General features: G+C 42.0%; 2 protein-coding genes across 3 annotated transcripts in view; one reads left to right on the forward strand and one right to left on the reverse strand.

The window, feature by feature from the left end:
* Positions 1-3,827, reverse strand: part of rraga (Ras-related GTP binding A) — a 15,886-nt gene extending 12,059 nt beyond the window's left edge. Inside the window, exons 1-3 of the mRNA XM_073058325.1 lie at positions 3,674-3,827; positions 1,935-2,034; positions 1,536-1,602 (exon numbers count right to left, since the gene is read on the reverse strand). Of these exons, the coding sequence (XP_072914426.1) occupies positions 1,536-1,602; positions 1,935-2,034; positions 3,674-3,700 (194 nt within the window). The 5' untranslated portion in view covers positions 3,701-3,827. The remainder of the gene's footprint in view (positions 1-1,535; positions 1,603-1,934; positions 2,035-3,673) is intronic.
* Positions 3,828-10,501: 6,674 nt separating this feature from the next.
* Positions 10,502-43,473, forward strand: tmlhe (trimethyllysine hydroxylase, epsilon). 2 transcript variants are annotated; one of them, XM_073058327.1, is made up of 8 exons: positions 10,502-10,727; positions 14,882-15,068; positions 17,642-17,818; positions 17,988-18,264; positions 27,720-27,839; positions 37,784-38,020; positions 40,210-40,348; positions 42,301-43,473. In XM_073058327.1, the coding sequence occupies exons 2-8, from the start codon at positions 14,885-14,887 to the stop codon at positions 42,430-42,432; spliced, it is 1,266 nt and encodes a 421-aa protein (XP_072914428.1). In that variant the 5' UTR covers positions 10,502-10,727; positions 14,882-14,884; the 3' UTR covers positions 42,433-43,473. The 2 variants fall into 2 exon arrangements, with proteins under 2 accessions (XP_072914428.1, XP_072914427.1); XM_073058326.1 differs by having other exon boundaries at positions 10,504-10,727; positions 14,879-15,068.
* Positions 43,474-72,089: the final 28,616 nt, after the last annotated feature.

Consider the following 72,089-nt stretch of genomic DNA (forward strand, 5'->3'; position numbering starts at 1 on the left):
AGGGAGCTGCAGAAATCAGTGTCTGCAACTGGAGATGAAGTTCATGGCTCCACAATCTCAAGGCCTTAGACGAAAAGGGTATTTATAGAAGAGTGGCAAGGAAGAAATCCCTAGCTTTAAAAATAAACATATCCTCACCTGTAAAGACTTCTCAAAATCTCTCTTAGAAGATACTGCAAAGATTTGGTAGAAGGTCTTGTGGTCAGGTGAGACTAAACTGGAACTTATTGACCTCAACACTAAGCAGTAGGTGTGACACCAATCTAATTCCGTTCATCAGCCAGGTAACACCATCCCTACTGTAAAGTATGGTTGAGGTAGTACCATGCTATGGTAGGGGTTCTCAACCATTTTTACTCCATGGACCCCTACCATTAACTGAGGAGTCTGTGGACCCTAGATTGGAAACCTTTGCTATGGAGATGCTTTTCAGCAGCAGGGACTGGAAATCGGGTCAGAATTGATGGGAAGATAAATGCTGCCACAGACTCTTCGGTTAACGGTAGGGGTCCGTGGCATAAAAAAGGTTGAGGACCCCTGCCATAGCATGATACAGAGTGATCCTAGATTAAAAACCTGCTAGCCTCTGCCAGAAAGCTTACACTGGGAAGGAAGTTTGTCTTTTAACACGACAACAACCCAATGCACACTGCTAGAGCAACCATGGAGTGCCTTCAAATGAAGAAAATTGATGTCCTTGAGTGCCCCAGGCAGAGTCCTTACCTTAACCCAACCGAACATCTTTGGCAAGACCCCAAGATTGCTGTCCATTGCCACTCCCCAACTAACCCGGCACAGCTTGAGCAATTTTGCAAGAATGGGCAAATCACTCCATCACATTGTGTAAAACTAAAAGAGACTTATCAAAAAAAGACTACTGGCTACAACGGCTGCGAGAGGCGGTTCAACCAAGCAGAGGGGGATGAATACTTCTGACATTTCAGTTTTTGAATATTTTGTTTTTCATGCTTTACAGATCCCTGGTTTTTTTTTGGTGCTCTACTGTGCCAAAGGGAGCATGCAATTCACAAAAAGAAATTCTCAATTAAACTGATCAGAATTCCTGGTTGGAACACTCATTTCTGTGATAAAGGGCTAAGGACTTAATACTTTGACAAGACACTGTACTTAACTGGATTGCCACAACAAAAAGAGGTTAAGAATTTCTTCAGGAAATCAGAAACATTATTTTCAGACTTCTTAATTCCTTAGAATAAATATTAGGCAAGTTGCATCCTTCTGAGACGTATCCACCACATTCATATATTGTAAAATTTGTACTTTCTTTGCTTAGATTGGTTATTTGCGAGAAGAAACTTAATTTGTCAGCAGGAAAGACTTTGCTAAATGAGTACTGCAGCAGATTCCTATTCCAGTAGGTACCTTTTTTTCATTATTTTAACCTAGGGTCTAAAGTAGTTCCACATATTTTCTATTAAAACTGCAGAAAAAAAATTTGTTCTAGAAGTGGGATAGCAGTTGTGAACAAAGAATAGTGGATTAAATTTTATCAGCAATTGCATAATGACACCTACCCACCACAGTCCCATAGATTCAGGACCAGGTTTCCCAGGAACCGGACATGTGAATGCTCCACATCAACTGTGGAGAGAATTAAAAAAAAATGTACTTTAGAATCTACAAAGGGGTACCAATGTTACATTACCCAAGAAACCGTTGATATAGTGCTTTACAGCTTAACGTTACACTGGAAAAGAGTATTCTGTATTTCCAATGTCATTGGCACAAGTTTTCACATTAACATTGTAATATACGTAGAAAACAAATTAAGGCAAATAACAATCTAAATATTATGGGGTATTAACTTCATTTTCTCTAGCAATTATTTTACATACTGAAATGCATTACAATAGCATTTGACCATGAAGGCTGATCATGATCAAATGTAGTTTGATCAAACTACATGTACTTACTTGTAGCGGCAAGGCGTCTTGTGTCCCTGGCAATGTAGTTTGCAAAAATAATGGATCTCATGCTGGTCTTACCAGACCCACTCTTTCCCATCAACAGCACCTAGTGAAAGAACAGTAGCGTTAAATAGGAGAACCAATGCTCAGAGTCCAATTTGTTTTTAGATGCCTATCACCTTTGAACAGGGTCAACAGCAGCACAACCCATCCTTGGTGTAAGGTCACCAAGACTGAGACAGTTGCAGTATCTACTGCCCAAAATATATCCATTAGTACAGTGTATTGCTGTGCAGAGAATGACATTTTTCTTCACAGCAAAAAGATTCATACATTTACTAACGATTCAACAAAAACTTGTGAATGAAATGATGGCAAATCAGGACAATCAGATAGAGGGCCCTGCCAGTGAGGTTGAGCAAACTAGTTTTTGAAGAGCTTTAATGTTATCAATGTTTGTACAGCCAAGTGTGACTTACCACATGATCCAAAGAGTCTGGCCTGGGATTTCTCAGGAGAGATTGAATACCACTGGTAGTCAGGCAGAATCAAATAATCTTCACTGAACAATGCATTTGCTGACCACGACTCTCAGATAGTAAGCAAGCAAATAAGGAGTTGGGTATTCCAGCTCATTATGTTGTGTGGTACAACCATTGTGTTGAATCCAACAATAGCTATCTGAATATTGGATACCCATGTGACATACATGATTCTTCAGCCACAAGAGAATGCTATAGCACACAGCCTGCTACTTTATGACTAGGCATAGCCCTCATCTTCCATTACCATCAAACCATAGATAAAATCTGGTTCGAGGAACAGAGGACTGCGGCAGGTGCAATCTTAGGCAGCTGTAAAAATGTTGCAGCAATGCAATAAAGTCACTCAAGCACAGATGTGACAGAATTGTGGAGCTTGAATCTACCCAATTCATTTTGGGAACATTTAATTTTGCCCATGCCATTCCGCTTTAATATTATGGGGATACATAACTGGACAATTAACTGAAGTGACATATCCACAATGCCACAGCCCAGTACTTAATCCAGAAGAGAAATCTCAAATACAAGCAAACAATTGCCAAGTGGAATCCATCTGCACTTGCTCCCAAAATTCTGTCACAAATAGAAATTACTGAGCAGATAAATTCATTCTGATATTAGAAAGTGTTGATTGAAATAGTTATCATTAAGAAAAAAATCCAAGTTTATAACTGAAGGTAGTTGCAGTGTCGTGCAGCAAATAGGAATCACTAAAAGAGCTAGAACAGCAAAGATAGAGTTTTCAGTTTGATTAAAGAACTCAACAGACTACCCTCTGAAACTCACAAAACTTAATATCGATGCAAACCTTGATACGATTAGAGTCATGGACTAAGATAGTCTGGGTGGTGTGTAGCTGGAGGCATAGGAAATGAGATGCAGGGAGGGCATTAAAGAAGTGCAACCATAATGTGGCAAAAACATGGATAGGGGTTTTAGAGAGGGGACAAGCTGTCTTGATGGTAAATCGCAAATGAGGAGGAAGATTCTGGAAGTGCCCTATTTGGGATAACCCTGCAAAGGGCATGTTGATTTCCAGAAAAGTGCCACAAGGAGTGGTTAACCTCCTCCCCCCCCCCCCCCCCCATAGGAAGGGAGAAGATGTAAAAGGGGTTTAGTTACCCATTACCGTCATTCCGTTGTCCGGCGTACCCCACTTTACCCTCCTTTCCCCTCCAAGTACCCTAGTGCCGCTATTACCTTTTTCTTCATGGCTGTACTTGGCATCCCCCGCCTACTGGAGTTGCAGATTTACCCCAAGCTTTGCCCGTATTGTGTCCACCTCTGGGTCACAGCCGTGGAGCTTCTGGAACACAACAGGCCACAGTCACGCGCTTCGCTTGCGTCATTTACATGGTGACCACTTTACGGCGTCACTGCTCCCTTCGCCCAAGGAGTTCTTTGCGATACTGTCGCAAACCGTTCGCGGCGCTCGAGTCTCCGCCCGAGTTCCGGAGACTCTGACAGAAGTTCAAATGTGTGAAAGGAATTGTTTTAACTAGACAAATCTCCAAACAGAGGTTAACAACAAAGAGTTAGCAAGCGCGTTATAGTTAGAAAATTAATCTCAGGGTTGTACATGTAAATGATAAGTTTGATAATAAATTTACTTGAACTTTAAAGAAGTTCAAATTATATTTTAAAATGTATACATACTTAAAATTAGACTGCTAATTAATATTGCGGTGCGCTATTTATCTTAGGGTAAGAGTAGGACGGATCCTTCAAAATCTCGGGGCCTATAGATTAGTAGAAGGTCACAGAAGTTTTTAGGGGTGGAGGAATCTAAAACAAAGCACAGGTTTAAGGTGAGGGGGGAACCTAAGGGCGAGATTTTCACCCACAGGGTGGATGGTATGCGGAACCGGTCGAGTTGTAATCGGCTTTGTGGAACCGGATGGGCCCCGACCTGCTGGAAGTGTACAACGCTATGCTCCTGCTCATGTCAGAATCCATGAGGAAGGGCATCATCACCCTCATCTACAAGCAGAAGGGGGAGAGGGAAGACATTAGAAATTGGAGGCCCATCTCACTCCTGAATGTGGACTACAAGATCCTGTCCGAGGCTATCGCCAACAGGGTCAAGTCTGCACTGGAGCAGGTGATCCACCCGGACCAAACCTGTGCTGTACCGGGCAGGAAGATCTCAGACAGCCTTGTGCTGCTGAGGGACACTATCGCCTACGTGCAGGACGGGGGGGGGGGGGGGGGGGAGGGGGGTGGACGCCTGCCTGGTCAGCTTGGACCAGGAGAAAGCCTTCGACAGGATATCGCACACGTACATGGCGGATGTACTCTCCAAAATGGGATTTGGGGAGGGAATCCGGAATTGGATCAAACTGCTCTACACGGACATCTGTAGCGCAGTCCAGGTCAACGGGTGGGAAACAGACAGCTTCCCCATCAGGTCTGGAGTCAGGCAGGGCTGCCCTCTCTCCCCTGTCTTGTTCGTGTGCTACATGGAACCCTTTGCCGAAGCCATCATCTTCAGTCCTTGATTAATTATAGTATCTGAAATACATTGGGACAGGTTCTTGGGTAGGAAAAGTTTAGAGGCATATGGTTCTCATGCAGGCTCATGGAAGCATCTTGATCAACATGGAGGTTGGGTTGAAGGGCAAGTTGCCCTGATGTGTAAATATGACTCTAAATGCCTGTCAATCTCCCCCTCCACAATTCTCTGTGCCAGAAAGTTACAAAAAGCCAAGATCTTCTGAACAAGGAAATTTCTTCCCATCTCATCTTAAAGATGGGTCACTAACTGCATAGGCTTTCTCCAGGGGCTCCAGTTTCCTCCCACATCCCAAACACCCATAGGTTAATTAATTATCTGTTGTAAATTGCCCCTTCTTTGTGGGGGGGGGTTGTAGAACCTGAGAATGTGAATTGATGAGAACTGAGAATTGATGAGAATGTGGGGAGGACAAAGATGGGATTAATGTAATTTTGCTAAAGTATATTAATATCCCCTTCACCCTGCACAAATGACCCTGATGAAGATAGACCATATTTACATTGTTAACGCATAGCTCTGTCATATTGATTCCAGGTTAGGATGTGTCATCTCAGACATGAGAAAGTCTGCAGATGCTGGAAATCCAAAGCAACACACATAAAATGCTGGAGGAACTCAACAGGTCAGGCGGCATCTATGGAAAAAAGTACAGTCGACATTTTGGGCTGAGGCCGTTCATCAGAATGTATTATATTGATAGCCCCCTTGCTTCTGGTTTATGTCCTGGATTGGGGGTGGGGAAGGGGAAGAGAGATCCTGAAGATTCTCCGTTTGGTCTCTCAAATGTAGAAACCACACCAACAGATGGAAATACAACATCCTCAGAAGTGAAAGTAAATTATAAACAGGAGAAATCTTGCAGACGCTGGAAAGCCAAAGCAACACACACACGCTAGAGGAACTCAGCAGGTCAGGTAGCATCTATGGAAATGAAGTCAACATTCTGGGCTGAGACCTTCTTCAGGACTGAAAAGAAAGTGGGAAGATGCCAGAGTTAAATGGTGGGGGAGGGGAGATGAAGGAGATAGCTAAGGTGATGAGCAAAGCCAGGTGAGTAGGGAAGAGGAGAGGAAGGAATCTGATAGGTGAGGAAATCCTCTTGCATTTGTACAGGGCCCTGGTGAGACCACACCTGGAGTATTGTGTACAGTTTTGGTCTCCAGGGTTAAGGAAGGACATCCTGGCTGTAGAGGAAGTGCAGCGTAGATTCACGAGGTTAATTCCTGGGATGTCCGGACTGTCTTACGCAGAGAGGTTAGAGAGACTGGGCTTGTACACGCTGGAATTAAGGAGATTGAGGGGGGATCTGATTGAAATATGTAAGATTATTAAGGGATTGGACAAGATAGAGGCAGGAAATATGTTCCAGATGCTGGGAGAGTCCAGTACCAGAGGGCATGGTTTGAGAATAAGGGGTAGGTCATTTAGGACAGAGTTAAGGAAAAACTTCTTCTCCCAGAGAGTTGTGGGGGTCTGGAATGCACTGCCTCGGAAGGTAGTGGAGGCCAATTCTCTGGATGCTTTCAAGAAGGAGCTAGATAGGTATCTTATGGATAGGGGAATCAAGGGATATGGGGACAAGGCAGGAACCGGGTATTGATAGTAATTGATCAGCCATGATCTCAAAATGGCGGTGCAGGCTCGAAGGGCCGAATGGTCTACTTCTGCACCTATTGTCTATTGTGAAAGTGGACCATAGGAGAAAGGGAAGGAGGAAGGGACCTGAGAGAAAGGGAAGGAGGAGGGGACCTGGGAGAATTGATAGGCAGGTGAGAAGAGGTAAGAGGCCAGAGTGGGGAAAAGAAAAAGAAGCATGGGGAGGGAATTTTTTACCAGAGGGAGAAATCTATCAGGTTGGAGGCTACCCAGTTGCAATATAAGGTGTTGCACCTCCACCCTGAGGTTGGCCTCATCTTGACACAAGAAGAGGGCATGGACTGACATGTCAGAACAGGAATAGGTATAAAATGTTTCACACCGGGAAGTTTGGGATGGAGCAGGGGTGCTCAATGAATTGATCCCCCAAATTACTACATGCTTCATCAATGTAGAGGAGGCTGCATGGGAGTGCCAGACACAACAGATGGCCCAGCAGATTCACAGATGAATTGTTGCCTCAACTGGAAGGGAATTATAGACCGGTTAGCCTGACGTCAGTAGTGGGAAAAATGCTGGAGTCAATTATAAAAGAGGAACTTACGACACATTTGGATAGCAGTAGAAGGATCAGTCCGAGTCAGCATGGCTTTATGAAGGGAAAATCATGCTTGACTAATCTTCTGGAGTTTTTTGAGGATGTAACTATGAAAATGGACAAGGGAGAACCAGTGGATGTAGTGTACCTGGACTTTCAGAAAGCTTTTGATAAAGTCCCACATAGGAGATTAGTGGGCAAAATTAGGGCACATGGTATTGGGGGCAGAGTACTGACATGGATTGAAAATTGGCTGGCTGATAGGAAACAAAGAGTAGTGATTAACAGGTCCCTTTTGGAATGACAGGTTGTGACCAGTGGGGTACCGTTAGTTTCGGTGCTGGGACCACAGCTGTTTACAATATACATTAATGATTTAGATGAAGGGATTAAAAGTAACATTAGCAAATTTGCCAATGACACAAAGCTGGGAGGCAGTGTGAAATGTCAGGAGGATGTTATGAGAATGCAGGGTGACTTGGACAGGCTAGGTGAGTGGGCAAATGTATGGCAGATGCAGTTTAATGTGGATAAATGTGAGGTTATCCACTTTGGTGGCAAGAACAGGAAGGCAGATTACTATCTAAATGGAGTCAAGTTAGGAAAAGGGGAAGTACAATGAGATCTAGGTGTTCTTGTACATCAGTCAATGAAAGCAAGCAGGCAGTGAAGAAAGCTAATGGCATGCTGGCTTTTATAACAAGAGGAATTGAGTAGAGGAGTAAAGAGGTCCTTCTGCAGCTGTACAGGGCCCTGGTGAGACCCCACCTGGAGTATTGTGTGCAGTTTTGGTCTCCAAATTTGAGGAAGGACATTCTTGCTATTGAGGGAGTGCAGCGTAGGTTCACAAGGTTAATTCCCGGAATGGCAGGACTGTCATATGTTGAAAGATTGGAGCAACTGGGCTTGTATACACTGGAATTTAGAAGGATGAGAGGGGATCTGATTGAAACATATAAGATTATTAAGGGTTTGGACACGCTGGAGGCAGGAAGCATGTTCCTGCTGATGGGTGAGTCCAGAACTAGAGGCCACAGTTTAAGAATAAGGGGTAGGCCATTTAGAACAGAGATGCGGAAAAACTTTTTCACCCAGAGATTGGTGGATATGTGGAATGTTCTGCTCCAGAAGGCAGTGGAGGCCAAGTCTCTGGATGTTTTCAAGAGAGAATTAGTTAGAGCTCTTATAGATAGCGGGGTCAAGAGATATGAGGAGAGGGCGTGAACAGGGTACTGATTGTGTATGATCAGCCATGATCTCAGTGAATGGCGGTTCTGGCTAGAAGGGCTGAATGGCCTACTCCTGCACCTACTGTCTATTGTCTATTGTTTGCTGTCCAGTCGCAAAGAAGAGAAAATCTGTGGAAGCTGGAAATCCAAGCAACACACACAACATGCTGGAGGAACTCAGCAGGCCAGGCAGCATCTATGGAAAAGAGTACACTTAATGTTTCGGGCTGTAACCCTTCACCAGGGCTGGGGGAAAAAAGACTTTTCAGTCCTAATGAAGGTGTTTGGCCAGAAACATTGACTGTACTCTTTTCCATAGGAATGTTTGGGGCCCTGGATGGAGGTGAGGGAGAAGGTGGGTGGGCTGGCAAAGCACTTTAGATGTTTGCAGGAAGAAATGCAGAGGGAGAATGGTGGAGAGGGTCGAGTGGACAAGGGAGCGATCCTTGCGGAAAGGGAAGGAGGTAAAGATGTGTTTGGTGGTAGGATCACTTTGGAGTTGGCAAAGTTGCGGAGGCTGATGTGTTAGATGCAGAGCCTCATAGGGGTGCTAGGTAAGGACAAGATGAACTGTGTTGAGGTGGTGGGACGGTGAGGTGAGTGTGGATATCCAGGAAATGGATGAGCACAGCAACAATGGTGGATAAAGGGAGCCCCCTTTCTTTGAAGAGGAGGACATCCCTGATATCCAGGTGTGGAAAGCTGCATCCTGGGAACAGATGCGGCAGAGACAAAGGAACGGAGAAAAGGGGAAAGTCCTGCTGAAGGGTCTCGACTGGAAATGGCAACTACACTTTTTCCCATAGATGCTGCCTGGCTTGCTGAGTTCCTCCAGCATTGTGTGTGTGTGTTGCTTGGGTTTCCAGCACCTGCAGATTTTCTCTTGTTTGTGAGAAAAAGGAATAGCATTTTTACAGGAGACAGGGTGTTATGCGGTATGGTAGAGATAACTGTGGTAGACTTATAAAGATGTTGATCGACAGTTTGTCTCCAGAAAGATCGACAAAGGGGAGAAAAGTATCAGAAATGGGTCAAGTGAATTAAAAACAAGAATTGCCATTGCCAAAACCAGCTTTCAAAAAATGAAACCCATCTTTACCAACAGACACATTTCTATGACAACAAGGCTGAGGCTACTAAAATGTTACATCTGGTCAATCTTGCTGTATGCTTCCGAAACAGGGACTATAACACCAACTCCAAAGAAACTTAGAAGCAACAGAAAAGTGGTTTCTTAGAAGAATGCTGAAAATATCATATAGAGATAGGTTAACTAATGAGACATAACTCCAACGTATCCATACAAAAAGATCTTTAATGAAAACATTAAATGAGAGGAAACTTAAATTCTTGGGCCATGTCATCAGAGGGGCCTGTATTGCGCTGTAGGTTTTCTATGAAAGGGAGAAATAGAATGCCTTACATTACAAGGCCGTATGCCTGGGAAACGCGGAAGAGGAAGGTAAAGAAGAAAATATATGGACACTGTGAAAGAACTAACAGATCTAAATGTGCGAGATGTCATTGACCGCCGGGAGGGACCGTTCAACGTGGAGAGCCACGATCGCCCAGTGTGTAACGCGAAGACACATGAAGAAGAAGAATTTAAGGGCAGAGTGGAAGTTAGAGGCAAAGTTAATGAAATTGACGAGCTCAGCATGGGTACATGAAACAGTTCCAATACAGTGGTCAATGTAGCGGAGGAAGAGTTGGGGAACATTACCGGGGAAGATTTGGAATGTGTAATTGTTCTACATAACCACCAAAAAGGCAGACATAGTCGGGGACCGTGCGGATCGCCACGGTAACTCTTCGAGTCTGGAGAAAGAAAGTGGGAGGAACCGTAAATTGCTGCTTTGCAGGAATTAGACTTTATGGAACATGACAGAAGGATTATTTTTAACAAAAACAGAAAATGCTGGAAACACTCAGCAGATCAGGTGGAAAAGTCAATCTTTTAGGTCGAAGACTATCGGAAAGATTTTGCCGTATTTCCAGCATCCACAGTCTTTGACTTTCATTTTCTAGAGGGATTGCTTTATTTGGTTCGCGAATTTTCCGATGTGCAAAATCGGGGAATATACATTTTAATTTAGGTGGTCTACTGGAATGTGAACTCCGCTCCGAAAAGAAAACGCCACATAGACGGGCTGGAAGAGATGGTGTTTGATTGACTGATTTTGTGATGAGTGGGCAGGGGCAAGCACGTTCTCTGACGGCGGCGATGGCTGTATATAATCGTGGGGGATGGTTGTTGTTCGTCGTCTTTATGTTAGTTGTTGCAGATAGTCTGGCGTTGGGGAGAAGTTACTGACGGTAAGAGAGTGCAATAAATATGATTATTTTGAGATATTTAAAAATTTTTAATGCAAAATGTCGGGCAGCTTAGTGAGTATGGCCCGGCTGCAGACCCCGTCCCCTGCTCCCAGTATACGTCGCCGCCGCATTGTGCTTGTATTTCTCTCCATTGAGGGAACAGTTGTTCTGGGCAAGACGCACATGAGCGACTTTGAGGAGTGGAGCTTGTATATTTTTCTGCAAGTATCGATCGATCGCAGCTCAGCTTTAAATGCTTTGTTTGAGAAGGCAACAAATATCACCGCGTCGGAGAGAAAATTTGGCACAGGGCAAAGTTGATCTGCGAGTGGACTTTGCAGTTGTCGTCGAACAGAAGGCCGCTATTAAAAATATAATTTTTCTCGTTTTAACACAGCTCCTTTTGTGGACATTTTAATGAACAGAACCCTACTTTAAAAAATCGAACATACTATGTACTTTAAACACCAGAGATATCTACTTGTTGCCATGCGTAATTTTGTTTGATTCTAATTAAATAAATGCAGGCAATCTCTTCCGTATAGAGAAACGTCCAATGAAATGTGCCAGTCAAAACAAAAATCAGATGTTACTGCATTGAAACAGCTTCAGTACACACTAGGTGGTTCGTGGCTAGGATGTGGGGAGTTTGTTTTTGTTTGATCTTATTGATTAACTAGTACAGTATTGGATATTTAGCAGCGAGTAATTCGTTATGTCAACACTTTTTTGTTATCTGTACTTTCAATGGACAGTTTTTACTGAATATGCTGCTGAGTCGAAGGAACTTGTTAAGTTTTTTTTGCATACCTGCCGTCTTGATTTTGTGTTAAATGCTGAGTAATATCTTCATCAATTAGCATTCTTCATGTGGGGAAATGTTGCAATTTAAAGTAACCTGAACAAGTCAGACATTTATTATAACCATTAAGGGCCTTGTGGGTGAGGATTTTGCAGTAGCGATGCCTAAGAATTCTAAAACTTCCTATTTTTAAAATAATTATCATCCAGGTTTGTTATTTTAGTCTGGTTGGATTTAAAGTTACGAGTAATTCAATTGCAAACGAGAAAATATGCAGATACTGGACATCGGAGCAACACACACAAAGTGCTGGAGGAACTCATAAAGCCAGGCAGCATCTAGGAAAAGAGTATACTGTAATCCACCTTTTGGCAGGACTGGAGGGGGGGAAAAGCTGAGGTGTAGATTTAAAAGGTGGGGGGGAGGGGAGTGAGAAACACAAGGTGATAGATGAAACCTGAAGGGGGAGGGATGAAGTGGAGAGCTGGGGTTGATTGGCGAAAGAGACAGAAGGCCATGGAAGGAGGGGGCAAGGAGATAAGGTGAGAGAGGGAAAGGGTATGGGAAATGGTCAGGGGGGTAGGGCGAATTTCTCCAGCATTTGCTTCTGATACAAGCTCAACTGGAAACAAATGTCTTGGTTAAACAAATGTGCAATACATTCTAATTACAATGAATTAGTTTAATAAGCAGATTTGTATTTCAGAATCAGAATCAGAATCAGACTTTAATCGCAAAGTACCTGTGCACATACAAGGAATTTACTTCCGGCAGATGTTGTCTCTCTGCTCATAACAAAAATAATGATAAATATAAATGAAAATATAGATTATACATACAGGTAGTGCAATCCAAGTAATAGTTAGCCAACAGTTAACCGGCAGTTAACTGTTCAGCAAAGTGACCGCAGTAGGGAAAAAACTTCTCCAGTGCCTATTAGTCTTAGTCTGGAGGGATCTGAAGCGCCTACCAGACGGAAGCAGATCAAACAGTCCGTGCGCAGGATGGGAGGAGTCCTTTATGATGTTCCCCGCCCTCTTCTTCAACCTGGAAGAGTACAGGTCCACAATAGAGGGCAGGGAGGCTCCAATGATGCGCTTGGCAGTCCTCACTGTGCGCTGTAGTCTGGTTCTATCCTTCTTGGTGGCGGCTCCAAACCACACAATGATGGAGGTGCACAGGACAGACTCAATGACTGCAGTGTAGAACTGCAGCACCACTTAATGACTGTGCCATAAACAGCATCATTAGGTGGTCCACCCAGTTCTCAGTCTCCTCAAGTAAGTACTAAGACCCAACAAATTCATTTTGATAAATGCTACCAAGAGTAGTAGCTGCTTGGTAGCTATGTACAAAAGTTTTTGTTTTGCCTTAGAATACAAGGTAATATAACAGTATATGACAATGCTGACAAGTTTAATGCTTTCGCCCATCCAAAGGTGACCAAAACTGAGGCTGAGGCTTGTATTAAACAGTTGCAGTCTGCATAGTGAATTTAGTTGCAAAATCCATAATTTTTAATGGTTTCATTGTAACAGAATGTTCAGGCATTTAAGAGGGTTGTGAAAAGTCAATTGCTAGGGCATGGAATGACAGTTTGCTAAAAAAGGCTAGCTTTTTTCTAAGCAGACTGGTTAAGATCATATGAAAGATACATTTTTCATTGAAGATGTATCGAAAAGTACAGCACTGGAACAGGCTCTTTGGCCCGTCACATCTCCCCCTGACCGATGCCAGATTGAATAAATCCCATTGGCCTACAAATAATTCTATTGCAGGGGTTCCCGACCTTTGTTATGCCATGGACAGAGGGGTCTGTGGACCCTAGGTTGTGAAGCCCTGCTCTGTTCACTGTCTCTTCATGCATCTTCATCGGCCAGTGGTGCAGTGGCATCAGCACTGGGCTTCAAGGCGAGTGGTCCCAGGTTCGAATCCCGCCAGCTTCTTTCCATCTGTGCTGGGTTCGGCGATGAGCTAGCAACTCAGCCTTGTGGAAAAACAGACAAACACTAAAGAAGCGGCAAGGTTGCTGCCTGATGTGGCACAGGGTGTGGAGAGGAACAACCACCACCATGCCTCAGATGTTATTATCGTACCTGCTTCTACCATTTCCCCTGGTGGTGTGTTCCAGGCATCTACCATGGTGTGTGACTACCCCATTTTATCAACATCGACTTTGCATTTCTCGTTTTAACAACACTTGGATTGTTAATCTCATGGGCCACTTGGGGAATTTAGTGCATATTTTCTGGGTTATTAGTCTGAAGTTCTGTATAATTGTGCTTTAGTTTTTTGAACATGTATTAAATACAGCTATGAATTGCAGCTTATCATCAACTGTTTGTTCCTCCACACTGATGTTTTTAAATGTAAGTAAAAGGTGATACTGCAGAGAACATAACCATTTCAGGGTAGTTAGATTTCACTGAGTGCTTTCCATTACAGCTCAGTTACATTGAACAAAGGCTTTGAAATCTGGTAATGTCATAAATTGTATTGCGATCACTTTGATTGCATTCTTGACAAGGCAAAGCATCACAAAATAATTCCCAATAAAGATCAGGAGATGGGGGAAGAGAAGGTGAAGAACACGATGGACTGAAGGAATAGGTGAACTGTTGTGTAGGGGCTTCTGAAAGTAATAAATGGAGCAAGGCAAAGATTTAGAAATAGATTCCTATGGTTAGTAACAATGGCTGAAGAGTTCGCTGCCAATGTGGAGCAAGGGAAAGGGGCAATACAAACAGGACAGAGATGAAAAATAGTTTTTTGATTTGGAAGGTAAGTATTGATCTTGGGCACATTGACTGATTTTGGGTTCAAGCAAGCATATTTCAATTAACATTTTCTTCACTTGAATATTATTTAAATGTTAAATTTTACATGTGATGTGTTTAGGTTCTGAATATTTGCACTTATTACTGCCCAACAATATTCCTTCAGTAAACCCTTAATTTAGACTAGGCCATTTATTTCTTATTGTAATAAGTTGAGGGGTACTCTAATATGATTTTACTTTTTTTCCTTTTGTTTTCATGTTGACTTAAAAATTACCAGATGATCCAAAAGCTGTGAAAGAGTTCCAGTTGCTTTGCAGAAATTCCCAAACATCATTCCCTAAAAGGCCCAGCATGAATTTTGGCCTGTCACGTAATCCTAAACACTCAAAGCAATAGGAAAACTTGCCTATATTCCTCTTGACATGTGAACAAATCGCCACTTAAAAGACTTGCATTCCATGGTCCAATCTCTGAATGTGCGTTTTGCTAACACTATGTACCTTTGGAGTAGAAAATTCTAATGTAAACTTCTTTTTCTTCTTCTTTCTGCTTCGAACCCATTCTCACAGCAGGAAATGTCTTTAAACCACTTACTGCGTCTGGGTGTCAGTGTACGGCATCTGAAAACTGATGTTCAAGGATGGAGACCATGGCAAAATTATATAAAGCAGCTTTTACCTTCAATAACTGTACGATGGTGTCATCATGGTGTTTCAGACTCTTTGAACTGTTCGTGGTTGATGCATGACAAACACTTGGGTAAGATACTAAAAGTCATTTTACTTAAGATTGGATGAAAGAATTAATACAGGTGGTTCTTGATCAGATTTTCTAAAATACCTTTTTTTTGGAATTGTAGTTCCCTCTGATCTGTAACAATTCCACTTTTCCTTTTGTACTTTTCATAGAACTTTGTAATTTAGTTTTTATTCTCTTTTAAAGGCCCCAATTTAATTCATTCTACTAACCGTCCAGGCAGAGAGTTCCAGATCTGCATGTTTTTTATTATTTGAGTGGTAACGATGTCCTGCATTTTATCTAAACTGCCATTGTTGTCTTTCTCTTTACCTGTCCTTTAGCCCCTTTTCACCTCCCCTTCACTTTGCTATATTCAAAGTGCATAGGTCACTGTACTTTCCTCACGTTCATTTTCTTGTGGGCATTTGCAGTAAATACAATGAAACACGGTAGAGTAAATGAAAAGCTACACACAGATGGACAAACAACCAATGTGCAAAAGACAACAAATTGTCCAAATACAAAAAAAAAAGAGATTTAATAAATAACGAGAGCATGAGTTATAGAGTCCTTGAAAGTGAGTCCATAGGTTGTGGAATCAGCTTAGTGTTGGGGTAAGCATTAGGACTAGGATGCCCAGACGGGGTAACAGCTTCTTCCCTCCGACTGTGACACCATCGAGTACCCTGTTGCCACCGAGGGCTCATCACTAGGATAGTGAGCTACTTACTGTTTATCTGTGTTACACTCTGCATGCGTTTTGAATTTATTTTATTAACTTGTGGTAATATTTTGTTTTGTGTACTCTGACATGTTTGGTGGATGCACCGTAGTCCAGAGGAATGGTGTTTGGTTATACGTATGTATGTATAGTCAGGCAAGAATGAACTTGAACTTGTTATCCACTCTGGTTCAGGAGCCTGATGGTTGAGGAGTATAACTGTTCTTGACCTGGTGGTGTGGACCTAAGGCTCCTGTACCTCCTTCCTGATGGCTGCAGCAAGAAGAGGGGAGTCTGCACTGTGGGGGTCCTCTATGATGGATGCTGCTTTCCTGCCACAGCATTCCTTGTAAATGTACTCAGTGGTTATTTGGTGATGGACTGGGCTGTATCCACTATCTTTTATAGGCTTTTCCATTCAAGGATATTGGTGTTTCCATATCAGGCCATGATGCAACCAGTCAATGGACTCTCCACCGTGCATCTATAGAAGTTTGTTGAAGTTTTGGATGACATGGCAAATATTTTCAAACTTTTAAGAAAGCAGAAATGATGCCATGCTTTTCTTTGTAATCGCACTTGCATGCTGGACCCAGGACAGATCCTTTGAAATGATAGCGCCAGGGAATTTAAAGTTATTGACCCTCTTCATCTCTGTTCCCCTGAGGCCTAGCTCATGGGCCTCTGGATTCCTCCTCCTGAAGGCAATAATCAGCTCCTTGGTCTTGCTGACATTGAGTGAGAGGCCTTTGTGGCACCATTCAGCCAGATTTTCAATCTCCCTCCTATATCACCTTTGATTCGGCCCACAACTGTGGTGTTGTCAGTAAATTTAAATGGCATTGGAGCTGTACTTGGCTTCACAGTCATAAGTACAAAGTGAGTAGAGCAGGGAGCTAAGCACACAGCCTTGTGGTGCACCTGTGCTGATGGGGATCGTGAAGGAAATGTTACACGTACAACACACTGGAGGAACTCAGCAGGTTGAGCAGCATCCATGGAAACAAGCAGTCAACGTTTCGGGCCGAGACCCTTCGTCTGTGCTTATGGTGAGCGTGGAGGAGATGTTGCCAATCCATATTGCCTGGTGTCAGCTAGTGAGGAAATTGAAGATCCATTTGCATAGGGAGGTACTGAGGCCAGGCCTTGGAACTTAGAGGATAGTGTTGAATGCTGAGCTGTTGTCAATGAAGAGAATCTTGATCTATGCACCTTTATTGTCAGCTGAGTGAAAGGTCAATGAAATGGCATCTGTTGTTGATCTGTTGTGTTAGTAGGCAGTTTGGAATGGAGCTGGGCTGCTCCTCAGGCAGGAGTTGTACTTTAGGACCAAATTATCAGTGAATGTGAGTGCTACTGAATGATAATCATTGAGGCAAGCTATCATGTTCTTCCTGGGCACTGGTATAATTGATGCCTTCTTGAAGTGGTGGGTACCTCAGATTGCTGAAGCAAGGTTGAAGATACCTGTAAACATGTCCTCAGTAGCATTGGTCTTTAGTACTTGGCCAGGTATGCATCTGGGCCCAGTGCCTCTGTAGGTTCACCCTTGTGCTCTCATGTTTGCCTTAGGGGCTGAGATTACAGGGTTGTTGAGGGCTGTGAGGGTTCACCAAGGTGCCTCCATGTTCTTTCAGTCAAAGTGAGCATAAAAGGCAGTGAGCTTGTCTGTAAGTGAGACCTTTGGTGACATTTATGCTGCTTGGTTTTGCTTTGTAAGAGGCAATGGCATTCTAAACTTGCCAAGTCTTGCTGTGAGTAAAACTGTGAAGTGAGACAATATCTGCATTTATTTAACTGGTATCTGAATGAATCTACCTAGGTGGGTGGTGTAGAAGGATAATTAGAGTTAATCCTATTATTACTCTTACAGAATTGAAGTATTCTGATTTGGTGATGCGTTTTGATTATGTCTGGCTCCGGGATCATTGCCGCTCTGCATCATGTTTCAACTCAAAAACCAATCAACGGAGCCTAGATACAGCCCAAGTGGATTTGGCTATCAAGCCAATAAACATACGTTCAGATAATGATACTATCTACATAACTTGTGAGTTGCTCTTTCAGTATATGGTTTTCCTTTCAGTTATATATTTTTTCATTACTGGAAAAGCTTCATCCTCTCTCTAGAATGAATTTAACTTGAAATTCTCAGTACTTTATAATACAGTAACTTCATGCATTTAACTAATTTGACATATTTCTTGTTTCACTTGTAGGGCCAGATAATCATATGACCAAGTATGGGTTGTCATGGTTGGTAAAACATTCATTTGAAGCCCAGAAACAGACTGTTCAAAAGCGCATTCTTTGGAATGCTGCTGTTTATAAAGAAGCACAGATGCCTTATATTACTTATAATGCTGTGATGGAATCTGATGAGGAACTAAAACGTTTCTTGGAGACCTTCCTGCTTTATGGAGTCAGTTTTATTGAAGAAGTTCCTGTGAGCATTGAGGCAACAGAAGCTGTAGCTTTGCGTGTTGGCTTGATCAGGTAACATTTTTTCATATGAATGGTTTTGTTTCTTTTTGGCATGTTTTTGAAGCTTGGCAAGTCCCCAGGATGATCACAGTACAAACAGTAATTAGTTATGATTTGAGGGTATGTGGTGATTGGAGTCATCCCCACAAATGTCAGCCATGTTGATATTGTATCCTATTTGTGTCTAGTTATGATTTTTGCTATCCACAAAGTATTTTGGGAGATCCTAAGTACATAACCAATAAATCATAATTTGCAGAAATTGAAGATTACACCTTGGAATCATAACTCCTCTCAATATTTTTATCTACTGTGTTCCTGATAATCCTTGCCTCTTGACTAACCCAACCCTCTCTACAAATTAAAATAAACTTGTTTCCCTTCACTTCCCCCAAAAATTTTCACCAAAGGGCTTTTGACATGAAACATCAACCATCTCTTTCTAGATATTGCTTGACTATCTTGAGTGTTTCCAGCATTTTTAAGATTTTTACTCCTCATGTATGTGAAGAATGTAAGAAATAAAGTCAATTCAATTCAATTCATTGATGCACAAACTCCTGAAAAGACTGATGTTGAAAAGGGAGAAAACACTTCTAGGGCCATAATGAACATAAATATGGCTAAAGGAACAGGTAACTCAAAAGATTGAACAGAAAAATATAGCAACTGGTTGTAAGATACAAGTTTCTGATTTAAAACTAACATACAAAAAAACTGGAAAAAATTATTTTTAATTAATTGTATCATTATTAAACAGTAGAGAGGTGGGTAGCTCCATGAATTAGCTGGAAGTCTCATGGAAGTAAAAAGGTTTATATTTTAAAAAAAGACAAACTACCAATTAATTGAGCAACATTCTGTATGTTAATGAAGTACAGAGCAAATTAGAACACTACCAATGCTCGGAAGTAGGCTTGTTGGTTGGAGTCTACCGTGGATGTTGCGTCTGTGATGAGCATGCCAGGGAAGGACAATATGGAGAACAAGCCGTTGCCCATGGAGCAGACTCTCTCTCTCCATGGATGAGTCCAAAGGCACAGCAGAGTTTGGCACCAGCGAAGTACCAATCAGCGTTAAATTCAACGTAGGACTGCAACCCTGGATTTTTACTCGGTGTTTACTTCCGAATCCTCCCCCCATGAGTTGGTATAACCGCAAGGGAGCAGATGTTTGAGATCAGTGTTTTCCTTCTTGATGAGCTGCCAACCACAGCTGACAAGCCCCATTTGCTGGAAGCGATTGGTTTTAAGTTGCCAGTAATCTCCCTTTGCCCCTTCTCCTGTCAGTAGAAACTGTTCTGGCAGGCTTAGTAGCTAAACCGCACATGAAGGCCAGGAGCAGGACTTGGTCAGAGGCTGTTGGAGGTGCACAGCATTTGGGGCATTTACTAGGTATTCGGAGCTTTTCCCTGCTATCACCCAGGCCTACAACAACCTTAAGGAGCCAACTACCAGTGCTATTACAGTACTATAAAAGTGTGTATTAGTTTTTGATGGAGGAACTTATTCAGTGTACGCTGCTGTGTATGGGTGTCTGGAGTGGGATAGCACCTCTGAAGGGGCTTGTTGTGTCCATTTTGGGGCAGCTCCTCACCTTTGGTCCCTTATGGTCACCAGGCTCTCCCCTTTGGCTCCAAGTAGCTGTTTGCGTATAACAGCAGCCACACCTTGGTACAGCGTTTTGACAGGAGGACTAAACCAGGTGAGGGTAGCCGGTGGCCTCGTACCCCGGTGAGAAAGGAACATGCTTGTACCATGGATGAGTCCAAAGGCACAGCAGAGTTTGGCATCAGCGGAGTACCAGTCAGCGTTAAATTCAACATAGGACTGCAACTCTGGATTTGAGTGTGAGTCACCTCTAGCTGACTGGGCAGGTGAGATCAACATTAAGATCCAGCGGCCAGGAAGGTGGTTCTGCGATGTTTCAGGGAGAGCAGAGGGTATGATGAGGTACAGGAGAAGTCATGGTTGTCCAATGCAAACAAGGAAGACCCCAGTTTGTGATGACTATTCATACTACTGGACCCAGATGTCCAAGGTTGAGAGTGGATCTGTTCCAATGCAACAGCTTTGCTTTACAAACACTCCTGCACAGGTTACACTGTCATCGTCGGATAGGACAGACAACAAACACACTGCTGAGTTCTTTTAGATGACTGTAAATGAACAAAATCAGTATATACACCTAGCACAGATAATGGATTGTCTTCATACAAAGCTTTTGACATTTGCATCCTCCAACTCTTCATTTGCATTGTAACATTTAAGATGATTGTCGATATATCTTCAAATTCTTTGTAGTTTTTAACCTGAAGTAGTGAAATTTGGTTCAGTTTCACACCTGGCCATTTCTGGCATTTCCAAGCCTAAATACTTGAAACCACAGTGAGCAAAACAATTCCAGACATCCACCTCTCCCGGAAGTTCCGGGAATCTCCCGCATATTGATAGCGGCTCCCTGACGCCCGCAAATTATATACAATATCCCAGAAATCGATTTTTTTTTGAGAGTGAATGGGGGGGGGGGGGAGAGAGACAGACAGACAGAGTGAGTGACAGACATAGCGAGAGAGTGACAGAGCGAGCATCCTGATTGGTCTCTCTTTGTGCTAAGTAGACCTATCAGTTTTCTCTGTGGATGGGCTTTACATTCGACCTCTCTCTTTCATTGTCCATCAGTTTAGTTTAGTGTCCTGCAGCACCATGGCAGAGCGTTCCAAAAAAAAAAGAGAATTTAAAATATACTTCACTCCAGACTACACTAAAGTGTACCATTGCCTAATAGGGGTCAAAAATAATGACAGTGTTGCTCGCTGCACTGTTTGCAACAGTGACTTTTCTATTGCCCATGGTGGGTTAAATGACTGTAAAAGACATGTTACGGTAAGTGTAACAGGTATCATTCATTCATTAGCATAGCTAATGTTATTTAAACTTGCTGGCTAGCTGCTGAGGAGCTACTCTATTGAGAAAAGTTCCAAATGGAGAGGAGACCCAAAACAGTTTCAAGAGTTCTGCAATGTTGCCCAGCAGAGAGTACGAAAGCATTGTCCTGTACGCTGGCTTTCTTTAGGAAAAGGTTTGGACCATCTGCTCCACCAGTGGCTAGCCTTTATTTCATATTTTGAGCCAAAGAGTGAGAATCAGAAGTCATCACATATTCAGAAAGGGCTGAAAGACCCCCAAATGAAAATATACACATGCTTTCTCTATAATGTCACACAATGTTTTGACAAATTTAGTTTGATTTTTCAAAACAAGGCACCTATCCTCTTAAGTTGGATCAGAGTGTAGAAGAGCTCCTGCATGACATAGCAAGCAGATTTATTGAGCCAAAGGTATTCAGGGAACAGAGCAGAGCATTCAGGAGATAGATGTGAGCAACCGTGAAATTCACCGCCCAGATGAAGAGCTTTTTACTGGGTACCTGGCAAGGAGGCAGTTGCTAAGCGAGGAAGCACAAGAGATCCCCCTTACAAGACAAAGCAGTTCTTCAAAGATGCCAGAGCAGTCTGTGTCAGGAGCTTTCAAAAAATCTTGGAGAAGTTCCCAATGAGAGACCAAATCTTGAAAAATCTGTCAGTGGTCAATACAGAGAGCCAAGATGAGGTGAATCCAGAGCAGGTTTTGACTTTGGCAGAGAGATTTCCAAATGTAATCAAGGCAGATGCAAGAGAACAGCTCCACTTGGAAATCCTGGATTATATCTCAACTAACCTTGAAGGACTGGTGCCAAACTACAAAAGTTTGCCAGTTGACGAGTTCTGGGGGAAGCTGTCCAAAGTAAAATCTGTGAGCACAGGGCAGTTGCGATTCAAAGAGCTCTGCCAGTTGATGAAGCTGCTTTTGGTGCTGCCAAATTCTAATTGTGATGTAGAAAGGGCATTCAGCATGGTGTGTCACATTAAGACAGAATTCTGAAGTCAGCTGTCTCACAAAACACTTGTGAATCTGATGTCCTGCAAAATTAACAAATTCATTGACACAGACTGCTATGAGGTTGAGACTTTTGGCAAAACGCTCAAATCTGCCAAGCAAGCCACATCACAGTACAAGGAAAGTTTGCAAAAGAAATAGAAAAACTATTTGCATTAGCATTGAGACTGCCAACAAAATACTCAACAAGGAATATATATGTAGCATCCGTGCCCCCAATTTACCCCCGTTCACCTAGGGTGAACCGCCGTCGCCCTGCCAATAATGCAATACTTCCGTGTAAGTACAGTGTAATACCCCCCCAGTACACACTCGCAACACAAAAATCAGACAATACACCAAAGGCAAATAAATAATTGCAACTTTATAGTTATTTCTTAGTGATGGGTTAGTAGAAACAGATAACCTAAAGGTGCCAAATCAGTAAGTTTATCAGTTTGTGCACATAATATTTTAATATGTTGGAGCTCACGCCTCCGGTTCCATCCACAACGACCTCCTGAGCCTTCGGCCACAATCCAAACCGCCGATGTCCAGTATCCGTTGCTCTGGAACCGCTGTCCGTTCTCACACGTTCGTCCTCCTCGCTCGCCTCCCGAAAGAGACGGCGAATTCCCGCTCAGCTTACGCATACCAGATAGCATAACAATTCTCCATTGGTTAGTTGCCCCTCCCCATTATCTGCAGTCATAACCCAAACATTCCAGACACAGAAACCCATTACAGCATTACAGAGAAGCCATTTCATTATAACAATACAGAGAAGCCATTTTGTTAGCCTGAACATTTAACACCACAGTTACTGGTACTGAGAGCCCTACATATATGGTTTCAATATATGATCAAATAAATTGTTGTGTTCTTTCATAATCAAATGTCCTGTATAAATACACCCTTGGTGGTTGAGCGGGGGGTGGGGGGGTGGTGCTTCCTCCCTGAAATGACTTTTTGCAGGGTGGGATGTTTGCAATTCTAAGTTGTCTTAATGCTTATTTCTCGCCAACCATCAGTAACAAAAATCACTGCTTTTTCAACACAGATGTGTGCAGCTGACTCTTATTTTAAAAACGGTTTGCTCTGAGCACAGTGTAGTGTCTAAATGAGCCTGACACTGGATAGAAACTGTTTGGCAACAATTTTCTGTCCCAATTAAGCGGCATAGTGTCCCACATAAACAAAGGGAATCTTGGCTACTTTCTCAATTAGATTTTGGTTCTATAAGAGTTGTTCGAAATAAGTGATTTCCCTGATTAACTGATGGACCAATTAACCAGAATCCATTGTATTTGAGTTGCTGAAAACATTGAAGCCCCCTTGTACATGTGTTTGGATACAAGGAATGAATGTGGTACCTCTGCCTTGTTTATTATGTTGTTTTCCAGTTGCAGACGGGTAATTTGAAGATCCACATGGTAGGAGACATGTACAGTAGCATGCAAAAGTTTGGGCACTCCTGGTCAAAATTTCTGTTACTGTGAATAGCTAAGCGAGTAAAGGGTGACCCGATTTCCAAAAGGCATAAAGTTAATGATGACAATTTCTTTAATATTTTAAGCAAGATTACTTTTTTATTTCCATCTTTTACAGTTCCAAAATAACAAAAGAGAAAAAAGTCCCGAATTAAAAGTTTGGGCACCCTGCATGGTCAGTACTTAGTGACATCCTCTTTGACAAGTATCACAGCTTGTAAACACTTCCCGTAGCCAGCTAAGAGTCTTCCAATTCTTGTTTGGGGGATTTTTGCCCATTCTTCCTTGCAAAGGGCTTCTAGTTCTGTGAAGTTCTTGGGTCATCTTGCACGCGCTGTTATTTTGAGGTATATCCACAGATTTTCAATGATGTTTAGGTCGGGGGACTGTGAGGGCCGTGGCAAAACCTTCAGCTTGCACCTCTTGAGGTAGGCCATTGTGGATTTTGAGGTGTGTTTAGGATCATTATCCTGTTGTAAATGCCATCCTCTTTTCATCTTCAGCATTTTTACAGACAGTGTGATGTTTGCTTCCACAATTTGTTGGTATTTGCTGGCATTCTCTCCTCTATCAGTGAAATGTTCCCAGTGCCACTGGCTACAACACAAGCCCAAAGCATGATCGATCCAAACCCCCCCCCCCCCCCCCCAACAGTTGGAGGCGTGTTCTTTTCATGAAATTCTGCACCCTTTTTTCTCCAAACATACCTTTGCTCATTGTGGCCAAAAAGTTCTATTTTAACTTCATCAATCCACAGGACTTGTTTCCAAAATGCATCAGACTTGTTTAGATGTTTCTTTGCAAACTTCTGACGCTGAATTTTGTGGTGAGGATGCAGGGAAGGTTTTCTTCTGATGACTCTTCCATGAAGGTCATATTTGTGCAGGTGTTGCTTCACAGTAGAACAGTGCACCACCACTCCAGAGTCTGTTAAATCTTCCTGAAGGTCTTTTGCAGTCAAACAGGAGTTTTGATTTGCCTTTCTAGCAATCCTACGAGCAGTTTTCTCGGAAAGTTTTGTCTTCCAGACCTCAATTTGACCTCCACCATTCCTGTTAACTACCATTTCTTAATTACATTACGAACTGAGGAAATGGCTACCTGAAAACACTTTGCTATCTTCTTGTAGCCTTCTACTGCTTTGTGGGCATCATTTATTTTAATTTTCAGAGTGCTAGGCAGCGGCTTAGAGGAGCCCATCCATGGCTGCTGATTGTTGGGACAAAGTTTGAGGAGTCTGTGTATTTATAAAGCTTTGACATTTGCCTCACCTGGCCTTTCCTAATGATGACTGTGAACAAGCCATAGCCCTAACAAGCTAATTAAGGTCTGAGACCTTGGTAAAAGTTTTCTGAGAGCTGAAATATTTTGGGGTGCCCAAACTTTTGCATGGTGCTCCTTTGCTTTTTTCACTTTAAAATTGTACAACAATAATATACTAATCTTGCTTAAAATGTTGAAAAGAATGTTTCATCTTTAACTTTATGACTTTTGGAGATCAATTCATCTTCTACTCACTTAACTATTCACAGTAACAGAAATTTTGACAGGGGTGCCCAAACTTTTGCATGCCTCTGTACCTATTTTCTGTCCCTATTTATTTTGTGGCACATTTATTCTGGTAATCTGTCACATGGGTTGGGGTGTAGTGAAAGTAAATGAGTATAGTTACGTACTCCCACTTGGCGTTGGTTGTTTAGTGGATTAAACCATGGGGAATGATGTTTGTTTTTGTTGACCATTATTTGGGGTGTTATGGAACACTAACTAGATTGCTAACTTTGGTTAAATACCTAAAGAACAGTAATTCTGATAACACTAATTAGAACGCTTAAGATTGCTATATTGCTAATTTAGTGGCACACAGACCTCCCTTGATACCCCTGACCCCCCCTTACCCCCATCCCTATCTATTATTTTAGTCTGGTTCTCTTTCTCTCTCTTTTTTTCCCCCCTCACTATAATCTCCCCCCAGCCCTACCTCTCTTTGTTTTATTCCCCATAATTCTCCACCTTCCCCCAGCCCATTTCCCTCCAGCCTATCACTTCCCAGCTCTCTACTTCATCCCTCCCCCCACTTCTTATCCCCTCTCCACCATCCCATGTTACTTCACTCCTGATTAAGGGTTTCGGCCTGAAACGTCGTTATTACCTCCTCCCATAGATGCTGTCTGGCCTGCTGAGTTCTGCCAGCATTTTGTGTTTTTATTGCTAATTTAGTTTTGTTTTTATCACTATAAGATCATTCATCTTTGCTGCCTTTGTAATAAAGGATTAAAAGTACCTTTATCAATTTGTAAATTCATTATTTGTCCTTAACTGACATCACCCCTTGCAGTGCAAGTATACTTTGTAACCAATATTGCCACCACTGCTGTCCTTCCTGTCATGGCACATATAATTCACTCTGGGATTACATCTGGGCTTGCATCTCCTATGCATTTTAAACTGTCTTGTGTGACTCCTGTGTTTCTCTAATCATCCTATTTCTAAATGATATTTGTTTTTTTAAGAAGCTCCCCTGTGCACCTACTGGTACTCTTCTCTGCCAAATAATTTAAACTTTCCGATGGGAATTCTGAGGTGCAACTATTCAATCTGAACAAATCCTTCCATTCTAAAGACTGGTTCTACTGCCCAAGGAATTGAAAGATCTTCTGCATTTTATCCAGCTTGCATATGAACTATTGTACCTTTTTATTTTACTCCTATGCTCCAGAGCTTTGACATTAGGAATTGTTAATTGATCCTGCAAGATTAAGAATGAGTGGCATGCTGATTTTATTGGTTCTAAGAGGCCAATTTTGAAATGGCTGACTCTTCAAAAGATGTAGTGGGTGATGGTTGGATGGATGCAGCAACTTGTGAGAGGGAGTGGGGGTGGGAGGGGACTATTCTGTCAAGCAATACTCTAAATACATGGACTCCAGCTTTTTGATTTCATCCTGAACCTACTTTGTGCCATGATTTCTAGGAGTTGGTAGTTGTGCTGAATATCTGAAAGGAAGCCTTAAAACGCATCCTTGAATCTTTTCCTTGATGACCTGGTAATCTGTTCATCTTCACTCCATATCTGCTTTGACATCGGACATGGGGAATAATCTAAAGATCAATTTCTTTCACTGTGCTGTGCTTTAACATGCTACTCTTGAAATTATTTGCCACCCTCTCAATTTTTTTTACACCGTAATTCTTGATCTTTCTGAGTTGGATTGCCGAAGAGTACATTTGAAATTTTATACTTCATAGTTCAGCCACTTAGCCTGTAGTGCAATGTGTGTTCCCTCACTTGTGTTTCAAGATCCAATTGCCCTCCAATGAATCAGTGCCAAGATTGTTGATGTATTAATATTCTGAAGGATTCCTACGCTGTCTGCTTTCTAATCTTATCATCTGTATCATCATGGTACATATGCTGTGTGACTATCTAATATATTAGTTATAGATTTAATAACCTCCTGTGTTCCTTGCATATCAAGCACTACCTGGAACAAGAAATTCTCAAGCTTCTCAGATGTCCTGCAATGAGTCCAGATGTTTCTTGCCCCACATCTTGAATTTGAGCAGTTGTTATTATCTCCTGTAACATGGTTGTCTTGGAAACTTTGAAACAGCATCATATTCTCACACAGCTTGAATTGAACGTAGCATGTCTTGGCTGTGCAAGTAATTTCCGAATACCATTTGTTTTAATCAATTACTTCTATAGTATTAATAGTCATGATTATGCAATTAAAATCTAGTTGGTTTTCTCTATGACTTCATTATACTGTTAGACCATCTTTTTGATTATCTGTTCTCTGGGCTGTGGACTTAACAAAAATGCTAAACTGGAGGCAGGGAGGAGGTGCATCTGCAGGCAGAAGAAGGAGGTCTTGTTTTCTGTGATCTGGTAGGTCAATGGTCTTAAACATAAATATCTCATGAGTAATTCCAGCAGTTCTGCTTTTTGTGCAAATGCTGAAAAATTGAAATACTTAGATTTTAAAATTTTTCATTAGAACTTAATATTAAACTTTCTTCCAATATGTTGAGCATAGCTGTAACTTTCTCGCTCTAGGGAGTCCATTTATGGCCGCATGTGGGAGTTTACTTCTGACTTCTCGCGTGGTGACACTGCTTACACAAAAATGGCACTTGATCGGCATATAGACACGACTTATTTTCAGGAACCTTGTGGGTATGTGTTTTACTTGATTTTTTAAAAAATGATAAATGCTTTTGTCACCCACTACTAAGATTGGAGGCAGCTGTTATGCTGTGTTTTTCAATTATCAATCCAACTATCAAGGCTTAAAGGAAGTGACTACAAAAAAAAGGTTCTAATTGGCTGTTGAATTTTTCTATTTCTATGTAAAATGTGAAATTTTGTTTCTTGATTCCATATTAAATTCCAGTAGATTCTCACAGTATGTTTCTTCTTTCAAGATAAATGTATACTGTACCGTATAGCCTACAATATAATAAGGGTCTACTTTGTTTTAGTAACACATCGTTGCATGTGCTTTTAGGCGCATATTGATCTGTACATGTGTGTCGAGTTCGGATTTCTGCCAGTAAGAACCATGAAACTTAGCTCCTGTCTCCAACATTTTTATTAATAGCATTGTTGTGTAACCAGGCCACATACACAACAAATTGGCGACAAGGTTAATGAACCTACATCTTTTCGGAATGCTGGGTTTTAGTTGATAATGACACTCGGAAGAAGAGCAAAAGGAACGAGCCAAGGAGCAGGAGGAGGAGGCAGAGCATGGCCACGAGTCCAATGGAAGCAGGAGCACAGCTGCGGTAGGAAACGTCGGGAGACCGAGACACAGTCGGAGAAGCAGCACGTCCAGGCGAGACCACAGCCGGCGCTGATCCCCAGGGGCTGAGGGTCTGCCTGCCCCAGAAGGGAGGTAAAAAGGAGTGACACACACATCTAGATGGAGTGCACTTGTGGCACTAGCAAAAAGGACATGTGAGTCAAAAAGAAAACAAGGGGAAAACGGGCAAAATTAACATAACAGATGGTGATGATTGGAACCATTACAGCACTTGATAGTGGCATTGAAGACTGGGCAACTTACATTGAAAGAGTGGAGTTATATTGTGATGCTAACGGTGTTAATGATGAAAAGAAAGCCAGCGTCTTAAGGCTGACTTATACTTGTGCGTAGCATCTATGGCGTAGGTAGTGTGTACCCTACCCTGTAGGATGATGTGCACCTCCCCAAAAAATCAACTCACGCGTCGCAGTGACGCAGACCGCAACAACTGTGATTGGTCTGCTTGGTAGCATCGCATTTCCTCGTACGCATTTCCGATTGCTTCTTCTCCGCCATGTCTGTACACCGATGCGAAACAGATAAGCAAATCATCAAATCTACCTGCCGACATGCAAAAATATTTGAAATGCATTTCCTCATCCATGTTTCTCACAAACAATCTCAACACAGTGGCATAGAAACCCCTCCGCCAACTAGCGTTTTGGCACACACCAACGCATGCTTGCTATAGCGTAGAGTGACACAGAAGCGAAAATCAGGGCTACAGCATAGGCTGCGGCGTAGCCCATACACACAAGTATAAATCAGCTTTTACTCAGTGTTATGGGAGCAAAAACATATGGGCTGCTATGGAGGTTGTTAACTCCTGAAAAACCAGCTGACAAAACGTTCAAGCAAAGAGTAGACACTCTCCAACAGCATTTAAACCCCAAACCACTAGTCATTGCTGAAAGATTTAAATTTCACTAATGGAATCAGAGCAAAAATGAATATTGTGCAAATTATCAGAACATTGTCAATTTGGAGCTGGTCTTTCGAATGCATTGAGGGACAGGATAGTGTGTGGCATGCACTGTGAAACCACACAGAAGAAGTTCCTATGTGAAAAAGATCTTACATTAGAGAAGGCGCTAAACATTGCAATATCAACAGAAAATAGCAGCACAGAGTGCTTCACAGATACAAAAAAAAATTCTGGAATATGCTACGAATAAAATGTCACTGAACAGAAATGAAGGAAAGAAATGTTACCATTGTGGGAACATGTCACATGACCCTGATGACTGTGTTGGTTTAAAGACAAAGAATGCAGAAACTGTGGCAAACAGGGCCACGCTGGCAGAGTATGCAAAGCTAGTAAACAGCAGAAAAAAGACAAAATACAGTGCAACAAGAAACCCCAGAAAGGAAAATACAACAATGTACACAAAATGGAAGAAAGTTGATGAAAATGATTCAGACAAAAGTGTCTTGTCTGCAACCTCACAGCGTGAAAGAGATAAATGATCAATTAATAAGGATCACTCCACAAGTGGCAGGTGTGAGACTGAAAATGGAGTTGGACATAGGCTCAGCTTTAACAGTGATCTCTGTACGCAACTGCAAACAACTGTTTTCTCGCATAACCTCTGAAACAAACTAAACTACTGCTAAAGACTTACACAGGACAGAAAGTGCGTCCCAAAGGTAAAATTAAAGTGACAGTGGCCTACGGAGACAAAACACAGCAGCTGAACCTCAATGTACTGAAAAATGGAGAACCACTGTTGCTGGAATGTGAATGGCTCAGGAAAATCCAGTTGGATTGGCACACCATCAAGGCACTAGATATGTCAGCAAAGGAGGGCAACTCAGTGGGGAAGATATCCGCAGTTCTCCTCTCACCCATTGTCGACTATTAAAACAACGAGGAGCTAGACAGCATCGACGATGAGGATGAACACAGTATCCGTGGCCGCGACTCAGAAGAAGATATAGAGGATGCAAGTGAGACAGATATTGCCAATAAGCAGGATGATGAAGACTACCTGGAAGTAAAAGAGCAGATGTACCAGGAGAAATTGACATCTCTCAAGACAGCTACAGCAGTTACGGGAAGGCACTTTGCAGGAGTATCAGAAAAGGATGAAGAAACTAGATCAATACAAGGAAAGAATACGAAATGCAGAGCTTTTTCTGCAACTGGAGACAGAACAAGTGGAAAGGAATTATATTAAAGAGAAGAGAGCAGCAGTGAAGGAATTTGAAGATAAAAAGATTGATTTAGAAGATAAAGATGATTGAGAATGAGAGCCTAACAATGGAACTCACAGGAGGTTCTATGGAGGTAAAGCCAATAATGACTAGGAAACTAAGGAGGAGACCTAATGACCCTGTTCCAATTACAGACAAAAGATGAAAACCTGCACATGCGCAGTTAAAATTACTTGTTAACAGATGATGGAAGATCTGTGAACTCTCAATAAATTTAAATCTCCAAAAAGACCAGCATGTCTGTCTTCTGAGCATTTTCCCAGCACTTTTGCTGAATCAACAGCACAAAAATATGAAGCACAAATAGAAGATGGAAAATTATATTACGATAAGAGATGGTATCATGAAGGTCAGGCTATCTATTTGGAATCTAAGGAGAATATGAAGATTGGCTGTGTAATTAGCTCAGTTGGAACAACTGAGATATGGGTAAGGAAGACAAATGATAGCACAAAGATGCGTATATATCTAGGACAGCTGCACAGAGGAGTCTTCATTATATGGAGGCATTCTGCTGCCTAGAACTCTTAGCAAGTTGGAGGCGCACATCTTCTTAACTCCCTATGCTCAGAGGTCAAATTTTCATGACTTTTATATGGAAATCTGTATTAAAACAAACAAGTTTATTGACAGACTGAAGATCACACTATTTGAAGACACTTTGCAATACCATCTCAGTTTTGATGATTGTACATATTTTTAAAGAATAATATTCATCTTTTCACGGATTTCACTTTGTTTTTGTCACCTTTGCAAGGTGACTACTCTTTATGGCTGGAACCTGCCAATTTGTGGATTGTTTAATTTATTCCAGACAATAGAGTGAAGACCTATTTGCTTCAGTGCCAGACAATCTCGAGAAGAACCCCCCTCCCCGGGACTTGAGTTATAAATCGGTCTTAGACCAAAAGTTTAAAAAACAGGCTTGTTATAATTTAATATTGTTACATTACTTTGTTATAATTTGATATGATTAAGCTGCTAAGTAAACAATGTTAGGCGTTCGTATGTTAAGGGTAAACATATTTGTTTAGCATAATACCCAGTTAAAAAAAAAGTTGATACACTATTAAAATTAAAGGGGAGTAGTGTACCATATAGCTTACTGTATAATAAGGGACTACTTTATGTTTTAGTAATGTCATTGAATGTGCTATTAGGTGCGTATTGATCTGCACGTGTGTGTCGAGTTCGGATTTCTGCCAGTAAAGAACCATGAAACTTAGATCCCGTCTCCAGTGTTTTTATTAATAGCATTGTTGTGTAACCAGGCCTCATACACAACAGATATATTTCAGATATGGTTCCCCTCTATAATTTTACTGATCTTGAATGGCCATCAAAGGGGTAGGAGGGGAAATATTACTAGCATTTGATAGTCTGATCACTGTTAACTGAACCTGCTAAAAAAAAACTTGATATGCTTTATTGTTGAATAAATGTTTAAAACTTGTCAGAGTGAATAGTTTGAACAAAGCATTGGAGAACAGTGAGAAATGTATGAAACTCCTTTTTACCCTGTGACTCTGAGATGCGGCTCATTAGCCCCTTGCTAACGGCCACCGGACTGAGGCTACATCCACACTAGACTGGATAATTTTGAAAACGCCAGTTTCGCATAAAAGCGATAGGCGTCCATACTATGCATTTTAAAAAATATCTCTATCCACACTGAAACGGAGATTTCGGCGAATCTCCTCCTCCTGTGCATGCGCAGGATACATCTACTGAAAACAAGCGACATGTTTGGTGTTGAATCTCGCCGTAAAAGTGCGCATTTGTGTAGTTACAGACTAGAAAAACTTAAAATGACGAACAGCTGTTGGCTTTCGCGCAGGAGAACTTAAAAGTAAAAAAAATATACTGGAGTGTATGGAGGCAACCGACAGGGAGTTCACAGACAGATTGACCCCGCTGACGATGAACATTGAAAAACCGACAAACTCTGTTGCATTAATAAAGCACCTTGTTAAATATATAAAACATGTCTGCATCAGTGTTATCTTGTATTTCCATGCAATGTTACATTAGGCTATTAGACATCTATTGTCAGAGAAGTACTTGCTTAAATAGGTAAACTACCTTCATACGAGCAAGGACAGAAAACAGGGCAAAGTGAGTATACTTATTTATTCAAACAATACACACAAAATGCTGGTGGAACACAGCAGGCCAGGCAGCATCCATAGAGAGAAGCGCTGTTGATGTTTCGGGCTGAGACCCTTCGTCAGGACTAACCGAAAGGAAAGATAGTAAGAGATTTGAAAGTAGTGGGGGGAGGGGGAAATGTGAAATGATAGGAGAAGACCAGAGGGGGTGGGATGAAGCTAAGAGCTGGAAAGGTGATTGGCGAAAGTGATACAAAGCTGGAGAAGGGAAAGGATCATGGGACGGGAGGCCTCAGGAGAAAGAAAGGAGTTGGGGGGGGAAGCACCAGAGGGAGATGGAGAACAGGCAAACAACTAAATATGTCAGGGATGGGGTAAGAAGGGGAGGAGGGGCATTAACGGAAGTTAGAGAAGTCAATGTTCATGCCATCAGGTTGGAGGCTACCCAGCCAGTATATAAGGTGTTGTTCCTCCAACCTGAGTGTGGATTCATTTTGACAATAGAGGAGGCCATGGATAGACATATCAGAATGGGAATGGGACGTGGAATTAAAATGTGTGGCCACTGGGAGATCCTGCTTTTTCTGGTGGACCAAGCGTAGGTGTTCAGCGAAACGGTCTCCCAGTCTGCGTCGGGTCTCACCAATATATAAAAGGCCACACTGGGAGCACCGGACGCAGTATACCACACCAGCCGACTCACAGGTGAAGTGTCGCCTCACCTGGAAGGACTGTCTGGGGCCCTGAATGGTGATGAGGGAGGAAGTGTAAGGGCAGGTGTAGCACTTGTTCCATTTACAAGGATAAGTGCCAGGAGGGAGATCGGTGGGAAGGGATGGGGGGGGGGACGAGTGGACAAGGGAGTCGCGTAGGGAGCAATCCCTGCGAAAAGCAGAAAGCGGGGGGAGGGAAAAATGTGTTTGGTAGTGGGATCCCGTTGGAGGTGGCGGAAGTTACGGAGAATTATATGTTGGACCTAGAGGCTGGAGGGGTGGTAGGTAAGGACAAGGGGAACCCTATCCCGAGTGGGGTGGTGGGTGGATGGGGTGAGGGCAGATGTGCGGGAAATGGGAGAGATGCGTTTGAGAGCAGAGTTGATGGTGGACGAAGGGAAGCCCCTTTGTTTAAAAAAGGAAGACATCTCCTTTGTCCTGGAATGAAAAGCCTCATCCTGAGAGCAGATGCGGTGGAGGCGGAGGAATTGCGAGAAGGGGCTAGCCTTTTTGCAAGAGACAGGGTGGGAAGTGGAATAGTCCAGGTAGCTGTGAGAGTCTGTAGGCTTATAGTAGATATCAGTAGATAGGCCGTCTCCAGAGATGGAGACAGAAAGATCAAGAAAGGGGAGGGAGGTGTTGGAAATGGACCAGGTAAATTTGAGGCAGGGTGAAAGTTGAAGGCAAAGTTAATGAAGTCGACGAGCTCAGCACGCGTGCAAGAGGCAGCGCCAATGCAGTTGTCGATGTAGCGAAGGAAAAGAGGGGGATGGATACCGGTATAGACTTGGAACATGGACTATTCCACAAAGCCAACAAAAAGGCAGGCATAACTGACACCTCACCTGTGAGTCGGCTGGTGTGGTATACTGCGTCCGGTGCTCCCGGTGTGGCCTTTTATATATTGGTGAGACCCGACGCAGACTGGGAGACCGTTTCGCTGAACACCTACGCTCAGTCCACCAGAAAAAGCAGGATCTCCCAGTGGCCACACATTTTAATTCCACGTCCCATTCCCATTCTGATATGTCTACCCATGGCCTCCTCTATTGTCAAAATGAATCCACACTCAGGTTGGAGGAACAACACCTTATATACCGGCTGGGTAGCCTCCAACCTGATGGCATGAACATTGACTTCTCTAACTTCCGTTAATGCCCCTCCTCCGCTTCTTACCCCATCCCTGACATATTTAGTTGTTTGCCTGTTCTGAATCTCCCTCTGGTGCTTTCCGCCCCCCCACTCCTTTCTTTCTCATGAGGCCTCTCATCCCATGATCCTTTCCCTTCTCCAGCTCTGTATCACTTTCGCCAATCACCTTTCCAGCTCTTAGCCTCATCCCACCCCCTCCGGTCTTCTATCATTTTGCATTTTCCCCTCCCCCCACTACTTTAAAATCTCTTACTATCTTTCCTTTCAGATAGTTCTGACGAAGGGTCTCGGCCCAAAATGTCGACAGCGCTTCTCCCTATGGATGCTGCCTGACCTGCTGTGTTCCACCAGCATTTTGTGTGTGTTGTTTGAATTTCCAGCATCTGCAGATTTCCTCGTGTTTACTTATTTATTCAGTAAGTTATGGGTCAAAGTATTTGGTGAGTACATTTCTAACTCTTCTGGCGTCAGTTTCGTTGCCGTCTGTTCTGGAATTGTTAGGTTGCGTTCAAGAAAACAATGAAATAGCGCGCTGCCGTCTGATAGCGTTTTCAGAAGTCTCCGGTTACCCCGTCCACACTGATCCGGCCAATCCGGCATTTTCAAAAATACCCACTTTGGAGAGCGTTTCTGAAAAGCTCCGGTTTTGGGGGATGAAAACGCTGTTTTAGTGTGGACATAGGGTAAAAACTAAGAGAAAAAGCTTCGGTTACGGATTTATCCGGTGTAGTGTGGACGTAGTCTCAGTGGTAGGAAATCATCTTTCTCAAATTCCATACATCTAGGCAATGTGACTTGAGTCCCACCAAAACTGGGAATTTGGGATGTCTCGCCCACCCAAACCCCGATCTGTATGAATACTGTGTAACTACTGACCCCATGCAAATGAATGTCAGCAAGAACTAACAAATTGTACACTGCATACAATTATAACAAAGTATATTTACAAATGTCAACTTTATCAAACAGTCAGTAAGAAAAAGAAATGGAAATAAATTTTAAAGTCCCATTACAATTAACCCAATCCAAATGTACACACAACTTGGAGCTCATCGTGAAGTTGTCTTTAGCTGACACGCTGGAACCATGGTCTGTGTTAAAGCATGTACCACCTTCAGAATGTCGCTTGAAATCCATCGTGAATAAACAGGCTCCCCCATGGGAGTATTGGTCCTTCCTATTTGAAGCCATTCATCTGCATCAAGCACCTTGTACAACAGGGATGGCATCCTCTGCCATCTTCCCTCCTGTCTTCTCCCAACTCCTGCCAAAAAGACCTTAACCCACATCAGTGTTGGTCACAAAAACCTCTTCGCCCAGCGTGCTGTAGAACTTTCTCCCAATTCCAGCATCCTGATTGAGTAACACAACATTCCTAAGCTGAGCAACATAGCTCCTTTAGCTCCAATCCAAACATGGTAGAAGTAGAACAGACTGCTCTTACAGAACTGGTAAAATGAAACACCTACAGTAGTGGTCGCCAGCCTGTCAATCATGATCAACTGGTCAATCTTTGAGACTTTCCCAGTAGATCCCGAAAAAAATGAAAAATAAATACACAAATACTGTTGAGAGATTGTTTCTGGGTTGTGGGGGTTTAGTTCTGTTCTTTCTGCCCAGTGCGCATGTGTGTAGCTCCCCCGCCACGCACTACACAGTGTACTTCAGTGGTCCCCAACCACCGGGCCGCGAGGAAACGATATGAGTCAGCTGCACTTTTCCTCATTCCCAGTCACGCCCACTGTTGAACTTGAACCCACGCGAGGTCATTATGTATGTGAAGTCATTACCCACACGAGGTCATTACCCATGTGAGGTCATCAGTCACCTAAACGCAGTGATACCCTCATGCCAGGGATCACTGGTTGGCCTCGGGTAACCAGCCACCTTGCACGGCTGGCGAGAAGTGCCGTTGCTACTGGCTTGGAGTGTGGACAGATGGGCACTGCCTCTAAACCTGTTTAGCACACCGAATGTTTGTGGGGAACCTGGTGCTAAAATATTCGCAGACGACCTAATTTGGGCTCAGGGTTTCGTAAGTAGCAGAGCAGCTACCTCACTGTGATCTACTGAAAGTCATCCGTCGAGACAAACTTTTGTCGGCTGATAGATCCTACAAGGGGAGTGGGCGCACGCCCTGTCACACTCCTCGCTCCGTCACTCTCCGGACTGCGACTGCCATGGTCCTGGCACGGAGACCTCCGGCCCTGACCTTGTCCTCTCACCCCAACCACGAGCAGCCGCACCTGGCGGCGGGCGGGAGGCTGGAGTTCGGGCCCAGAAGCTGTCTAATGAGGCAATGAAGCCCTCAAAACTGCTTTGGTACCCTGAGTCCAAGCACCCTGCACTTAAAGACAAACCCATTTGAGTTTTTTGAGCAGAAAAAAACATGAGCACGCGGGACAGAAGCAAGCGCTGAGAGCCACGAAACTAAATTGCGGAATAGACTGGACACAAGGAACCTCCTTCGAGTATCGCTGTATTCTGGTTGTGATTAACACCAACCCCCCCCCCGCCGGTCCGCAAGAATATTGTCAATATTAAACCAGTCCGCGGTGCAAAAACAAAGGTTGGTGACCCCTGGTGTACATACGTTATTTCTACTTCCGGGTTGCAGGGTTTTACTTCCGGTCTTTTCTGCCCAGTGCACATGCATGTAACTAATCGATTTGGGGTCGATGTTGCCTTTCACTAAGGCCGAGGTAGGGGATCCTTGGGCTTTAAAAGGTTGGTGACCACTAACCTACAGCATAGCAGTAAAATTCTTAACTAAGGTGCTACATGTATATCCTTTAAGGAGCATGAAAGATGTGAATGAATGAAATTAGGATAGGATAACCCAAATATTTATCTGATTATTTGCCAATGTTTTGCTTAATCTCAAGATGTAACTTCAGTTAAAATATAATGTAGTTATTGAATGATATTGAATTCTGAAATTTTAAACTATATGTTTAATTTTAGTCTGTAATGCATAGGATATTAGATTAAGGACTGTTCTTCTGCTTAGTATACTTAGTTCTAATTTACACTCTTCTGGAAGCTGAAGGGACTTTAGTTAATCATCTGCTAATGAATGAAAATGAATGTGCTTTATCTAATTCTGTTATTTTTTTTAAATACAAGAGTACAGTTGTTTCACTGTCTGAGGCATGATGGAACTGGCGGAAGAACTCTGTTGGAAGATGGTTTTAATGCTGCAGAAAATGTTCGGAAACAAAGTCCTGATCTCTTTGATTTACTCACTAAAGTGCCAATCAAGCATGAATACATAGAGAATGTAAGACAATGTCACAATCACATGATTGGAATTGGACCAATTCTGAATGTTTATCCATGGAATAATGAATTGTATTTGATAAGGTGAGAGCAATCATCAAATATGTTGATCTTGTTATTTCTCTGGTAGAAGAAACAGACTGCCCAAAGATTTTCCTTAAGGCATCAATACTGTCTATCCATCTGGAGAACTGCAGGTTAGCTGCTCAAGAGTTTTTAGATTGGTAAATTTGGCATCATTCCTTTATCATATGATGGCATTAACTTTCTTGTGACCAATGTTCCCTCTAATTTTTAGTAGTCAGTGTGTGCAAAAATCTTAGGTTGTGCAAATATTTTTTCCTGTGACAAAAGTATGTGCACACTGAATGCAGACATGGCACAGTTTATGTAGGTTTACAAAATATTTGACATAAAACTGTACAGGATAACAACAAAATAACATACGTATTTAAGTCACTCAAGTTATTTTTTCTCTCGCCTATCTTTGGCATTTACCCATTCTTAGTAAACTCGATCTAGACTAATAGAACTTCCATCCAATTGATAGCTTTTCATTCTCATTAACATATCCAAATGACATTCACCTAAACGGTTTCTCAGCTTGTTTTTGAGTTGATTCATTGGACTAAAACTTTGCTCACAGACAACTTGTGCATCACGACAATACAAACAGATAACTCCAGTTTCCGAATCATACATAAATATTTCTCATAGCTGAACGTTCATGACCTCATGTGCTTTTGGTGTAGCAGTTTCTACTATTTTGTTAAGCCATTCAACTTTAAAGCAAATTTGCAGTTCTTTTGCACTTCACACCCTTCGCTTCTTTTGAAATCGACATAGTGAATCGATATATTTTTCAATAAAAACTTAGTAAGCTATCTACAGGATTTGAAACAGGTCTTTGTAAACTTTACGATATGAACTCTGTACACCAAAGATGGCTGCCGCCGTAATGCAGCTGTACAAACCGGAACAGGAAAGGTGAGGTGATGTAAATTAGTGACGTGCAATGTGGCATTTGAAAACCCGACTAGTTAACAGAAACATTTAGCTAAAAGATTATTTTCAATAAGTATAATTATTAATTACTACATTACTTTAGGTAACCAACCTTTTGTGCGCACATTAATTTCCTTTGTGCGCTGATTGAAAAACGTGTGTACTCATACAGTTTAGAGGGAACATAGCTTGTGACCGCTGTAGATTGAGCCAACGTGAGCTAAAAGCAGCTTTCAATTCAGACTGAAAGCAAATTAAATTTTCTTTTCTCTTCCCTCCCCCACGAATTTCCATTTTCCAGCAGCTTTGCCCAAATTTTTTACCTTTTGTTTAGTTGTATAAATGATGAATTTCAGCCACATATTTGCCTAAAGGTTATACCATTTTAACTAAATTTGATACCTGTTTATTTTCAAATTGGGATCAGCAAGAATAGCTTTGAGTTCCCATTTCCTGCACTTCCTCCTTCCACTACAATGACCAACTCCACCATAGAGCCCTGTTTGCAATTGTAGCAGTCTAGACCAGTTATGACTGGGGTATGCACCATCTGGTGAACATACTTCAACTTGTCATGACTTTATGGCACCCAAATCTTGCCCAAACCCATGGCCTTCTATGGAAGTGAATGAGGACCCCATACAAAGTCACACCATGCTGTGCATCAGTCATGATTCCTTCATGTTTACTGGGTCAAAACCTAAATGGATCTCAACTTTGGTGGTACTGAATACCTTCATACAAACTGCAGCAGTGTATGAAGGCAGCTCATGACTATCTTATCCAGTGATAATTGAATGCTAACTTTGTGGTTCATGCTTGTATCCTATTTAAGTAGTTTTCAGTGCCCTTGTTTGGTTAAATGGAAGATTCATGGAACATGAAATATTTTTGGTTGTGCATCTTAGTGCTGTACTGGATTGAGCTAAACTTTTTAGTTTTGGAGAAATTACAGCAAGGAAATTAGCTATCACTTGCAAAGTAAGATTGGTGCTTATCTTGTGTAGTAATCCCAAATGCATGAACATCCTAGATTGTGACATTTCACTCAGGTGTAATACCCTTTAAATGTTTTATGGTCTGTTTCAATTGTTAATTCTTGTAGTGATCCTACACCCTCTTGTTTTATTCCTCATGGTAAAGTTTTCTTTACAGTTTTAAATCTCTTTCATTTATTGTTCTCAAATTTGCACCAGAAAAAACTTTGTAGTCTGCAGTAATTTGTTCCCTAATAATTGGAATGTTATTCTAAACTAACTTTTCTACAGATATAACAATTATGATAGAGCCATTATTAGCACGGTGCCTCATGATGTAGTCCACCAATGGTACATTGCACACAGAGCCCTTACTACAGAACTCAGGAAGCCAGAGAATGAAGTATGGGTGAAGCTAAAGCCTGGAAAGGTAAGGAAACAAAGTCAATCTGTTCCAAATTGTTTAAATATTGCAATAATTTACTGCCATTCTCATTCTCCAGCACACACCTATAGAAGATGTGTAGTGGAGAATATGTTCTTCATGTATCCTGCAGCTTGCAATATTTTGGGTTGGGGACAGGGAATTGTGGGGTTTGATATGGAGAGGGAAGTACAGTGCTGTGCAAAAGTCTTGGGCACCCAAGATGTTTTATATAAATTTTGTTTTAGATGTTTGTTTTTGTCTCCTGCATTAGGGTGTCAATAGAAAATAGTACATTTTAGATTTTCAAACATTCATTTTCCAAAAAATTAAATGTTAGAGAATTTTTAAAAATTTGTTAAAGAAGGTAATAAGTATTAAGTAATCAAATAAAAAGCTTGATTTCTTTATAGGTATATAGCCTAGTTCTCGTGTTTGTGATTGGATAACAAACAGGATGCTAATAATCAATGACATAATGAGTTGAATGAACTAAACTGATTAACTGAAACAGAAACGGGTGTAGAAGGAATCAAACTGAGCAAAGGACAACCAAACTAAAAGGTGAGGGTGTGGCAGATGTGACAGTTTAACCTTCAAACCATCAATTCTTACACCATGGCAAGAGTGAGAAACAAGACAAAAGGTGGTATTCCTACATTACCAAGCTCTCTCCCAAGCAGAAATTTCACAGCAGGCAAGAGTTTCATGATGTGCTATCCAAACTCTTCCAAAGAAACACAAAAAAAGGGGAAAGTTGAAGACCAGAAACGCAGTGGTCAGAAACAGAAATGGAATGCAGCAGATGAGAGATACATCAAACTGAAGTCCCTTCTAAATTGGAAGAAGTCTAGCACTGCTATCAGTTCTGAATTCACAGAAACCACTAAAACCCAAGTAACTCCTCTTCAGTCCAGAGGGGTTTTGTCAGAAGTGGTCTTCATGGAAGAGTTGTTGCCAAAAAGCCATTCCTCCGCAGTGGGAAACAAAACCAAGAGATTTACCTATGCACAAAGACACAAGGACAGGGGTGCTGAACAATAGCAGCCAGTGCTCTGAACTAACGAATCTAAATTTGAAATTTTTGGCTTAAACAGGTTGGCATTTTGTCCATAGAAGAGCTGGAGAGCACTATATGGATGAGTGTTTGTTGCCAACAATGAAGCATGACAGAGGTCCCCTGCAGGTTTGGGGCTGTATTGCTGCAGATGGAGTTAGTGATCTGGTCAGAATTAATGGAATCCTCAATGCTGAGGAAGTACAAGTAGATTCTCATCCATCATGCAATCCCATCAGGGAGAGGCATCTGACAGTTCCAACTTCATTCTGCAGCAGGACAATGACACAAACACATGACTAAGGTCATAAAGAACTATCTTCAGCAGATCTGCAATAGATGGTATTATTTCCAGAGTGACCTGACTTCAGCATCATCGAGGTTGCCTGGGGTTACCTGGAGAGGTAGAATCAGTGAGCAAACCAAAGTTTGTAGAAGTATTGTGGCAATTTCTCTAAGATGCTTGGAATAACCTACCAGCCGATTTCTTATAAAACTGCACAAGTGTCATAAAGAAAATTGCAGTTTTAAAGGCAAAGGGTGGTCACACCAACTATTGATTTGATTTAGTTTTATTTTACTGATTCTGCTCTTTCTAGTATTTTTTGATATCTGGAAACTTTTCCTTTCATTGTTTTTGAAAGCATCGGGGCTTTACAGAATGTTTTTAACATGTGCCTATGACTTTTGCATGATACTGTATATTCCAAACTTGTACAGTTGATTAATTAAGGAATGTGCAAATGATCTGTATGCTATTTGGGATCTAGAAATGTTCTGGAATGGGGTGGAGGGGGGGAGAGCAACACTTTTGGCAATAGATGTTCTTTATATGAAAGTCAAAACTATTTCACGTGGGCTAAAATGGTAATGATAATATGACCACTTGTATCCATTACAGGTTCTATTTATAGATAACTGGAGAGTCTTGCATGGACGTGATGCATTCACTGGCTACCGACGACTATGTGGATGTTATCTGATGAGAGATGATGTGCTGAATACTGCAAGATTCCTTGGCATCCAGATTTAAAAATGCTACTCAACTTGAAGACAAATTATGGGGCAAGAATTCTGGCTCCTTGATGATTTTTAGATGCAATTAATGGAGCATGTACTCTTACTAAGTTACTGAAATTGATTGAATTATTGCATTGATTGAACTATTTTTCAAATAAACTTGTATTTTATCTTCATTGCACAATTAATACCACTTGCATTTGTAAGATTTGGTGCTTGGCTGTTTGTCACCTTTCAACCATAGCTTCTTCGTCTAGCCCACTCAGTAAGAAAACTTGGCTTCCAGATGTTTACGTGAAGTAGAACACAACTGCAGAGAACTAATTGTTTAAGAAACTTTTAGCGTTGGGGAGAAAAGGAAAGGTCTTGTGTGATTTGGTTTGCACATAAGGAAAGATGTCTTCATAAATTATATCTGTGGTTAAGTGAAGAGTACTCGTGACTGAGACAAATCATCACAGTCAGCACTAAAGTAGTGTTTGTAGTCAAGCATTTAATCTTTCAGAGACCCTATCTGCAGGTAGACTATCTGGAGGGAAAGGAGTGTTGTCCTGTGCAATATCTATTTCTAAATCACCATCACCCAATCCAGAAACTGGTAATTCACATATTGCTATTTAAGTTTGCTGTGCTGCCCTGTTTCTTCCTTACTGTAGGTGCAGTTCAGAAATATTGACGGGGAGCTTTGGCTATATTAAGATGAATTTATTCTGTCAGTACAGGTTTTCCTACTTTCCTAGATTTTTCTGGCTGTGGAGCACTTGAGGGACTGAGTCATAGGGAGAGACTGGACAAGTTAGGACTAAGTACAGGAAACTAAGAAGTGAGTGATTTATAATGATTGTCCTATGTATCCATTAATTCCATTTGACATTTTGATTTTGTTTTCCAAAGGCAGCTTTTGCACCTTTGATGTTTTTGATTGATTGTTATAAGGTGATTTATGAATGCTCTGTTTTCAATTATTCAAGAAGAGCTTTCAGCCATTTATAAACATGATTTCAGAATGTGTACAGTCAAACTTCTGCTGTAGTATTAAATTAAACCCAGAAAAGGTTATTGTATTTGCATCTTTTTAGTTTTAAATGCTGGGCAGTGCATTATTGGGTACTGATGTGATTTAAAATGTCAGCAAGAAATAGTCTAGGGAGAAGGTCCTAAATTGCTTTTTAATAATTATGGAAAGGAAGTAGAAATTAATACCAGAAAATGGCACACAAATCAACATCTTGAGCTCCTTTTCTGGTGTAGATATTCATATGCTTTTTAATTCAAAAGATTTTGGTTTTATCAAAAGTATCGTAAGAATAGGGGGACTTTGGAGTACAAGTATGTGGTTGCCAGAAAGTGGAGTCACAGGTGGACAGGCTGGTGAAGAAGGGTTTTGGCATACTGGCTCATGTAACTTAAGGCACTGAGTATAAAAAAATTGTGAGGTCATAGAGCAGATGTATTAGGGCACTGGTGAGGCCATACTTGGAGTGTTCTTCAAGTTTGGTTGCCCTACTGTAGGAAAGATCGTATTAAACTGTAAAGAATACAAGGGGATGCTGCCAGGACATGAGAGACTGAGTCATAGGGTGAGGTTGGACAGGCTATTCCTTACGGTGTAGGAGTGTTAAGAGGTGAGTTATAGAGGTATGTAAAATCATGAAGGCTATAGATAGGATACATGTACTCAGTCTTTTTCCCAGAGTTGGTGTATAAAGAATTAGGAAGCATTAGTTTAAGGTGAGAGGAAATATTTAAGAGGAACTTGAGGGGCAACTTCATACGAAAAGGGTGGGTATCTGTGTAATCAGCTACTGGATAAATTAGTTGAGGCAAGTAAAATAACAACTGTTAAGACAGTTGGACAGGTAAGTAGATTGGCAATGTTTAGAAGGGACAACCTTGGATGGGGTGTTGTGGATCAGTTGGGCGAAACAGCCTGTTCTACACTGTATGAGTCTGACACTCTTAGCCAATTGTTTTACACTTTACCCTTTATTAGGAGTAAGAGAGAGAAGAACTTCATCAGTTGGTCATCACAGTCTTGGACTAAAGTTGTCATTGTGGTGTGACAACTGGTCTACGTCTTGAGCTGTAGAGTGATATTGGCTAGCTTTCATTCCAAAGGCATAGTTTTGAAATCTAGGCGATTTTAGACAATAAAAAAAAGTTTGAATATCTAAGTCCTTGAAGTGCATCCCTGCTGGTCATTGGATTCCTGTGTGATGTAACCTTTTGCGCAACAAATTCCTCCCATGCACAACCCTTTTATATTATCCTGATTTTCAGAATGTCATCTTACTGTGAAATGGCTTTTTGCCATTTAATTATTCCCAATTCTCTCTACTAGTTTACTTTTTATATGCATCAGCTCTTAAACTCTAGAATTTTATTTTTCTTGTTTCACATTTTCTCCCTCATCTACCACTAGAACATTAGTTGTAAAGGTTGGCATGTAGAAATGATTTCTCTGCTACGTTCATTAGTAGAGTTGCTAGGAAACATGAGGTTTCATTGCAGATGTGATTGCAGGGTAATATGCCTCCCTGATGTCTTGGTCAAGTAGGCCATTTATCTGGTGCAAGAAATTTTACTGGTACATTACTGAAGGGTTGTGGATTATGATCCATATTGGTTCTAAAGTCAAGTAGAATGATTAAGATTCTATAGGCCAGTGGTCCCCAACCACCGGGGACCACTGCTATAGGCAAATTATGACAAGTTTGATGAGTCCTTCAGAAAGTGAACATCTCTGGATTATTATTAGTATCATGTGCCACTGATTACAAAAATAAAAATGGCATAAATCAATGTTGCTAAACAGGTGGTGCCAGCCAGTGTAGTGTCATCAGCACTGGACTTTGAGGTGGATGGTCCTGAGTTCGAAACTGGCTGGCTCTCAATCTGGGCAGCTGCAGTATCTGCGTGGAAGAAAGGCTTGGCAATCTACTTCTGTATCTTGCCACGAAAACCCTAAGGACAACTAAACTATCCATGGGGTCGCCCTGAGTCAAAGACGACTCAATAGCACTCAACAAAAAATGGGTTTACAGAATCTAATTGCTTTCAATTTCTGGCATTTTTAGGCTAGTTCTGGGGCAGATGGGGTTGTGCACGCCAAATTAGTTGAATTTCAACAGGGTCAAGATGTGTATTTGTTGTGTTTGTAGAACTGGGAAGCTGGGTGGCTGTGAATAACACATGAGAGAATGAGAAGTGAGCAAATGTGCAGCTGTTTATTTTGCCTTTCAGTCATCTACCCAGAATGCTCTCTCAAATTGTATTCAGTACATAACACATTGAAACTTGATAACAACCTGTAAAGGTCAAGATGTATATGAACACGAAATACCACTCCCCCTTTATTTTAAAGGTCTTTCCCCCTTCCCAAGCACAGACCAGCTGCTGAACTATTAATATTCAATGGAATAATCATCAAATTCAACAAGCAACAAAAATACTTTTTTTTCTATGCTAGGAAAGAGGGTAGTCTGCTTCAATTCCAGACATAACCCAGGGGATTATTCTGAGATTTAGTCACTAAACTGAAGATACAATCTGGGGCCACCTGTTCTTGTGAGGGTACCAACAATCTGGAGATGATGGCAAAGTAGTTTTGTCTCGGTGAAGTATGTATAAATCTTGGCTTGGGTATGCATTGTCAGTAGGGGCACTTCAGAAAGCAGTTGATCAGGAGCAGCGGCTGTGTTATTTGATCTTGACTGCAACAGATTCTGTAGTCGTCATCTCAGAATTCTGCCCCATTTCTACAACTGGATCTGGATTGGTCGTTTGTGTTGGTTTTCAGTAGCCTCAGAAGTGGGCAACAGCCGATCATCATGCCTTGTTCAGATGTTGTGGTTACTAGTTTCCGCTGTGTATGACACAGGAGAAGTGTGTGCTACCACCATCACAGATATCCACTTTGATCTAAAGATGGAGTTTTGGGCAAGTACTCTCTCTCTCTCCTGCTGTACTTCACTTTGGCTCATCTTCCTACTTGGGTTTTCTGTTCACTTAGCACAGTCTTTGTTTTTTTTGGGGGGGGGGGTCTGAGCAGGTGAAGCCAGTTGTGAAGCTGTTTTGTCATCAGTGAAGTGGGTGGAGCCATTTTGGTGGTGGCGTGAGGTGTGTTCCAGTATGTCAGCAAGAAAATAGTAAGATGCTGGTTGAGGAATCCACTTCCAACTGAAGTCTTGAAGGCTTATTTGTTCAGAAGGCCATTAGTAGCTGGATGATATGGTGTCAGCTCAATGTATTGAATATCATTTGTTTCCATAAATGCCTTGAACTCTTCCGACAGTAGTTGTAGGCCATTGTCACTTACAAGCTGTTGAGGAAGCCCAAAACAGCTAAAGATGGAACATAGTTCTTCACTGCTACGTTGCCCCATTGTAAACATCCTGTTTCGCATGTCCACCACTTCAGATAGAACAGGGTCAGTATACATATGCTTCCTGACTTGCTCCAGTGACTAGAGCTGTAGCAGCTAAGGAAGTCTGGATAGTCCATCAGCATTTGAATGGTGCTTTGACCTCCTGTACTTTTTATCACCCTGATGTGCAGATGGTAACAGAGCCCAACGTTGCATTCGACTAAGCAGTCAGGGAAGGAATGTCCACATATGGACCAAAAAATTATGATCTGTCAGTCATGTAAATAGTCAACCAAAGAGGAATCGATGGAATTTCTTAACTCCAAACACAATTGCAAGTGCTTCCTGCTCAATCTGGGCACAGTAGCTTTCTGCTTTGCTTAATGTCTTTGATGCAAAAGCATTTGGCTGTTGTTCACTCAACTGCATGAAGTATCAAATAACTGCCCCCACACCACAGGGTGATGCTATGTACGCCAACAGTATGGGCAATGATGAGTTGAAGTGAGTGAGTCTTCACAAAGGGATCCTACCACCACACATCTGTACCTTACAACACCCCACCCCCAATTTCCACAGGGATTATTCCCTCTGTGATTCCCTTATCCATTTTTCTCTCCCTACTAATCTCCATTCTGTAATTTACACCTGCAAGCAGCCAAAGTGCTACACCTGCCCATTCACATCCATTCAGGGCCCCAAACAGTCCTTCCAGGTTAGGCAACATTTCATCTGTGAATCTACTCGGATCATCTATTGTATCCAGTGTGTGCTTAGCCCACTGCTCTACTCTCTCTATACCCATGACTGTGTGGCTCAGCATAGATTGATTACCATCTATAAATTTGCTGATGATACAACCATTGTTGGTAGAATTTCAGATGGTGATGAGAGGGCATACAGGAGCAAGATATGTCAACTAGTGGAGTGGTATTGCACCAACAACCTGGACGAAAGACGAAAGAGCTGACTGAGGACTTCAGGAAGGGTAAGATGAAGGAACACATACCAATCCTCATAGAGGGATCAGAAGTGGAGAGAGTGAGCAGTTTCAAGCTCCTGGGTGTCAAGATCTCTGAGGACCTAACCTGGTCCCAACATATCGATGCAGTTCTAAAGAAGGCAAGACAGCGACTATACTTCATTAGGAGTTTGAAGAGATTTGGTATGTTAACAAATACACTCAAAAACTTATATAGATGTTCTGTGGAGAGCACTCTGACAGGCTGCAGCACTGTCTGATATGGGGGGGGGGGGGGGCGCTACTGCACAGGACCGAAAGAAGCTGCAGAGAGTGTAAATTTAGTTGGCTTCATCTTGGGTACTAGCCTACAAAGTACCCAGGCCATCTTCAATGAGCAGTGTCTCAGAAAGACAGCATCTACTATTAAGGAACTCTAGCACCCAGGGCATGCCCTTTTTTCGTTGTTACCATCAGGTAGAAGGTACAAAAGCCTGAAGGTACACACTCAGCGGTTCAGGAACAGCTTCCCCTCTGCCATCCAATTCCTAAATGGAGATTGAACCCTTGAACACCACCTCACTTTTTTAATATATATTATTTCTGGTTTTTGCACAATTTTTAATTATTCAATATACATATATTGTAATTGATTTACTTATTTATGATTACTATTTGTCTTCTATATTATGTATTGCATTGAACTGCTGCTGCTAAGTTAACAAATTTCATGACACATGCCAGTGACAATAAACCTGATTCTGATTAATTAACTTGCATTCTGTGGTAATGGAGCCACCTTTTCACCTTTCACCTTTGGAGCCTTGTGAAGCCCTGAGTAACTGATCACACGGCCTAAATAATTCTATCAATAGTTAAAAGAACTTGCACTTGTCTACCTGGACCCTCCGCTTATTCCTTGAGTCTTTGTAGTGTAGATTCTAAGTTTTCTAGATGTTATTGCTCATTTTCCCCATTAATAAGTAAGCATCCAAATAGCATTGCACTCCTGTCAATCCACTAAGGATCTGGTGCATTGCTCACTGAAAAAATGCAGGAACTGAGGTGATGCCAAACGGAAGCCTTCAGTACCTGAACATTCCAAAGTGAGTCACTATGGTCAATGTGTCCTGTGAGTCTGGCGCCACATACATCTGCAAGTATGCTTGACACAAGTCAATCATGCAAAATGTCTGTCCTCTGGCTAATCCTGCAAAAAGGTTCTCAATGAGGGAAAGAGGCTAAGGTTCAGCCATAAGAACAGAGTTAATAGTTACACGAAGCCCTAAAGACCCATTGCTGATTAGCACAGCAACCACTGAAGTTGCCCATTCATTTACAGACTGGTTCCAATTCCTTACTCTGGGCCAGTGTTAGCAGTTCAGCATTTCCTTTGATTTGAGAGCATATGGGACAGGTCTTGCCTTCAAGCAGTTGGGTGCTGGGTTGGGCTTAACAGTGATCCTTTTCATACTGCTCAGTTCTCCATTGAGTACTTCTAGAGATTTCCTAAACACATCTTGATGACCAGTGCTCCCACCAATCAAGAGCACTTCATGTCAGTTGATTTTGAGCTTCTCCAACCACGAGCAGCCCAGAAGTGCTGGATAATTACTTTCAACAATGCACACTGGAATTTTTTTCCCTGTTCATTAATCTCCACTGTAACATGTACTACTCCCCTCACTGCACTAACCTCACTGGTACTGGGAAGCAGGGTGGCCGTGAATAGCACATAAGAGAGATGGAGAGGTGAGGAACAAGTGTGCAGCTGTTTATTTTGCTTGTAAGTCATCTCACATTATGTTCAATACATAACACACAGGGAAACCTGCCAGCAACCTGTAAGGGTCAAATTCTGTTTACGTGAATGAAGATTCTAGTCTGGCAGCAGTCTTTGGTCCAGTCACATCCATGAGATTGATGAGCGTCTCACAAGTAAACACTTCCAGCAAAACTTACATTGTAATAACTCAGCAATTTAGTGGAATCAAGGAATCATTTCTCCCTGAAATTAATGCTATTTTTGTAAGTAAATTAGAAAAAAATGTTGCAATTGAAGTGTATATTATTCACTTGAAGGTCATTTAAAAATTAGTAATTGAGGAAATAAACAACAGCATATCAGGAGATGATGCCATAATCAATTGGTCTACATCAATGGCTGTCAATCTTTTTCTGCTTGTGGCCATCTTATGACTTGTATTTACTTCTGTGGCCCCACTCTCCATAGTTTCTGATAGTTGCTAAAATTATTTTGGTCAACTGTACTAACTACTCTAATAGAGAAATTGGTGTAGCAGAGCACTGTATTCGTAATGGCCATAGGATTGACTTTGAAGGCAGAAAACTACTTTGCCACACCAATGGGTTTTGGGACCACCTGGTGAAGAAAGTCATTGAAATAAAACTAGAGGAAAAGAACTTTAACAAAGATGACGGTCTCACTCTAAGTAAGAACTAAAATTTGACTGTAACCAAGGTGGGACAGCAGAAACCTGATTGGAAGAGGACTAACCAATCAGGAGGGATGGACGACAGGGTTTGTGTGTGTGTGTGTATAAAAAAATATATATATATACACACACACACACACCCACCCCCAGATCCTGCATAGTGCTAATTCATTACAAAGTGGTTATTTAATTATTAATTGCAATTTTTAAAAAATGACAAAAAATAAATTCTACACAACTCTTAAAACTTCTCAAGAGCAGCCGCCAATAAACATTCAATCAGCCAATGAGAGTGCTTTACATATGCTCTGAGCCACTCACAGCCAATCACGCATTCGCTCACACTCTGCCTTCCCCGTGTGTGTAAACGCTCTTGCTCCTTTGCCTATTTATTCCATTTTTTTCACCCATAATGTCTGGAAGACAGCCTACAACTTCCAGTGCGAGTAGTACATTTAAGATGTCTAGGAAAAGTATTAGCATGGTTGTGAAACTGCAAGTTATATGGCGTATGGAAGCTGGTTGATGTTGGCGCCTCTTTGAAATTGACTACATTGACAATCAGAACAATTATTAAAAAAGCAGACAAGAAAACAATGACCTCAAAGTTATCATCAACGAAGGTGACTCGTTCAAGGAGCCATTTGCTTGAAAAAAATTGAAAATAGATTACAAATATGGGTGGTTGACCAAACACAACAAAACATGTCCCTAAGCCAGTTGATAATAATGGAAAAGGCGAGAAACAGCTGCAATCATATTCAAGAAGAAGAAGATACGTCGGTAACATTCCCAGGAAGCAGAGGTTGGTTTGATAGATTTAAACAGTGAAATAACCTCTATAGCATATGTATCTCAGGTGAAGCAGCTAATAGACAGCAAGACAGCCCGGGATTTTCCTGCAACACTGAAGGTCGTAATTGTAAAGGACAATTATCCTCCCGAGCTTGACTTCAATGCAGATGAAACTGGTCTATTTTGGAAAAGAAGCTCTTCTTGTGCTTTCATCCCGAGAAGAGAAACATGCTGGAAAGGACCAGCTTACTCTCTTGCTAGGAGGCAATGCTAAAGGCAACTTATGATTATGTTTCATTCTGAAACACCATTAGCAATGAAAGGCATTTTAAAGTCAAGTCTACCAGTGATTTGGAAATCAAACACTAAAGCTTGGGTGATGTTTTCCAAAATTGGTTTCTTTCACATTTTTGTCCAGCAGTGAAGCAGTAAAGCTATTATTAATGCTTTTTGAGAGGGTGATTTTAGATGCATATCACATTTTTACTGAGTTAAGTATTGTATGTAATTAGTTTTGCTACAATAAGTGTATGGGACATTGGAAAAAATGTTGAATTTCCCCATGGGGATGAATAAAGTATCTATCTATCTATCTATCTATTGTGAGGAGCATGACCTTGAACCTAAAGCACTCTTGGTACTTGATAATGCCCCAGACCACCCTAAGAACCTTGACACACTTCAGAACTGCATTCCTATAGAAGTGGTTTATCTTCCACCCAACACCTCTACATTACTCCAACCAATGGATCAAGGAGTAATATCAAATTTTAAAGCCCATTATCTTCATCGCCATTCAAGCAACTTGTAGAGGAAACAAAAGCTCAAGACAAACAATCCATGAGGCTGTTTTGGAAAAACACAACATTATCAAAGCAGCAGCGGATGATGTAACATCAAACTGCATGAATGGAGTGTGGAAGAAGCTATTGCCAGAAGCATGCAATGACATCCTAGGAGATCAGGCAGAACCAATCATCCAAAACATTGTTGAACTGTCCACAATGAAGCAGGATTAGAGGATGTTAATGACGGTGATGTTGAAGAGTTACTGCATTCTCATGGTGAGAGCCTTAATAACTAAGAGCTTTGAGAATTGGTGGAGCAACGCATCCTGGGTGAATCCGAGGACACTGAACAGCACACAACCTCAGCACAAGATTCCTAAGCACTAGCATCATCATGTTCGCACAAATCATCGACTACCCCTGACTGAGAGCAAAGCAATAAGGCAAAGAGAGGTGTTCTAGACATGATTTCCTGCTACCAAGAACTGCTTCATGAGAGGAAACTTAAGAAAAGGCAGTTAAATTTCGACACTTATTTGAAGAAGAAACCAAAAGAGGAGGATCCACAGTCTGGTCCCTCCTCTAAGATGTAACCACCAGCCGCTTCCCTCTGCTGCTGCTGCAATGTGCTGCAGCAATGTAAAAATTTGTGTTGCTGCTTCACTGATGTACAGGTTAGGCCTATTTGCAAGTTTGTTACTCCACAAATTACTGTGTATACATAAAATATCATTTATTTTGAGTTTTATCAGGCACACATGTCCATTTATGTATTGTTATAATGACCCCACATAGCGCTCATTTACATAGCGCCTCATCTCCGAGGAACTCCACATCTCCCACCTCAGCGTTAAGCAGGGTCTAAGTGTACCACCAAACTAGATATGTCTAGGCATCATCCCTGATGAAGGTGGCAGAATTTGTCATCAAAATAGGGGTTAAAATCGATACCAGTACCCAGCTGGAGTCCCAAGAAGAGTTTATTCGTCATATCACCAGGAAAGCACTAGATCATTTTTTACTCTGACACCTGATATTTATGTTTTAATAGGTTAACTTATTATGTTAAATATATGAAAAATAAAACCTTTTCACCAGCTCTAAATAGGATACATTATTTGAAGTATAAATAATATATTTTATATACTATTCATCCTGGTTAAGATTTTTACCACTATACTGTAGATCAGGGGTAGGCAACCTTAAGCGCAAATGATTTTCTAGCATGCGTTATTCATTAATTTGAGGCCAAACATAACTAGATGTATTTAAATGGATAATTTCCATATTTCAAGTTTTTTATGGCATTTATCTGGCCCACCATCTGCTTATTAATATGCAATCTGGCCCACAGAGGCAAAAAGGTTACCGACCCCTGCTGTAGATATTTCATTTTAGCAGTTCTGTCTGTTCTGCTTTTAGCATGTTTGGGTTTGAGCTAAAGCTAAGGAGCTATGTTGTTCAACCAATTCAACCAATTGGTTGAATTTGTGTCAACCAATCAGGATGGTGGAATTGGGAGAAGGTACTAGAGAACGCTGGGCAGAGAAGTTTTTGTGAAAGACTCTGATGTGGGTTGGGAGCTGAGGAAGACAGGTGTGAAGATGGCTGAGGATGCCGTCCTTGTTGCTTTGTGCGGATGAATAGCTTCAAGGAGGAAGGACCAATGGGGGGAGCCAGTTTGTTCAAGGTGGATTTCAAACGGCATTCAGAGGGTGGTGTGTGCTTTCACACAGACCATGGGTCCAGTGTGTGAATTCAAGACAACTTGAAAATGAGCTCCATCTTGTATGCACATTTGGACTGGGTTAACTGTAAAGGGCCGTTTTTTATTATTTGTTTTCTTTTTCCTGTTAACTGTTCAATAAAGCTGAAATTTGTAAATATGTTTTCTTTATAATTGCATGTAATGTATGATTTGTTATTTCTTGCTGACGGTTAATTGCATGGGGTCAGTATTTACACAGTATTCACTCAGATTGGGGTGCGGGTGGTCAAAACATCCCGGCTCTCCGGTCTGGTGGGACTCGAGTCATATTGACCCTAGACATAGAGAGTTTGAGTAAGGTGGTTTTCTCATCACTGTCCATTGACTAGTTAGAGGGCTAACTAGACGAGTTTCTAGAGATGCCCGGTAAAATGGAGTTTCTTATAATTTTAAAGTCATGAGAGAGGAACTGGTCAAAGTTGATTAGAAGGGAACACTAGCAGGGATCACGGCAGAAAACCAATGGCTGGAACCTCTGGGACAAATTTGGTTGATTTGATGATCAACGGATGCTCCAGAAATCTGGACAATGGACTACAGAGCATGCATTTAAGATGAGAAGAGGCCATTCCTTTACACAGAGAGCGTGGGGCTACCAGAATGGAACATCAGGGCCAGCAATTACTGTATAATAGAGGTGTTTTAAAAGGCTCTTTGGTAGGTAGATGCATGTGCAGAAAATGGAGGGATATGGGCAGTACGCAGAAGGGATTAGGTTAGTTGAGGTAGTACAAAGGAAAAACAATAACAGAATTTATAATATACACACATACCAGTTGGTAGGTTAATTGGGGGATTGCTGAGCAATGTGGCTTGAAGGGCCTATTCCACATTGTATCTCAATAAATAAATTGTGTTAAGCAAATAACTGATAGCCAAGCACGAGGCAGAAACCCAATGCATAACAGCATGCAGACATGGTCAAGAGGTTCAGCTGCTGTTGAGACCAAACATCAGTGTTGAGAGGTGGAGTTACAATGGTGCTAAATTGTGACTCCTTCATGTTAATCTACAAAAATAGCTTAATTTCTCGCTTTGCTGTCTCTCCTTTTCCTTTTCAGGTGGACAGAGTTCTGTTGAAGGCCCTCACCTGGAGTTACAGTTGAACTTCTGTTCTTTGCAGTGGTGGTACCCGCTCCCAGCGGCTCATGGTCAGTCAGTTTTTATATCCCAAGGCCAAGGCTTAGAAGACAAGCATGCCTTCGGGTTCAGAGGTTTTGTGACCCTGTGGATGGGCTGATTCTAAACCAGTGCCACATACTGAAGCATCACGGGAGGGAAGGAGACATCAGGAACAGCAGGTCAGCTGTTGGCAGCTCTGCACTCGGAAAATCCTGCTCTCTCTCTCTCTCATTGCTGTGAGAGAGATTGTTGCTGATTCTCTGCATGGAGAACTTGTGGGGTGGGGGCAGTGGCAAGACAGAATTTTAACACTGTGAATCGGCGCATTGTTTTGTTATCTCTCCCCTCTCACTGTGAAAGATGACACATTTTTTCCCTTTGTTAGGGAGAAAGAGCCTGTGGCATGTCGAATTGTTGTGTGAACGATTAGTTTTTGTTGTACTGCAGATCATGGTCTATATTGGGGGCTTTGCTATTGTATGTTGGTGGGTGGAGGGTACTGATGACATTTAGCGGAAGTGGGTGCAGAGCCATGCTTTGCCGCTGCTTGTAAGTGGGAGGGGGAGTAGGGGGGCTTTAGGGTTCTAATGTTTCAACTGTCACTCATTGTTTGGGGTATTCTGTTTTCATACATGTCTGTGAAGAACAAGAATTTCAAGGTGTATATTGCATGCACATTAAATGGAACTATTGAAATGTGATCTAAGTGACTTTGACCATGGAATAGAAACATACAAAACCTACAGCACAATACAGGCCAGTCGGCCCACTAAGTTGTGTGGAACATGTCCCTACCTCAGAAATTACTAGGCTTACCTATAGCCCGCTATTTTACTAAGCTCCATGTACCTATCTAAGAGTCTCTTAAAAGACCCTATTGTATCCACCTCCATCATCGTTGCTGGCAGCCCATTCCACACACTCACCATTCTCTGAGTAAAAAAACTTACCCCTTATATCTCCTCTGTACCTACTCCCCAGCACCTTAAACCTGTGTCCTCTTGTGGCAACCATTTCAGCCCTGGGAAAAAGCCTGACTATCCACATGATCAATGCCTCTTATCATCTTGTACACCTCTATCAGGTCACCTCTCATCCTCCTTCACTCCAAGGAGAAAAGGCCGAGTTCACTCAACCTATTCTCATAAGGCCTGCTCCCCAATCCAGGCAACATTCTTGTAAATCTCCTCTGCACCCTTTCTACGGCTTCCATACCCTTCCTGTAGTGAGGCAACCTGAACTGAGCACAATACTCCAAGTGGGGTCTGACCATGGTCCTATATAGCTGCAACATTACCTCTCGGCTCCTAAATTCAATACCACCATTGATGAAGGCTAATGCACCATATGCCTTCTTAACCAGAGTCAACCTGCGCAGCAGCTTTGAGTGTCTGATGGACTTGGACCCCAAGATCCCTCTGATCCTCCACAGTGCCAAGAGTCTTACCATTAATACTATATTCTGCCATCATATTTGACCTAACAAAATGAACCACTTCACACTTATCTGGGTTGAACTCCATCTGCCACTTCTCAGCCCGTTTTGCATTCTCTCAAAGTCCCGCTATAACTTCTGACAGCCCTCCACACTATCCATAACACCTCCAACCTTATTGTCATCAGCAAACTTACTCCCTCCACTTCCTCAACCAGGTCATTTATAAAAATCACGAAGAGTAAGGGTCCCAGAACAGATCCCTGAGGCACCCCACTAGTGACCGACTTCCATGCAGAATATGACCCGTCTACAACCAGTCTTTGCCTTCTGCGGGCAAGCTAGTTCTGGATCCATAAAGCAATGTCCCCTTGGATCCCATGCCCCCTTACTTTCTCAATAAGCCTTGCATGAGGTACCTTATCAAATGCCTTGCTGAAATCCATATACACTACAGCTTCTGCTCTTCCTTCATAATGTGTTTAGTCACATCCTCAAAAAATTCAATCAGGTTCATAAGGCACGACCTGGCTTTGACAAAGCCATTCTGACTACTCTTAATCATGTCATCCCTCTCCAAATGTTCATAAATCCTGCTTCTCAGAATCTTCGCCATCAACTTACCAACCACTGAGGTAAGACTCACTGGTCTATAATTTCCTGGGCTATCTCTACTCCCTTTCTTGAATAAAGCAACAACATCCGCAACCCTCCAATCCTCCAGAACCTCCTCCGTCCCCATTGATGATGCAAAGATCATCGCCAGAGGCTCAACAATCTCCTCCCTCGCCTCCCACAGTAGCCTGGGGTACATTTCATCCGGTCCCGGAGACTTATCCAACTTGATGCACTCCAAAACTCCAGCACATCCTCTTTCTTAATATCTACATGCTCAAGCTTTTCAGTCTGCTGCAAGTCATCACAACAATCACTAAGATCCTTTTCCATAGTGAATACTGAAGTAAAGTATTCATTAAGTACTTCTGCTATCTCCTCCGGTTCCATACACACTTTCCCACTGTCACACTTGATAGGTCCTATTCTTTCTTGTCTTATCCTCTTGCTCTTCATATACTTGTAGAATGTCTTGGGGTTTTCCTTAATTCTGCCCGCCAAGGCCTTCTCATGGCCCCTTCTGGCTCTCCTAATTTCCTTCTTAAGCTCCTTCCTAGTAGCCTTATCTTCTAGATCTCTAACATTAGCTAGCTCTCTGAACCTTTTGTAAGCTTTTCTTTTCTTCTTCATTTTCATTTTAAAATCTTTTTTAATGATTGAAGATTAACAAAAAAGATACATTTAGTCAATATGTCATTATATACAATAAAGAATTAAATTAGCAAATAACTAATTAATAAAGCTAAGCAATATATCAATAATAGTAAGAAAAATAAAGTGTTAAGAATATTTTTTTGAAAGAAAAGAAGGAAAAAAGAACCCCTACTAACTGAAAAAAACAAAAACAAAGAAAAAAAACCATTGGGAGCACAACCTCGGAGCTATACATCATACAAGCTTCCAAAAAAAAAACATCAATCTGCCAACTCAAATCTAGTTAAAGAAAAATTGGAAGGAAACCATATTAATTAAGTCAAATCAGATGATAGTAGCAGGCGAATGAACCCCACCTTTTCTCAAAATCAAATCGAGGATCAAAAGTTCAACTTCTGATTTTCTCCAAACTAAGACATAACATCACCTGAGAAAACCATTGTATCAGATTAGGAGCAGAAGCATTTTGTTGAAATGGAAAGATGCTTCTTCTCTTCTGAACTAGAGTTATTACAGCCTTTGTACACCACGGTTCCTGTATTCTTATCATAACTTCCCTGTCTCACTGGAATGTACCTATGCAGAACTCCACACAAATATCCCCTGAATATTTGCCACATTTCTTCCGTACTTATCCCTGAGAACATGTTTCCAATTTAAGCCTCCAATTTCCTTCCTGATAGCCTCATAATTCCCCTTACTCCAATTAAACGCTTTTTTAACTTGTCTGTTCCTATCTCTCTCCAATGCTATTGTAAAGGAGAAAGAATTATTATCACTATCTCCAAAATGCTCTCCCACTGAGAGATCTGACACCTGACCAGGTTCATTTCCCAATACCAAATCAAGTACAGCCTCTCCTCTTGTAGGTTTATCTACATATTGTGTCAAGAAACCTTCCTGAACACACCTAACAAACTCCACCCCATCTAAACCCCTCACTCTAGGGAGGTGCCAATCTATATTTGGGAAATTAAAATCTCCCATCACGACAACTGTTATTATTACACCTTTCCAGGATCTGTTTCCCTATCTGCTCCTCAATATCCCTATTACTATTGGGCAGCCTATAAAAAACATCCAGTAAAGTTACTGAGCCCTTCCTGTTCCTAACCTCCACCCACAGACACCCGTAGACAATCCCTCCATGGTGTCCACCTTTTCTACAGCTGTGACACGATCTCTGATCAACAGTGCCATGCCCCCACCTCTTTTGCCTCCCTCTCTGTCCTTTCTGAAACATCTAAAACCCGGCACTTTAAGTAACTAATCCTGTCCCTGAGCCATCCAAGTCTCTGTAATGGCCACCACATCACATCTCCAAGTACTCACGCACATTCTAAGCTCATCCGCTTTGTTCACAACATTCCTTGCGTTAAAATAGACACATCTCAAGCCTTCGGTCTAAGCATGTCCCTTCTCCATCACCTGCCTATCCTCCCTCTCACACTGTCTACAAGCTTTCTCTATTTATGAGCTAACCTCCACTTCCACAGTCTCTTCAGTTCGGTTCCCATCCCTCAAAAATTCTAGTTTAAACTCTCCCCAGTAGGCTGAGCAAACCTCCCCGCCAGGATATTGGTCCCCCTGGGATTCAAGTGCAACCCGTCCTTTTTGTACTGGTCACACCTGCCCCAAAAGAGGTCCTAATGATCTAGAAATCTGAATCCCTGTCCCCTGCTCCAATCCCTCAGCCACACATGTATCCTCCACCTCATTCTATTCCTACTCTCACTGCCACATGGCACAGGCAGTAATCTCGATATTACTACCTTTGCGGTCCTGCTTCTCAACTTCCTTCCTAACTCCCTGTAGTCTTTTTTCAAGACCTCTTCCCTTTTCCTACATATGTCATTGGTACCAATATGTACCACAATCTCTGGCTGTTCTCCCTCCCACTGCAGGATATCGTGGACATGATCAGAAACATCCTGGACCCTGGCACCTGGGAGGCAAACTACCATCCGAGTTTCTTTCCTGCATCCACAGAATCACCTGTCTGACCCCCTAACTATAGTGTCCCCCATCACTACTGCCTTCCTTTTCCTTTCCCTACCCTTCTGAGCCACAGGGCCAAACTCTGTGCTAGAGGCGTAGCCACTGCCACTTCTCCCAGGTAGGCTGTCCCCCCCCCCCCCCCCAACAGTACTCAAACAGTACTTATTGTCAAGGGGTACAGCCACAGGGGTATTCTCTAGTATCTGACTCTTCCCCTTCCCCCTCCTGACTGTGACCCACTTGTCTGTCTCCTGTGGCCCTGGTGTGACCACCTGCCTGTAACTCCTCTCTGTCACCTCCTTGCTCTCCCTGACCAGGCGAAGGTCATTGAGCTGCATTTCCAGTTCCCTAACTCGATCCCTTAGGAGCTGCAGCTCAACACACCTGGTGCAGATATGGCCATCCAGGAGGCTAGGAGACTCCAGGACACCCCACATCTGACACTGCGCACAGAAAACCGACCTCACACACATACTTCCTACCTCACCTCGTTACCACCTAAGCCTGTTGAGCCAAAGCCCTACCACTCTACTGTCTCTCAGTCTGCTGCCCGCTGGATATGGCTGCCTTCTTTTTAAACCTTTCGCACTCTTATTGTTGCCAGATAGAGTGGTTTGAGTATCTCAAAAACTGCTGATCTCTGGGGATTTTAACACATATCAGTCTCTCAAGCTTAGAGAATGCTGTGTGAAACAAAAAACATCCAGTGAACAGCAGTTAATGAGTGGTCAGAGGAGAATGGAAGACTATTTCAAGCTGTCAAAAAAGTGACAGTAACTAAAAAAAACCTACAGGTTACAATAGTGGTGGCAGAAGAGCATCTCTGAATATACAACAGGTTGGATCTTTAAGTGGATCAACTGCAGTAATAGAAGACCACAAACATATTCTCAGTAGCCACTTTATTAGGGTACTGGAGGTACATGGAGCCATACAGTGAAATCCATCATTGTGCATCAGATCAAGACAGATGGATTGTGAGATCAAAAGTATGTCTTTATTGCATGAGAGGTCATTGCAGGAGTCTTATAACAATGGGACAGAAGTTGTCCTTGGGTCTGTCCTTGTTTTCTTGAGTTGCTGTATCTTCTGCCTGACAGGAGTGGGTAAAAGAGAATAACTGAGGTGGGGGATTCTGTGATTATGTTATTGGCTTTAAAGGCCTATAGGTTAGCTGGCCACTGCAAATTGCCCTTAGTGGATAGGTGAGGGGTAAAATATGGGGAGAAGTTGAAATGAAACTGTGAAGAGAAGAGTTACACTGGAGGAACTCAGCAAGTCAGAGAATGCCTATGGAGAGGAATAAATAGTTGAAGTTTCAGGTCAAGTTCCTTCATCTGGATGGCAAGGGGTCAGAAGACAGAATAAGGTGGGGGGGGTGGGGGTGTACGGACTGACAGGTGATAAGTAAACCAGGTGAAGGGGAAGGTGGATGGATGTGGGAAGGGGCTTAGAGGCGAATGGTGGAAGAGATCTCTTAAATGTCCCCAGTTAATCTGCCTCTACTGCACTCCTGGCAGTGTGTTTCATGCACTCACTACTCTATGTGAACAAAATACTACCTCTAAAATTCACCTTATACTTTCCTCCTATTGCCTTAAAATTATTCACTTATATTATCCATTTCCATCTTGGGGAAAAATCTCTGGCTATCCACTTGATCTATAACTCTTATCATCCTGTACATCTCTAATAAGACTCTTCTAATTCTCCTTCGTTCCAAAGAGCAAAACCCAAGCCCACTCAACATATCCTCATAAATCCTCTAGTCTAGGCAGCATAAATCTCCTCTGTGCCCTCTCTATAGCTTCCACATCCTTCCTATATGAGACAATGGAGTCAGCACCTTGACCAGTAAGTGGGAGAGGAGATGAGGTGCAAATAGGCAAACACAGGAGAATTATGGATCTGAGCTGGTAGTGTTCTGAAACTGCAAGCTAATCCTTTATTTTATTAATCAGCTTTGATAAACATAGTATTTACAACTTGTCTGAGTCTTTGATCTGGTTGTCCTAGGGAAGTTTGTACATTCTTCCTGTTACTGCTTGGTTTTCCTCTGGGTGCACTGGTTTCCTCCCACAGTCATACTGATGAATAGGTTCATTGATCATTGTAAATTGCCCTGTGATTAGGCTAATGTTAAATAGGTGGGTTGTTGGACAGTGTGGCTCATTCTGCATTGCCTTTATAAATAAGTAAATAACATTTTGTGTGTTACTTGGATTTTCCAGCAACAGCAGAATCTCATCCATTTATAAATCTGAATCTCTTGCTCTGATCTCAGCTGCTGTTTTACTCCCTCCTCCCAACCACAGCCCCCTGCCGTCTTGATTTACGACATCCAAGCATTGAGGCAGTTTACCAGTTGGAGGGTGTGCAGCAGAATGCCATGGAGATGCCCACCAACCACTGCTTCACCATAGTTTTTAATGGCAGGAAGATCCTGGAACTGGTGGCTACTAATGCCAAGGAGGCCTGGCACTAAATATACGGTCTCACCAAACTCAGGAGACTCCAGCACGAATAAGAGAGGGTGGCTGAGCAACTATTGCTTGTGGAGTAGGCCAGAGGGTTGAGCCTGAGACCAAGCGTCCTCATTAACCATTCTTGTCTCAGACCGCTGCCCCTATCCCATATAGGAGGTTTAAGGCAACAGGCACATGGGAATCACCTCCTCTCCAAGTCATGTTTCCTGATATAGGGCCATAAGGCTGTGATTATCAACCTTTCTCTGCTTGTAGCCCACTTGTGAATTTCACTTAAAAATGCTAAGATATTATGATACAAAGTAAAAAATACAATTACCATTTGATAACTATTGCACTTCTGCATGCATAAGTAGCCACTCGAAATTTCTTAGTTCTTTTACATAAAGTTGTTGAAAAAGAGGATCTTAAAGTGCATTTGATTTGAAGTTGACAGCAGTTATTACTGCAGCAAGGTTGCAATGGTGGATGACAGTATCTGTAACAAACATCAGGCAAAGCAATTTTAAAATGAGTGATTAATCTTCTGCATCTTCCCACCATCAAAGCAGCACCACCAGTTGCACAAGTCATCATATTCTCTGGTGGAATATTGTTTTCCAAGAAATAGCTCTTCACTTTTTCATAGTTGTCATCTTGGTTATTTGTCTTGGGCTTTCGGGCAAAAATTATTTCCTCACTAGTAAAATATCACTTGAAAAAATATCAGCATTGAATATACATGTAAAAATAAAACTGGCTTTTTGGGCAGTTCTTAGATACATGTTACAAATGTGATTTAAAACACTGTTATATTTGCGAATTCAAGAAAAGTGAATTGATTTTCCTAACTATAGAAGTCATACTAGACAGTGCTGTAACGGTTTACTTCACGTGTTCTCATCTCTACAGTTTAGCCATTTCTGGCAGATGACCCCACTGCGGCATTCATATCATGGTTTACACGTATTGTAATACACAGCTGTCAGCAGCAGTGAACAGAACCAGCTTTCTACTGCATACTGACTGCTGTTGCTGCAGACAACCCAGCCCAATCTTCAGTTTGTACCCAATACTCAGCTGTTTTAATTAGATTACTATGACATGGGCTATACTAGACTTTCCACTGTAACCCCTTTCTGATGAGTTTTGATATGCAAAACCTAGCAAGTTCTAGCAGCATTTGAGTTAGAATTAGTATATTTTCCTATTCATTTCATTCAAGGTTCCAACTAAATTACATATATTCATTTTTTTTTTTTGTTTATATCAGAAATTCCTGTGGCCTTGTTTGTTGTTTTCTCCCCCCTTCTGGCCTCTACAAATGCTTATGGCCCACAATGAGAACCACTCTTCTAGAGGGTGTGGAGTGGATTTGTCTCCTACCTTTCCCCAATGTCAGAAATATGAATGGAGGCAACTTAAGCTCAAGTCCAGTTAAAACAGACCCAATCAGCATTTTAATCCCACTAACCATCTACCAGTTAAAAAGCAACATATTCAAAGACTGGGGCACCGGATTCTGTCTGTCTCTCTGAGGCCCAAGCAAGGCTAAAATAATAAACAAGAGATTCTGCAGATGCTGAAGATCTTGAGCAACACAACATACAAAATCCTAGCGAAATTGGAGGATCGGGCAGCATATATGGGGAGTACATGCCCAAAATGGCCAGACTCCATAGAAGCTTCCTGTCCTGCTGAGTTCCTCCAACATTTTATGTGTTGCTCTGTATTCAGTCTGAGGGGGATAAACAGTTGCTTTTCAGACTGAAACTCTTCATCAATTATGTCTCACCCATTCTTTACTCCCTCCTGTACTCCATAGTTAGGCAGCTTCAATAGTGCTGAGTGACCATCTATGAGCCCAAATGTCATGGAGCAAACCACCTATTGTACATCACAGGGGAAGGTCAGACAGATCAGCACAGGAACAGGCCCTTTGGCCCACAACGTCATGCAACATCACATGATGCCACCTTACATGTCAACACAACAACTGCATTAGAAACTGGAGACAAGACCCATCGATGAAATATAATCAGAATCAGGTTAATTTTCACTGACCTACTTCATGAAATTTATTGTTCTTAAGCAGCAGTATAGTGCATCACTATGGACACATTTTCAAGGACACCATATCTTATATTCTCAGCATTATTTACTTATTATAATAATTATTTCTTCCTTTTTGTATTAGCAGTTTGTTGTCTGCTCTGTTGGTGCTGGCTTTCAATGATTCTATTATGGTTATTGGATTTGAGTATGCCTGCAAGAAAATCAATCACGGAGTTGTATATGGCGACATATGTGTACTTTGATAATAAATTTACTTTGAAGAATTTATTAATTCTCCCTGCTGTATCTGTCCCATTGTCAAGGAAATTCAGGGTAGAAGCTGTACTTGAACCTGGTGGCAAATCTTCTGGGTTTTAGTATAATGTGCCAGATTGGAGAAGGGACCATAAAGAATGTGGGGGCGGGGGTGTGAGGGAAGCCTTTGATTATGCTGGCTGCTTTACTGAGGCAGTGACAATTGTAGAAAGAGTCCATGGAAGAGAGGTGGATTTCTGTGATGTGCAAAGCTGTATCCAGAATACACTACATTTTCTTGTAGTCACGTGCAAGATTGTAATGAGGCAAGTTCTGAAGTCATGAGACCATCTAATTATACTGTGGGACTGCCCAAGGGTCTGATAACTACAAGATAGAAGCTGTCCCTGACACAGCCCAATCCTCAGATCTGTGCCCTTCTCTGCCAGAGGATAATATTGTATTGCCTTGTCTCTGCAGTACCATTTGCAGTTATGACTATATTCCCTCGAAACAGGCAGGCAGCCTCATATCTATTTGATGAAACTCAGCCTACTCACCGCACTGGTGGTCCTTGGAATGTCGACGGATAGGGCTGCCATCGCTTTCAGTTGCTGGGCCCACCAGAGGTTCACCAGAAAGGGCTTACAGACTGAGGCGACCAAGCCCAGAACTGGTATGGCCTAACTAGAAGATTGCAGATCACAACCCAAAACTGGGTGAGCAAAGCTGGGAGACCAGATAGCAGGCACAAGAAAACAACGGTGGAGGTGGAATTAGAAAGCCTGGATCCAGGGGAGAGGGAATCAGATCAGGAAGTAGGAACCTGCATCTGGTGAGGGTAGACTGGATCTGAAGGCAAATTACTCAGAGCTAGAGACAGGGAATCTGGATCTGGAGTCTGGGAGCCAGAATTTAAAGGCTGGGAATATGGAAGCAGAAGCTAGAGGTATGGAGCAGGGAGTCAAGCCTCAGGAGCTGGCAGATGAATGAAAACGAAAGGACGAAATGACAGACATTTTCTTCCAAAGGTGGCTGGCCCAAAGATGAACCCAGTGGACAAAAATTGCGATCATGGGAATGAGAGCACAAAAAACAGAAGTGAGTTCAAAGGAACGGTCAGATTTGGATCAGGTGACAGTGAAAATGTGCAGATGGCTGAGAGAAGGGTGTGGATGAACAGGAGAATGGAATCGGTGTGCAAGAGGCCAAGAACTGGCTCTCTGAGCCACCTGCCAGGCATTTCCTTCCAGAGGAGGCTGGACCAAATATGAACCCAGTGGATGAAAACTGGAATCCTGGGGATGCAAGTATGAAAAACAGCAGTGAGGACAAAGTAATGGTCAACGATCAGCAGGAGCTAGCTGAATGATGGGGGTGGGTCAAGTGACACCAGAAATGTACAGATGGGTGAGAGAAAGGCATCGCTGAATAGGGGAATGGAATTGGTGGGTGAGAGGCCAGAAATTCAGTGAAGGAGATCCATGACAGAGAGGTCAGCAGGGTGAGTGGTGGTGGGGAGAAAGCAACCAAGGAGGGGGAAAGTCAAAACAAAAGAGAACAGCCACAAGGAGCTCAAAAAGCCAGCAAAGGCAGGCAGTGATGTGGACGAGCAGGATGTAGAGGTGGCATAAGGGTTTCCAGAGTTAGGAAACTGGTGCCCAAGTACAAGGCAGTGAAATCAAGAAATTGGAAAAAGGAATCCTTTGATCTCACTAAGAACCAGAAGGCCAGATTCCCAATTCTTATGGAGCAGATGAAGGTGAAAATGGTAGTACAAATAGATCTGTATAGTGTGACGAGAGCTTGAAAGATTATATGTATAGTCACAATTTCCATATCAAATATTTTATACAAAATACTCAGTGACTTCCTGTACCCAATAAAGTGCCTAATGAGCGTATGCTACCAAAGATGTGCGACAGCTTACTGGTGGATTGTTTAGCAAGAGATGATTCTTAAAACATCATATCTATCATTTTTTTTGAAGCAAACTGAGTTGAACTATTGCCGCAGACAGCGGAGGCAGGCCGTGGTGAGGCTGGTTCGGGAGACTGGCTGTTCTGCGGCATTGGGAGGTGCAACGTATCCAAGCTGGGGTCGTAGACTGAGTTCGTATCACTGTTGGAGATGAAGAGAGCAACTTGGAGAGGAGTTGATGCAGAAGAGTTTTGATAACTGTCCACCTAACCCACGTGCAAAGTTAGATTGCTCCAAGCACTAAGCCAGTTTGGTGCGTCCCAGTCCCAGAGTGATAGAGCATGGATATAGGCCGTTCAGCCTAATGGGTCTATGCCAACCACGGTGCCCACCTGGCTATCCCTAATTACATGTGCTTGTCTCATATCGCAGTCCTAATTAGATCATCAGACATTCAGTCCATATCTCAAACACAGAATCAAAAGAAACTGCAGAGGGTTATAGACTCAGCCAGCTCCATCATGAAGAGGTCAATACTCCCCAATGCCATTAGGCTTTACAATTCAACCGCCAGGACTTAAGAACTTTTTAAAAGCTATTATTAATGCTTTTTGAGATAGTGATTTAGATGCATATCATATTTTTTACTGAGTTAAGTATTGTATGTAATTAGTTTTGCTACAACAAGTGTATGGGACATTGGAAAAAAGTTGAATTTCCCCATGGGGATGAATAAAGTATCTATCTATCTATCTATCATAGGTACCAGCTTCCCGCCATCAAGGACATCTTCAAAAATCGATGCCTCAAGACAACATCCATCATTAAGGACCCTCACCATCCAGGACTTGCCCTCTTCCCATTACTGTCATCAGGGAGAAGATCGAGAATGGCTTCGGGCTGGGCGGCCCAAGTCTATTAGGGTGTCGGGATCCAGGCCCTAGAACATTGCACTACTCAGTGCTTGCACAAGTAAAAATTCAGCACAGATAGACTGGAAGTGTTGGGTATGGAGGCTAGGGTCAAGCCAATTTCGCTCGCTCTTCTGCAAATGCTTACACTTTCCTCCACAATGCCAAGGCTGTGAACAGATCTGGTGGCTGTGCATTTCTGCACCACTATCATGATGCACTGGGGACCGAGACTTGGGCCTACTTCAGCTGCTCCAGCAGCGGATAAGGGATTCAATCCAGTTTGGGATGCTATTGGTTTGCTTCTGTTGTTTGCATGATGTGTATTTTTTTTCTCTTTCTCCGTACAGTGGTTTTTGGTCCATTTTTGATTGTGTTATTCCGGTTTCTTGCTTTGTGACTGCCTTAGAACTGACAAATGTCAAAGTGTATAATTTATATATTCTTGAATAAATGCATTTTGGATCTTTGAATACATTTAAAGCAGCAAACCTGTGATCCTTTCGGCACAATATTGTTCATTTTTAATTGTATTTTATTCCATGATAACTTTAAAATCAGCTATCCTTTGTCAATCAGTTCCTGGGAATCTCACCATCACACACTCAACCACCTCTTGGTGATTGTATACCCACTGCTCTAATTATTGTGTTTCTTCATTAAAAATAATGTACTATTTAACCGTGTTCCCAATAAATGTCGATATTATCACCACCTCATAATTTTTTCCCACATTCCTTAATCATCCACTTCTTTCTAGATTGTTGTTGTTTTTAGTCCTTCAGAGTCGAAGACGACCACGACTTCTGTCAGGTGGAGGGTTTATGACTGTGGGTCTGGAGGTGACTGGTGAGGCCAATCCAGGCCCTGAAAGCTCGCCCACATGTGGGACACGAGGGCAGGTGCTGCAGTGGAAGTGGAAGTAGCTCAAGCCTTGCGCGTGGCACATTTCCTCTGAGCCTCTGCAGTGCGTCTGATTTCTGCTGCACACGCTCCTTTAGTTCCACCAGGTTGGGCGGTCCAGAGCAAGCGATTCCCAGCTACTGGGATTGATGTTGAGGTCTTTGAGGGACACTTTGAGGCAGTCTTTGAAACGTTTCTTCTGCCCTCCAACTGAGCGCTTGCCCTGGCTCAGCTCTCCATACAGCAGCTGTTTTGGTAGTCGACTGTCAGACATCCTGACGACAAGGCCAGCCAATCTGGCTTGGGCTTTCTGTAGGAGGGTGTAGACACTGTGGGTGCTAGCCCGCTCCAGAACCTCCGTGTCTGGGACTTTGTCCTGCCATTGTACGTGGAGAAGTCTGCAGAGGCAGCCCAAGTGGAAGTGGTTGAGCTGTTTAGTGTGTCTGCTATAGACAGTCCAGGTCTCGCTGGCACAGAGGAGGGTGGTGAGAACCACTGCTCGGTAGACCTTCAGCTTGGTGGTAAGGCTGAGTCCTCTCCACTCCCATATATTCTCATGGAGTCTCCCAAAGGCAGCACTGGCTTTGGCAATTCTGTTGCTGATCTCTGCATCTATGTTCACCGCTCGTGATAGAGTACTGCCCAGATAAGTAAAGCTGTCAACTGCCAGTAGCTTCTGCTCCTTTACTGTGATGTGTGGTTCCTGGTAGGGCTTTCCAGGTGCATAACTTTGGTCTTTTTGGTGCTGATTGTAAGTCCGAAGTTGTCACAGGCTCGTGAGAGACAGTCCGTTTCTCGCTGCATCTTCTGCTCTGTGCTGGCGTTGAGGGCGCAATCATCAGCGAATAAGAGGTCTCTAACGATGGTCTCCTTTACCTTTGTAACAGCCTGTAGATGCCGGAGGTTGAATAGCCCACCGCCAGTCCTGTATCTGACATGTATACCATTCTGACAATCGCGTTGGCGTTGGATTTGCCATCCGATCCCACCTCTTTCTAGATATTATAAAGATGTCTTCCAGTTCTCTCTTTATCCCATTGTTTTCTTCCCTTTTGATAACATTTTTCATTTCCCTTTTAGAGTCATTTCTCTGAATGTCCATACTGCTCATCGAGTTGCTTCTTTTGCTAACATCCACTTGCTCATTCCCTCTAATACCAAAATATGCTGGAATCCACATAAAATATAGATTCCCTTCATTTTAAGTCTAAATAAGGTTTGTATTATCTCACATATAATGTCTGGTCTTGCTCCTGTATGTAAATTTTTTACACTGCTGATTCATGTGCTTGAAACTCTCATTGGTTTCACTTCCTCCACCCACTGCTAAGCAAATAGTACAGTTGTCATTTCACATGTATACACTGAGAAATCATTTATCCTCACCCAGATTTTATTGTAAAAATCAGGCACTACGAATCCTACCCCTAAATTACTATTACCATTTTTGAAGCTTCTGTGTATATTTGTAAATATCCATGGTGGCTGTCCTTCATGTCAGACGAAAGGAAACCTCTATGGGAGAGCTTTTAAAAATGGAAAAGCTGTTCCACTCTTGTCCTCAGAAGTCCAGGCCCAGCAGTATGAGCAGGCACAGAGAGAGGTCTCCCTTGGCTGTAGTGGACAACCATGACGTCTTCCATGCCTTGTCAGGCCCTTCGCTCTCTATGGAGCATTGCAGTATCGCTTTCCTAGCTGTTGGATCACACTGTAGATCTCATCCATCCAGTTCACTGGGGATAACTTCGCATGCTAGGACAGTGGAATGTCCCTGTCTCACCGGGGTATGAGGCCACCGGTTACCCTCACCTGGTTTGGTCCGCCTGTCGAAGCGGTGTACCGGGGTGTGGCCGCTGTCACATGCAAACAGCTACTTGGAGCCACAGGTGAGAGCTGAGTGTCCAGTGGGGACCAAAGGTGAGTGAGCTGCCCCAAAATGGACACGACAAGCCCCTTCACCAGAGGTGCTACCCCTCCCTGGACACCCCATACACCCCAAATAAAAATAATTATTATTAACATAACATTCAACGACATCTTTATTTACAATCACTTCTATTTTCCTCTCACGTTAACAGCTTCCTCTGGTGCTTCACACAGCCATGGAGTCACCCCAGGAAAAGACACTGTAGAACTCACTGCCTTATTACTAATTCCTGTCCTTTCTGCTTTCCTTCAATACTCCATGTAAAACTTCTGGTTTCCTTTTTCCCCATTATGGATCCAAAAGCTGTTTAGTTGGATGATTTTCTCCATGCCCTTAGAGGTTCACACAATATATTAACACAAGCTGTGTTCTTCTTAGTTCCAGAGGTGTCTCTCCCAACTCCACCTGCATTGCCACCACTGGTGTTGTCCTTATTGCCCCACAGTTTAACCTTAATGCACGTTTTTGAATTATATCCAATTTCTAAACCATGCTGTGTAATGCTGCTGATCCATATACCATACTTCCATAGTCCAGTATTGATCTTATTAATATATTATCTTTTCAAGGATTTCCTATCAGCTCCTTTCCTATTAAACACATAAAAACATTTTGCACTTTCTTACTTTTGGTTATTATTTCCTTAATGTGTGTTGATTATGTGTCTTTTATCAAAACAAATTCGTAAAAATTTAAAGGTATCCACATATTCTAATTCTATACCATAAAGTTTTAGTTTTTCTATCCTCTTCCTAGTGAGAACATTATTTCAGATTTCTCTGCTGAAAATCTGGATTTCCATTTTAATGTCCAATCTTCCACCTTAACTATTGTCTCCTGAAGTTTCAGTATTGTAACTTAGTCATTTCTATCCCTTTTCCACATAACTCCATCATCCACAAATAGTGATACCATTTATATTAGAAAATATATTTTATCATTATAGCAAATAATAAGATTAACAATACCTACCTGAGGACTTCCATTTTCTACAAATTCTTTACTTGACAGATTTTCCTACTTGCACCATGATAGATCTGCCAAAATTTTTTTAAAATATCTGATTAGCATGAGACCTCTAATTCCCAATTTACATAATGATGAATCCTTCCTTCCACATCACATTATATGCTGTTCCCAAATCAAAATAAGACTGCTATGCTTTTTCTGTTCAACTGAGCCCTCCTCACCTAATGTTCTTGACATAAAACTGGATCCATGGCTCATCTTCCTCTCCTAGACCCACTCTAATATTTAAAAACACCCAATCTTGTTACAATGTGATCTGTCAATCTCTTATTACTCATTTTTCCAGGGTCTTCTATAAATGTGAGCTTAATACTATTGGTCAACAACTTGCTGGATTAAGATTTTTTCTTGGTTTAAGCATTGGAACTATGATTGCTTCTTTCCAGGGTTTAGGAACATTTCCTTTTCCCCATATATGATTAAGTAACTTCCTTCCCTTTCTCACTCAAATTAGATAATATATGCGATGTTTCCCAGGGGATATTTTCTTTGCCTTTCCAGGAACACGATTCAATTTTGTCATGGTGAACATCACATTTAACGTACCCTCAAAATTTCCATCCATCTCTAATGCTTCCAAGTACACTAACAATGTTTCTTCTCGTCTTTTTCCTTCAATACTCATTTGTCATAACTGTATTTTAACAAAAGGATGTACTAGCATTTCTACTTTCTCTACATTCAATACTGCAGCTCTCTCCCCATTGCTTAACATTGGGTATCCAATTTCCCTGGTGATCCCATTCATTCTTATCATCTTCCAGACTCCTTCAATAGGTGTTTCTATTTCTGCAGTCGGAAAATTTACTCCAATATTCCTACTTCATCTTTCTTTTTTGTTTCCCTTACTATTGCTTGGATTTTTATACTCAATTAATTTTTGAAAATTATGTATCCTTGCTAACATACTAAATCTCTATAATGATGTCTTATTGCTACCCCACATCTTTTTGTCCAATATGGTACTACCATTTTCATTTTAGCTCTGTTCCATTTCCCTAGTATACGTAATGTTACTGCTGTCATTGTCCCTTCTACAGTATTGTCACATAAAAGATTCACATCCTGATTGATTTTAATATTCAGCAATTTCTAATTATTTCTTTAAATTTTCTCCAATCAGCCTTTTCAAATAGCCCATGTTCCAGCATTCTCTCCTGATCTATCACGGTTTCTATTATGATTCTACATAATAGAGGATATTTGATCACTGCCTATTGTTTCTTTCAAAACTTTTCTAAAAAAGG

Source organism: Hemitrygon akajei, chromosome 10 (assembly GCF_048418815.1).
Source record: "Hemitrygon akajei chromosome 10, sHemAka1.3, whole genome shotgun sequence".
NCBI lineage: Eukaryota > Metazoa > Chordata > Chondrichthyes > Myliobatiformes > Dasyatidae > Hemitrygon > Hemitrygon akajei.

What these genes read in the sequence shown, in the direction of transcription:
- tmlhe (XM_073058327.1), top strand. Translation starts at nt 14,885, where the DNA reads ATGTCTTTAAACCACTTACTGCGTCTGGGTGTCAGTGTACGGCATCTG. An exon ending in TATTTTCAGGAACCTTGTGG is followed by an intron (nt 27,840 to 37,783) that starts GTATGTGTTTTA and finishes TTTAAATACAAG; the next exon opens with AGTACAGTTGTTTCACTGTC. An exon ending in AATGAATTGTATTTGATAAG is followed by an intron (nt 38,021 to 40,209) that starts GTGAGAGCAATC and finishes ACTTTTCTACAG; the next exon opens with ATATAACAATTATGATAGAG.